The 72,089-nt window shown below is 44.2% G+C and overlaps 1 protein-coding gene across 1 annotated transcript; it reads left to right on the forward strand.

The window, feature by feature from the left end:
- The first annotated feature begins 50,636 nt into the window (after positions 1 to 50,636).
- On the forward strand, positions 50,637 to 54,840 carry LOC109779592 (uncharacterized). Its single transcript, XM_020338233.4, has 2 exons — positions 50,637 to 52,445; positions 54,403 to 54,840. The coding sequence occupies exons 1-2, from the start codon at positions 50,740 to 50,742 to the stop codon at positions 54,407 to 54,409; spliced, it is 1,713 nt and encodes a 570-aa protein (XP_020193822.1). The 5' UTR covers positions 50,637 to 50,739; the 3' UTR covers positions 54,410 to 54,840.
- The last annotated feature ends 17,249 nt before the right edge of the window (positions 54,841 to 72,089 follow it).

Here is a 72,089-nt window from a genome sequence, read left to right on the forward strand (position 1 = left end):
GCAAAGTTCAGTGGAGTCACCATACCGAGGATGAAGCCACTTGGGAACAAGAGGAAGACCTATGGAAGGATCACTCTCACCTATTTTTTAGCCAACCCGAATCTCGAGGGTGAGATTCATCTTAAGGGGGGTAGGTTTGTAACATCCCAAATTTTCAATTTGGAATGTAATACATTAGATCATCATTGCATACCATATTTTATTGCATTTTGATTTCATCCTAGAAATTCCACACAACTCAAGGACCCACGGAGAGAGTTGGGGATTTCAATTTATTTCATATTCGAGTTTTTCTCGAATTTTTGAAAAGAGGATCGTTTGATTTTAATTATTTTTCTCTGAAATATTTCTTTTATAAAAGAATAAAAGAGAGAGGATAAAATGACTTCCTCAAAATAAAGAAATATCAGAGATTTAATATTAAAATCAAATAAGATTTTTATTCAGAGTTTTATCGGTATTTTATTTGAATTAGGAAAAATATGTGTTTTTCAAAATTGCATTTTAGGCCCAAATAAATGTTCACCTTGTCCGGCTTATTTTTAGAAGATGGGGAAAACTTATTTCGGGATTTTTGGAGTCCGTTTAGTATTTCTTTTCTTTCTTTTTCTGCACGTCAGAATTATTTAAAAAAAAAGTCAAACCGACTTCGGGCCGTACCCGAGCGGGACTCCGCCCGGGGGGCCTTTATAAGCCGCCCCGCCCCGAGCCGCCGAAGCCCACCAGTGCCGCCAGCCCGCCCCGCGCCCGAAACACTAACCCTAGCCGCCGCCGCCCACCGCCGCCGCCGACCCTCCACTCGCGCCGCCTCGTCGGAGCTGCCAGAGGTAGCCGCCCGCCGCCGCCGCCGGTTTTCTTCGGAAAACCATACGGTTTTTTTAAGAACAGCGGTTTTTTTAGATCAGTTTTTTTTCGGATTAGTTATATAGCGAACGCTCGTTCGTTCATTCTTTTTAACGAACAGTTTTCACCGTTTGACCACAGACAACGAACGCTCGTTCGTTAGCCTGTTCGTCAGTTTTTCTTTTTCTCGGATTTTCCACGATTATTTTCGATCGCGATTTCTGATCCGATTTTCGTTCTAGTATAACTTTTCGCTCGTTTATCAGAATCAGGCGATTCAAGCGCCTAGAGTTTCGTCTCGAAACCCTCTTTCTATTTAACCAACTTGAACAACATTTTGCTACTGTAAAATTTGACTTTAGTTCAAATTATTAAACGAAGCTTGTTTCTTTCGCCGTTTGAGTTTTGTTGTTTTGTTTGATTTGATTCTTTTTGCAACCCGGAGTTCTTAAGTTGAACTTTCTGGTTAGATCTTTTATTTGAGTTTTACCCGTGCTCTTGCTTGATTGCTTATTGTATGCTTGTTTGTTTGCGATAGAGTACCCGGAGTGCAAAGTGTGCTACTACGAGTCTCTAGGTTTCGCGGATCATCAGCAAGGCAAGTAACACTTTGATCATACCTCGTACTACCCAGTTTTATTGCATTAGATCAATCCTCAAACAATTGCATGGTTAGGATCTGAATTAAATTGTGGTTTGGGAAGTAGATGAGGTAGTACCTATTCACCTGTTTATTATCAAACCTTGGGAGTTACTTCTACACTATGCTTATATTGCTATGCTATGCTCGTAGACGTGGATTGGGTTTGAGTGTATCCATGACAGTTGTGAGATTGTTAATTAATGGTTCAACTTAAGGTGGCAATTTAAATACACATCTGGGTGGATTGAGGCACCTGGGGAATCCAGTGATTGCCTGTTTTCTTTTGGAAATCTTGGGGTACCGTGTGATTCTCCTATGGACTGCCACCCAGGCTCAAAGGGATCATGAGATTATTCATACTAGAAACTTCCCTGTGCAGCCACAAGCTATTATGGGCTCTAGCATAGTTGATTAAGTTGTGTGAACTCTTACAGTGGTAGACTAGAAGATGTAGGGGATGTAGGTGGTACGGTCTACCATCGTAAGGTGCTAACGCTTCTGAAAGATTATCTCTCGGTCATCCGTTTCTCAAACGTCTTGTAGTGCGAGAAACCAAACGGAGGAGATCGAGTCTTGTGGGGAAAAGTGCGCAAACCTCTGCAGAGTGTATAAACTAATCATGGTTAGCCGTGTCCCCGGTTATGGACATCTTGAGTATCTGGTTCTTGGATTATCATGTTGATCTCATCACTACTTAATTAATTTGTTTGGGTTGTTAATGATTAATTTTAATTGGGATTGAGAGGGGGTTTACCTTCTCAATATTTTTCAACAAACTTTGTAGTTAAATAAAACTTATTCTGTTGCAGTAGGGAAAAATTGGCTTTTTGCAAAAACATATTAACCCTACAGCCTCCACCAGCCATATATGCATGTAGTGATAGCATTATTCTGTTCTTTATCCTTTGTGCTACATTGCCAGCATATTCCATGTGCTGACCTGTTTTTGGGCTGCAATGTATCATGTTGCAGACTTTTCAGACGACGGGTAAGGAGCCTTAGGTCGTGGTCTTTCACTCAGTGATGCCGTTGGAGTTGATGGACTCACTTTATCCTCCAAGCCTTCCGTTGTTATCGTTCTAGATGGCCTTAAGCCATATTTATTGTAATAAGTTCTCTTTTGAGACATTCGATGTAATAAGTGTGTGATTGCTACTCTGTTATAAATCCTCCAAGTACTGTGTGTGTGAGCATTACCGATCCAGGGATGACACTTATGCACAGAGGTCAGACTGTTTGAGGTCTGGTCGCTACATAGGGATCGAAGATGATCCAAGTAAAAAGCTTCAGGAGTGTGATAGATTTTTAGCGGTTCTTCAACCATTGGTTCAGTGGGTACAACTAATTTTTTTGGTATTTTGCGTTTCCTACCCATAACTAAAGATAGAAAACAACTAAGAACAGCAAATAAAAATTACTTAGTGATAAAGTAAACAAGCACACACGAGAATATTCACCCCACGCTATTGCTCCCCGGCAACGGCGCCAGAAAAAGGTCTTGATAACCCACAAGTATAGGGGATCAATTGTAGCCTCTTTCGATAAGTAAGAGTGTCGAACCCAACAAGGAGCTAAAGGTAGAACAAATATTCCCTCAAGTTCTATCGACCACCGATACAACTCTACGCGCGCTTGACGTTCGCTTTACCTAGAACAAGTATAAAACTAGAAGTACTTTGTAGGTGTTTTCGGATAGGTTTGCAAGATAATAAAGAGCACGTAAATAAAAAGTAGGGGCTGTTTAGATAAAGACACAACTAAATTAGTTTTAGTAAAGAGCTTTTTGTCACAAGAAAGTTATTTGTCCCTAGGCAATCGATAACTAAACTGGTAATTGTTATTGCAATTTTATATGAGGGAGAGGCATAAGCTAACATACTTTCTCTACTTGGATCATATGCACTTATGATTGGAACTCTAGCAAGCGTCCGCAACTACTAAAGATCATTAAGATAAAACCCAACCATAGCATTAAAGTATCAAGTCCTCTTTATTCCCATACGCAAACAACCTACTTACTCGGGTATGTGCTTCTATCACTCACGCCACCCACCATAAGCAAATCATGAATATATTGCAAACCCTACAGCGGGGATCCCTCACGCTTGCGTGACACGGAGAGCACCATAGGACAGCACCAATAATAAAACATGCAACTCAAACCAATCACGGTCATCAATTAACCCATAGGACAAAACGGATCTACTCAAACATCATAGGATAGCCATACATCACTGGGAAATAATATATAGAGTTGAGCACCATATTTAAGTAGAGATTACAGCGGGTAAAAGAGGGGTTACACCACTGCATAGAGGGGGGAAGAGTTGGTGATGATGGCGGTGAAGTTGTTGGTGAACATTGCGGTGATGATGATGGCCCCCGGTGGCACTCCGGCGCCACCGGAAGCGAGGGGGAGAGAGCCCCCCTCCTTCTTCTTCTTCCTTGACCTCCTCCCTAGATGGGAGAAGGGTTTCCCCTCTGGTCCTTGGTCTCCATGGCATGGGAGGGGCGAGAGCCCCTCCGAGATTGGATATGTCTCTCTGTCTCTCTCTGTTTCTGCACTCTGGGATTCTGCCCTTTCACCGTTTCTTTTATAACCGGAGATCCGTAACTCCGATTGGGCTGAATTTTGGACACGATCTCTATCCGGAAATTACCTTTGTTGCGGCGAAAGAAGGGTTCCAACCGCCTTACGGGGTGGCCATGAGGGTCCAGGGCGCGCCTGACCCCCTGGGGCGCGCCCCCTGCCTCGTGGCCCCCTCGGGCATCATATCCCATTGATTCTTCTCCCTAAAAATCACAAAAATTCCAAAAAAAATCTTTGTCGGTTTTTATCCCGTTTGTACTCCGTTTGATATGGGTTTTCTGCGAAACAAAAATATGCAACAAACAGGAACTGGCACTGGGCACTGGATCAATATGTTAGTCCCAAAAATAGTATAAAAAGTTGCCAAAAGTATATGAAAGTTGTATAATATTGGCATGGAACAATCAAAAATTATAGATACGATGGAGCCGTATCATGGCGCAGTACGTGGATGAGTTCAGCAAGTTAGCACGCTACGCCCCAGATGATGTGACCACAGATGCCGCAAAGCAGCAGAAATTTCTGGAGGGACTGAATGATGAGCTGAGTATGCAGTTGATGGTGGCAACATTCACTAACTACCAGGAGCTGGTAGACAGGGCCCTCATGATTGAAAGCAAGCAGCAGTAGATAGAGAGCCGCAAACGGAAGTATGGACAAGGGAAATACAACTCTGGAGCTCAGCAGAAGCCTCGCTATACCCCGTACTCGGGAGGACACACTCATACCCATGCGGGACATAACCATGGAGGCCATTCCCACAATGGAGGAAGTTCACACAACCACATCGGCCCTAAGAATGGCAATGGGAGTGGAGGAAACAACAATCAGAACCGTCCCAACCCCGCTACACCCGCTAAGAAGGATCTAAGTCACATTACTTATTTCAAATGCGGGAAGACTGGACACTACGCCACCGAGTGTCCTGAAGCGAAGAATGGAAATGGTAACGAAAGCTCAGGGAAGAAGCCAAACCCCTTTACCAGAGGTTAGGTGAACCATATCAACATGGAGGAAGTTGAGGAGCAGCCTGATGCAGTTATTGGTAAGTTTTTGATTAGGTCATTTACAGCTCTTGTTCTTTTTGACACTGGTGCATCGCATTCATACATATCAAGGGGATTTGTGGATAAGTTTAAGTTGGAAACCTTAGCCCTTAGGTCACCCATGTTAGTAAGCTCACCAGGAGCGGAATATATGGCTGGATGGTGTTGTCAGTTGCCATTGACCATAGGCAAGCACGTTTTCCCCTCAGACCTCATTATTTTGGAGTCACAAGGATTGGACATAATACTTGGCATGGATTGGTTATCAAAGTATGGAGGAAACATCGATTGCGCTAGTAAGTCAATACTCCTCACCACACCAGAAGGAAAAAGAATCAAGTATGTGTCCAGGCATGCGCCAAGGAGGACCCAAGTAAATTCACTCTCGGGAGTCGTTCAGGAGGAAGTGCCAGTTGTGAAGGATTATCCCGATGTGTTCCCAGAGGAATTACCAGGCATGCCACCAGATCGAGATATAGAATTTTTGATAGAACTGTTACCAGGCACCGGACCAATATCGAAGAGACCGTATCGGATGCCCACAAATGATCTGGAGGAAATTAAGAAGCAGGTTAAGGAGTTATTGGAGGAAGGTTATATCCGACCAAGTTCATCACCATGGGGAGCCCCAGTGCTTTTAGTTGAAAAGAAGGATGGATCTTTGAGAATGGTTGTTGATTATCATGCACTGAATGAGGTGACTATCAAGAACAAGTACCCACTACCAATGATCAATGACTTGTTTGACCAGCTTCAAGGAGCTAAAGTATTCTCTAAGATCGATCTTCGATCAGGATACCACCAGCTAAAGATCCGAGAACAGGATATACCAAGGACAACTTTTACCACAAGGTATGGGCTATATGAGTACACAGTCATGTCTTTTGGATTAACTAACACCCTTGCCTATTTTATGAGTATGATGAATAAGGTGTTCATGGAGTTCTTGGATAAGTTTGTTGTGGTGTTCATTGATGATATATTGGTGTACTCAAAGAATGAAGAAGAACACAAGGAACACTTGCGCTTAGTTCTCGAGAAGCTCGAGGAACATCAATTGTATGCCAAGTTCAGCAAATGTGAGTTTTGGTTAAAGGAAGTTGGATTTCTCGGATATGTTATATCTGGAGAAGGTATAGCAGTAGACCATACTAAGTTTCAGCCTGTCACAGAGTGGTTGGCACCCACCTCAGTTGGAGAGATACGCAGTTTTCTTGGACTCGCGGGATATTATCGGAGATTCATTGAGAATTTTTCCAAGATTGCGAAGCCCATGACGGAATTGTTGAAGAAGGACACCAAGTTCAAATGGACCGAAGAATGTGAGGCCAGTTTTTAGGAGTTGAAGAAACGTTTAGTTACAGCCCCAGTGCTAATTCTTCCGAATATACGCAAGGACTTCCAAGTATATTGCGATGCTTCTCGCCAGGGACTTGGAGGTGTACTTATGCAAGACGGAAGAGTTGTTTCATATGCCTCACGTCAGTTTCGACCTCATGAGTAGAATTATGCCACGCATGATTTGGAGTTAGCAGCCGTAGTGCATGCGCTCAAGACCTGGAGATATTTTCTTATTGGAAACCGTTGTGATGTATACACGGATCGTAAGAGTTTGAAGTACATCTTCATGCAGAAGGAGTTGAATCTCAGGCAAAGGAGATGGTTGGTGCTCATAAAGGATTATGATATGAAGCTGCATTATCATCCAGGAAAGGCCAATGTTGTAGCAGACGCGTTGAGCCACAAGAGTTATGTTAATACTCTCGTGACCGGGGAATTACCGCAAGAGTTAGCCGACGATCTCAAGGAACTTCGATTGGAGATAGTACCAGAGGTTTTGTTGCAGCATTGGAAGTACAGTCTATGTTGTTGGGAAAGATTCGAGAAGCCCAGAAGACTGATAAGGAGATTGCAAAGATAAAGGAGAAGGTGAGTAAAGGAAAAGCCAAAGGTTTTCGTGAGGATGAGCACGAAACTTTATGGTTTGAGGATCATATTTATGTTCCCAATGATTCAGAGATCAGGAAGTTAATACTTCAGGAAGCTCATGACTCACCATACTAGATTCACCCCGAAAACACTAAGATGTATTTGGATTTGAAGGAACATTTCTGGTGGACAGGTATGAAGAAGGATATTGCCGAGTATGTAGCAGTATGTGATGTATGTCAGAGAGTTAAGGCAGAACACTAGAAGCCAGCAGGATTACTGTAGCCTATGCCGATACCCGTATGGAAGTGGGATAAGCTTGGCATGGATTTCATCACCGGATTACCCAGGACACGATCAGGTTATGATTCCATCTGGGTAGTAGTTGATTGCTTGACCAAAGTGGCTCACTTTATCCCTGTGAAAACCACTTATATGAGCGCGAAGTTGGCCAAGATATATATGACCAGGATCGTATGTCTGCATGGAGTTCCGAGGACCATCGTATCAGATAGAGGAACATAGTTTACCTCGAAGTTTTGGAATCAGTTGCACCAGACTTTGGGTACCAAGCTAGAGTTCAGTACAGCCTTTCATCCGTAGACAGATGGACAGACCGAGAGAGTCAATCAGATCCTGGAGGACATGTTAAGAGCTTGTGCGCTAGATTATGGATCTAGTTGGGATGGTAATTTGCCTTACGCAGAGTTCTCGTACAACAACAGTTACCAGGCTAGTTTAAAGATGGCCCCTTTCGAAGCTCTGTATGGAAGGAGGTGCAGGACACCATTGATGTGGGATGAAGTTGGAGACTGTCAGTTGTTCGGACTAGATTTAATCAAAGAGTCTGAAGAGAATGTTAAGTTGATTCGAGGTAGACTGAAGGTAGCTCAGTCTAGACAGAAGAGTTATGTTGACACCAAACGCAAGGAGGTAGCCTATGAAATCGGAGACAGAGCATATCTTCGTGTGTCACCACTTCGAGGAGTTAAATGATTTGGAGTCAAGGGAAAGTTAGCCCCAAGGTTTGTAGGACCATATCGAGTTTTGGAACGTATGGGAGAAGTGGCCTACAAGTTGGAGTTACCCGAAGGATTGTCAGGAGTTCATGATGTGTTTCACGTTTCCCAGTTGAAGAAGTGCCATGCAGAGATGGTTGATATTCCTCTAAGAGATACAGTGCCCCTGGAAGCAATTCAGTTGGAGAGTGACCTAACCTACGAGGAGAAACCCGTCAAGATTCTCGAGTTTGCCAGCCGAGTTACACGCGGTAAGGTCATCAAGTTTTGCAAAGTTCAGTGGAGCCACCATACCGAGGAAGAAGCCACCTGGAAGCGAGAAGAAGACCTACGGAAAGACCACCCACACCTATTTGCTAGCCAACCCGAATCTCGAGGGCGAGATTCATCTTAAGGGGGGTAGGTTTGTAACATCCCAATTTTCAATTTGGATGTTAATCATTAGGTCATCATATGCATCCATGATTCTTGCATTTTTGAATTGGTTTTATTTGGACATTTTGATCCAAGAGACCTTAAGCAACTCAAGGACCATTTGAAAGTTGGAGGTTTTGATAGAATTCCATTTTTGAATTTTCACAATTGGTAAATTGCATCAAGGTGATTCTTATTTGAAATTATTTTTCCAATTATTTCAAAATAACTGAAATAATGAGAGAAGATAATATGACTTCTTCAAAAACAGAGGAAATAATGGAAATTTAATTTTAAATAAAAATATATATTTTATTTGATTTTTATTTGAGATTTTATTCGGTTAAATTAGGAAAATTTGCATTTTTTAAAATTGCATTTTAGCCCAGAAAAATGTTCAGGTTGTCCTAAATATTACTAGAGGACTATGGAAATTGTTTTGGGGATTTTAGGATTTTTATTTATTTTACTTTTGGATTTTTCTATTTTTCGGCGAAATTATTTTAAAAAAATCTCTTTGACCGATTGGGCCGAAGCCCAGCCTGCCCGCAACCGCCACTGCCTCCCCGAGTCCGCCCCGCGCACGGCAGCCGCCGCCGCCGGAGAGTCCCGGCCGAACTACGCCTCCGCCTCGCCCCCTCCTCCAAGCCGAGCCGCCCCCTGCTCCTTAAATACCGCCCCCTCTCTCCTCAACCGCAGCCGCCGCCGAACCACCGCCCCACCGCCGCAGTCGAGCCACCGCCGCCCGCGCTCGCCGCCGCTTGCTCCGCCGCCCCGCGTCGCGAAGCCGCCGCCAACGCCGTCGTCGCCGCTGCCCCCTCTCGCCGGAGAAGGCCGCCGCCGCCAGTTCTTCTCACCCAAACCGGTATAAACCAAGAAAAACTGCCCGTTTTTTTTTATTTTTCGGTTTATTCGTTTAGATTGGTTTATTTTTTAGGTTTTGCTAAATAGCGACGTTCACCCGATTTTCTCTGTTAGCGGACAATTTCGTTCGCTAGTCACTGTTAGCGGACGTTCGTCCGATAGATTTTTCTTTTTCTGTTTATTTTCGGCCAGGGACCTATCCATGAATAGTTTTCTTACAGATTAGTCCCTGATCTTCAAGCCCTCACTACTTTTTGCTCGTTTATCCAAATCTAGTGAAACCAATGCTAAAATCTTCATCTTGTTCCCCTCTGTTCAGATAAACAACTTGAACATGATTTTAAAAATTTAAAATTTGGTTTCAAGCAGATTTGTTCTCGAACTTCTTTTGATCGTAGTTTGAGTTTCGTATCTCCGATTCGATTGATTCTTTTTGCAAATCGAAGCTCTTCACTTGTACTTTCTGTCTAGATCTTTTCTTTTGGTTTTACCTCTGCATCTTATGCTTGAGTGCTTATGTGTGCTATTGTTTATTCACGATAGAGTTTCCGGAGTGCGAGGCTTGCTACTGTGAATCTCTAGGGTTTTCCGATCGTCAGCAAGGCAAGTAACACTTTGATCATATCCCTTTATTACCCAGGTTTTATGCATTAGTTTCAGCCCTCAAACATTGCATGAGTAGGATTTGATAACATGTGGGAATTGGGAAGTAGATGATGAGGTACGAACCTATTGTCTTATATTCAAACCCTGGGTGTTACTACATTATGCTTATACTATTATGCTATGCTCGTAGACGTGGATTGGTATGTGAGATTCATGCAAGATGTGAGAGATGTTAAATTAAGGGAAACTTAAGGTGGCTACTTAAATACACATCTGGGTGGATTGGTTGTGGGCACCTGGAGCAATCCAGTGTTGTCCTAGGATATCCTGGAGTACCCGTGTGATCATCCTACGGTTTGCCACCCAGGCTCAAAGGGATCATAAGATTATTCATGCTAGAAACTTTCGTGTGCAGCCACAAGCCATTATGGGCCTGGCATAGTTGAGTATGTTGTGTGACTGTAACGCCCACGATGCGGCTATATCTCCCATGTGTCGAGGCACGACTTAGAGGCATAACCGCATTGTGGTTTTGTCGCAAGAAGGGTCATCTTCACACAATCCCATGTAATGAAGAAGAAAGGGATAAATAGAGTTGACTTACAATCGCCACTTCACACAATGAACATATAATTCATACATCATCAGAGTACACACATAGGTCCGACTACGGAACCAAAAGAAAACAAGACAACCTGATGCGGTGCATCCCACGATCATCCCCATGTACACTTCGACTACTCCCCAAGCCCCAAAAGGACATACGATAAGACCTCGACCATACGCCATGGGACACAAGGTGAACTCACTCCTCTTCGAACCGACACTTTCCACATATGAGACATGGTTACTACCTCATGCATGGACCTTGCATATACTCAGGTACAACCAAGATGACCATGGAGGATCCAAGGACCAAGGCCAAGCATGGAAGAGGAGAAGGAATAAGAAGAACGGACAAGACAGGACTTGCCCGGATCATCCGGACCCCCAGCCGGACGATCCGGACCAAGCCCGGATGATCCGGACCTCCACCCGGACGATCCGGGTAATGTGCCCGAAGACACCCGAAGCCTGCTCGACAAAGCCGGATCATCCGGACCCCCGACACCCGGATCATCCGGGCCACCATCCGGATCATCCGGACCTTGCCTGCGTGCATGACTTGGGCCGAGGCCCGTGTACCCCTTCGCCCCTCACTTACCCCTTCGTGGCTTAGCATTATATATAGACCCCCTCCTCCTCCATTTGAGCGTTAGCAAAGTAGTAGCTCATATGTGAGGATAGCTTTTGCTCATCCATACGGATTGTCTCCTCGAGAGTGACCGCGGCCCCTCTACGGAGAAGATCCCCTTGGATTCAAGACCCCCTCTTGGGTGGCCCCATCAAGACCTCCTTACGGAGAAGAACCGGTTACCGTTTCTATCGTCCGTTGTTGACTTTGGATCTTGTATCTTACCTTTGTGTTCATCGATCTAGCGTATGTGTGATCTATTCTTGTTGGTTGAGTGATTCTCTCGTGTTTCCTCTTGTGTTTTCCCCTCGTTTTCCCCTCGTGTTCTTCGTGTTCATCGTGGGATTCGCTCCTTTCGTGGAAGATCGGTCGTATAGGGTTCCACCCTACATCATCTTGGATCAGAGCCTAGGTTGATCATGATTTCGGAGCCTCCCCGTTGTGTTTTCTAGCCTTGTTTTGATTGATTTCGTCCTAAATTCGAAAATCCCCACCAAAAATAGCCCCAATTTTTTTTTGTGATTTGTTGGTTTTGATGATGTTTTGTTGATTTTGATCCATGGATTTGCTTGGTTTCGAGTAGATCTAGCATCTCCCCAAGTTTCCCCACCTTCCATCCCCGAAATCTCCTCAAATTTGCCCCGAAAATCCCCCATTTCCGCCCAAAAATTCGTCCCCGAGAGGAAATCCCGAGCAATTTGACTTGCCCGGATCATCCGGACATCCCCCGGATCAGCTGGACGCCCCCCCCCCCCCCCGGACGTCCGGATAACCCACGCACCCGAAAAACAGAACCGGGCTGACGAACCCGGATCATCCGGATGTACACCCGGACCAAGCCCGGATCATCCGGACCTGCTCCCGGATGTCCGGCTAACCCTGACACTGACTCGGTTGAATTCTTGTTTCGGCCATAACTAATTCATCCGGAGTCCTTTTTGATGTTCTTTAGCTCGTTTTGAAGCTCTTGACATGACCCTTCCCACAAAAATTCCACCAACATCATTTGACTCCATCAAATTTTCTGAATTTTGGCATCTTTGCCTAGGGCCACCACCATATCATCCGCATTACCACCGCCAACTTCCGCAACCTAACCCATTTTGTTCCCCATTGCATATGTGGTTGCTTGAGTAGTGATTTGAGTCTTCTAAGGTGTTTCGGCTACTTAGGGACGGTTGCTTCTTCATTAACCACCACCAACACTTCCGCATAGGCTTGCGCACCATACACTTCCGCCACACCAACTTAACCCAATTTTGTTTGTGTTGTGAGTTGTGTCTCCTAAGGTGTTTCGGCTACTTAGGGACCGTGCTTTCAACTCCGACACCGTGTATAGTCCACCACCATAACCTCCACTTCCGCATTGCCTAGTGCAACACCACCGGTTTCTGCTACCACCATTTGACTTTTGTCCTTGAGATTTTGAGTTGTGGTTTTTCGTTTCCTAAGGTGTTTCGGCTAATTAGGAATGGGTCGACATCGACAACACCGCCTCTCATCATCGCCACGGATGGTAACCTCGACGACACCATTGTATATTCCCCTTGCAATTGCATTGATAACCCCTAGCCCATTTTGCATCACTTGCCTATCGAGACTAGCCATTTGAGTATTGCCCGGCAACGTTACTTGTGCACATTAGTGATCCACCCTTCCATTGCATACATACCATATCATATTGGTATCATCATATCATCCCTTGTGTCACAAGATTGTTCCCGCATATACACAATTACTATCTTGGGTTGTGCATTGTGGCCATATCAAAAAAAAATAAGCTTTTAAGCAAAAAGAGAAAGAGCAAAGAAGCTTGTAAGCAAGTGCCATAGCACCATACCACACTGCACATAAGATTGTCATATCCGATCATCTTGGATCATCTTGAGAAACACCGGGAACCATACATACATAGCATACTTAGGATAGAAAGTTTATCCATTTTGCATCTTATAGGTTGTGCACAAGTGTCGTATCCGCCCATTGAGCAATCGTGCTAGCGTCTCTCTTGAGTTGTGCAACACGAGCGTTTTCCGTGGACTCCACATTTTGTGCTCATTCCTTGGTTGCACGACCCCATTTATCTATCCGTGTGTGTGTTTCCGTGTGCCACATATTGCTATTGGTCTACTTGTTACATTTGCGAATTTGTGAATCTCTTTCAACATTATTGACTCTTGCTAACATTTTGCATCAAATTTTTGTGCCACTATCCTCACCGAGCTCCACCATAAGCCTTACTTGTGTAGGTGTGAGAAACCGACAAGAATTGGTACCAATTGTGTTATTTCCTTGTTACACATTAAGTGATCATTGATCCATTTTCAACATCGGTCAAGGTACATTTGGTATAAGTTCTTCTCTTTCTCCCACTCATATTTGCTCGAGTCTTGTGATGGATAGGCAAGGCATTTCATCTCCGGTCTTCGACAACAACGACGGTGTGAACAACTACATCACCAAAGCGTCCATCTTCGATCTACAACGACAAATGCAAGGCACACAATCTACCTTGCGAGAGCGCCTCGACAACCTCGCCATCGACATACACCACTCCGAAGCAAGGAAAAGGGACTACATCGACACCAAGTTGGGCGAGCTAAAGGATCAACTACGAGACATGGTGGCCGACTACAAGTCTTCTTCCCCTTCATCATCCTCAAGGCGGCGGCGAGCAAGTCGATCATCTTCGGAGCACAAACAAGATGTAAGCGCAAGTTGTCCACGTCCACATCTCCATGGCGACCACCATCACGTTCGTGATCCACATCGTCATGAAGGGCAAGTCACCTCCACGCATCATGTGCACGACGACGACGAACGACATCTACTACGAGCTCAAGTGCGACAACGACACGATCAACATGAAGATGCTCCACAAGCGCAAACGCACAAGTCCGAACAAGCCCTACTTCACGGCAAGTCCAAGCTTCATGGGCAAAAGAGAAGACCGCAAGACAAGCACCACCAAGACGGAGCTACGGCTACAACAACCACTTCGGCTTCTTCGCCAAGTGCTATCAAGGCATCTTCGCCTTTGGACGTACGGCATCTTCGCCTACTTCCCGTGAGTTCGCCTACATCGACATCTTCAACGACAAGGCAACCACCTACGAGCGAGGGCGACACTTCCATCTTCGGAAACCCCTCAAGAAAGATGGCCGAGCATGGGAAATTCCCTTCGGTCATGGAGACGAGCTACGAGGTGCCACATCATATGGGCCTCCAACAACAAGACGGTGACAAGAAGGTTGAGCATGGGACTATCCCTTCAACCAAGGCGGCGATAGGAGTTGAGCATGGAGACGTTTGCACCTACACCTCTCCGACACCAACATATGACGAGATGTCCCAATTGCCATGTGAGGAGAGCCACCGCACCATGAGTGATATGAATGACTCCACCATATGTGACATTGAGTGCATTTCCTATGAGAGGATGAGTGTGACCATCACTACCCCCACACTTGAGAGCATGACACACATCCTATGTGAGGTTGAGAGCCTTTTGAGTGACTCCACCAACCATACGAGTGAGAGCATCATATTGGGAGTGAGTGAGCCACAACACTTAGTGAGTGAGGTAGTTGACACGGCACGTGAAGCCACTATGATTTCTAACGACTTAACCTCTACTCCTAGTGTGTTTTCTTCTTTGGTGCTAGGTCTCCTACATGACAACATGCCTACCCTCGACGAGTCCATACCTCCAATGGAGACGATGATGGCCATGGTGGAAGAAGATGCACCCCCCACATGGTACCATCAAGTTGCAACCTCACCTACAACACATGAGCAACGCTCCAAAGGTAACATAGGTGACAATGTTTCTCTTGTCTCACTAGTGGACTATCTCACCAATGATTGCTTGCATGATGTTGACACACCTATTCCCATGCTTCATGCTAGTGCGACTTCTTCATGTCATGACTTGCCAATTTATGATGACTATGATGATGAGCATGTTGAGTTGCCTAGTTGTGATGCTATGCTCCATAGGATATCATGTGAAAATTCTATTGGTCACGTCATGTTTGACAATCCATTAAACTTGTCATATGCTATGAGTGAGATCTCCCATATTGCATCATTTCAATCTCAACATAGTAACTATGCATGCCCCATTAAGATAAATCCCATTTGCACTTACGGCATAGATGACGAGATGATGGTCATTGGCTTTTGTTTTTCATGTGATGATATTGCTATGCTTCCTTTACATGATTTGCGCAATTCATCTACTATGCCATGCCATGATCACATTGTTCCAAATATGCTTTGTTTTGGATGCTGTCAATATTCTCCATGTGATGTTTCTACTAATGCTCATGAGGAGACCCCCATAGTTTCCTCATACATATTAGGAGATTTTGATGCATTCCATACTTTGCATGACTCCCATAATTGCGTGCACCATATGCATTCCATGAAAAACAATGCTCTACATATTTCTCGTGATGCATTACACAATTTGAGTCTCCATTATGCTATACATAACAACAAACCTATCATGATGGATGACATGTTTCTATATCACGCATCTCATTTATTTGAGCATTGGCTATTTTGTGCTAACCAACACATGCACGTATGCATCATGATGGATGATGTGTACATATATCACACACACACAATTTTTCCTTTGCCTTTGTTTTGTGTAGGTACTCATGTATACTCGTCAACCTCTCAATCCCAAGAGTTGGCGAAACGAGCTCTTGAGAGCAACGATGATTTGGGATCCCGAGGATTATCATTCCCACCATTCCCCTCGCGCAAGGACTACGCGCATCTCTTTTACTTGTCTCTCACACGGCTATGGGCTATTTATCACTTGTTACCTTATGCCCATTCTATCGTGTTCACTTTGCATGTTACACCTCTTTCCATGCCTTTGACATGCAATTGTGACCCTTGCTTGCACTTACATATGATTCACCATTATGCTACTTCTATGTGTATTTGCATGCTTGGTGGAGATCCTTGTTGCTATTGCCATCTTTATCATGTGCCTCATACTATTGATGCTTGTTGTGTTGGGAGAGTCATGATGTACCATTGCTATTTACATGTGGCCTCTCGCCAATACATTGATGGTACTTTCCTCCTATCTTGCTTTCATGCTTGTACCATGTCATGTGAATTATTCATGCACACTATTTGCACCCATGACATGTTTGCCATGATTCCTTCTAGTATGTTGCATCTTCGCACTACTAGCTTGCTTGACTTGATCACTATGATTACTTGCTTTGTCGCATCACCCATGTTCCATTTTTACTCGCTTTCTTGGGTTGATGACATATATGTTCATGCCTTTCACATGACATATCTTGATCATTGTCTCTTGTCTCCATTAGTTGCACCTCTCATATGCTATTGTAGTGAGTGCACCCATGCTATGCTTATTCATCTTGGAGACTTGGACATACTACTTGTGATGCATGCTTGTTTGATTGAGCCTTGTTTTTCCGAGTGTTTGTCATGTTCTTTCATTTTGAAGGATTCACAAGGCGGTACCATAACGAGACATATTGGTTATGTGAAGGCATACAAGATGCGCAACTACAAAATCCTTGAGAAACTCCTAAAGGTGAACTCCTTCCCTTTGAGCCATCTTCAAATATGCATATTGGACGGGCCATTCTTTCATTGTTGTTTCCTTCTTGTTGTCTACATGATACATCTATTGGATGGAGGACCGGCATTGGAGATGGACTCTATGGACCCTCAAGTTGAGGAGTGCTCGGACTTAGTCGATTCACCAACGGACCACCATTTCTACCACGACATTGAGCCATGGTACAACAACTCCCATAACAAGTTTGCACTTTATACATGGATTGACTTGCATTGTGATTGCCTTGTAGCATCTTGTATTTCTATGTCATCCATGATATATGAGCTTATGCATTTCCTAGATGGCATATTCATACATAATGATCACATTGCCTACCATCAATTGCATGATAACATAATCATATTGAGCATCCATTGCCATATTCATGCTATTGATAAACCGTCTCACTATGACATCATTTTGCACCATGGTTGCATTCATCATATTCACAACACATTTGTGTGCACAATGTATGATTTTTCTCCCATGAATGCTTTACATGTCATTTTACATCATTTGGATAAGCATCTCATGCATTGTCATGAGCAATTCCTTTGGACGAACTCATGCTTATTTCATGGACACCTTGTGTGCGCTAACCATTGTATTTCCGAGTGTCATTTGTGTTTGCTCTTCTTGCATGTATACCACTCCGGCGACACCTTGGAGTACTTGGATTGCGCAATGTCTTCAACTCCGTCCAACTACAAGTCCGTCCACAACAACCGTTTCCATGGTGATGAGGATCACGATCCGAGGTTGGATCTTTCCCAAGCGGGCGGAGATGATGCGGTGCATCCCACGATCATCCCCATGTACACTTCGACTACTCCCCAAGCCCCAAAAGGACATACGATAAGACATCGACCATACGCCATGGGACACAAGGTAAACTCACTCCTCTTCAAACCGACACTTTCCACATATGAGACATGGTTACTACCTCATGCATGGATCTTGCATATACTCAGGTACAACCAAGATGACCATGGAGGATCCAAGGACCAAGGCCAAGCATGGAAGAGGAGAAGGAAGAAGAAGAACGGACAAGACAGGACTTGCCCTGATCATCCGGACCCCCAGCCGGACGATCCGGACCAAACCCGGATGATCTGGACCTCCACCCGGACGATCCGGGTAATGTGCCCGAAGACACCCGAAGCCTGCTCAACGAAGCCGGATCATCCGGACGGTCGCCCGGATCATCCGGACCCCCGACACCCGGATCATCCGGGCCACCATCCGGATCATCCGGACCTTGCCTGCGCGCATGACTTGGGCCGAGGCCCGTGTACCCCTTCGCCCCTCACTTACCCCTTCGTGGCTTAGCACTATATATAGACCCCCTCCTCCTCCATTTGAGGGTTAGCAAAGTAGTAGCTCATATGTGAGGATAGCTTTTGCTCATCCATAAGGATCGTCTCCTCGAGAGTGACCGCAGCCCCTCTACGGAGAAGATCCCCTTGGATTCAAGACCCCCTCTTGGGTGGCCCCATCAAGACCTCCTTACGGAGAAGAACCGGTTACCGTTTCTATCGTCCGTTGTTGACTTTGGATCTTGTATCTTACCATTGTGTTCATCGATCTAGCGCATGTGTGATCTATTCTTGTTGGTTGAGTGATTCTCTCGTGTTTCCTCTTGTGTTTTCCCCTCGTTTTCCCCTCGTGTTCTTCGTGTTCATCGCGGGATTCGCTCCTTTCGTGAAAGATCGGCCGTATAGGGTTCCACCCTACATCACAACCCCAAATGCTAGATCCCCAATCGTCCCAACTGGGCTCCACTACTGATCATCTGGAAACGAAACATAGTAACGACCAAGTCCATGTCGAACTCCCACTTGAGTTCGGTAGCATCACCTGCACTGGCATCATCGGCACCTGCAACTGTTTTGGTAGTATCTGTGAGTCACGAGGACTCAGCAATCTCAAAACCCGTGAGATCAAGACTATTTAAGCTTATGGGTAGGATGTGATAATGAGGTGAAGTTGCAGCTAGCGCTAAGCAAAAATGGTGGCTAACATACGAGTACAAGAGTAAGATGAGAAACTACGCGACAGTCATGAAGCTAGAAGTGATCAAGAAGTGATCCTGAAACTACTTACGTTCATACATAACCCAAAATTGTGTTCACTTCCCAGACTCCACCGAAAAGAGACCATCACGGCTACGCACGCGGTTGATTCATTTTAATTAAGTCAAGTGTCAAGTTCTCTACAACCGGATATTAACAAATTCCCATCTGCCACATAACCGTGGGCACGGCTCTCGAAAGTTTATACCCTGCAGGGGTATCCCAACTCAGCCCATCACAAGCTCTCACGATCAACGAAGCATATTCCTTCTCCCAGAACAACCCGATCAGACTCGGAATCCCGGTTTCAAGACATTTCGACAATGGTAAAACAAGTCCAGCAAATCCGCCTGAATGTGCCGACAAATCCCGATAGGAGCTGCACATGTCTCGTTCTCAGGGCACACCGGATAGGTCAGGCTACGAGTAAAACCAGCCCTCAAGTTTCCCCGAGGTGGCCCCGCAGGCTGCCCGGTTCGGACCAACACTCAGAGGAGCACTGGCCCGGGGGGGTTTAAAATAAAGATGACCCTTGAATCTGCAGAACCCAAGGGAAAGTTATAGGTGGTAGGTAGGCAAATGGTAAAACCAAGGTTGGGCCTTGCTGGAGGAGTTTTATTCAAGGCGAACTCTCAAGGGGGTCCCATAACTCCAACCGCGTAAGGAATGCAAAATCAACATAACACCGGTATGACGGAAACTAGGGCGGCAAGAGTGGAACAAAACACCAGGCATAAGGCCGAGCCTTCCACCCTTTACCAAGTATATAGATGCATTAATTTAAAATAAGAGATAATTGTGATAGCCCAACATAATCATGTTCCAACATGGAGCAATCTTCAACTTCACCTACAACTAACAACGCTATAAGAGGGGCTGAGCAAAAGCGGTAACATAGCCAAACAACGGTTTGCTAGGAAGGTGGGTTAGAGGCTTGACATGGCAATATGGGAGGCATGAAAAACAAGTGGTAGGTAGCGTGACATAGCGATACAACAAACAACTAGCAAGCAAAGATAGAATTGATATCGAGGGTAATGGTCATCTTGCCTGAAATCCCGCAAGGAAGAAGAACGAGTCCATGAAGAAGACAAATGAACGTAGTTGAACGGATCCTCACAACTCCGGAACGAAACCGGAACTATCGAAAAGGAGCACAACAGGAAAGAAGCAAACAACATCATAAACACACAAGCATAAACATGGCATAATGCACAAACAAGTATGATGCATGTCCGGTTTAATGAGGCATGGCATGGCAAAGTGCACAACCAATACTACAAATTAAGTGGAGCTCAATATGCAACGAGTTGCATATTGACGAAACACCACATCAATTATTTAGTTCTCTCTCGTTTATGTACCCAATAATATTAAAATTTTATTAAACATGGCAAGGGGTGAAGCATATGAAAACTACCTATCTAGGCAAGTTTAAATGAGGCCGGAACAACAAACAACAATTCCGGAAAATCCTCATGTCCATATTTCGAATTTGGTACTGTTCTGCCCTAAAACATATTTTAATGTTATTAAATAGTAAAACAAAGTGCGCCAAGTTAATCTGTGCACTATTCCACCCCATTTACATATAAAGTTTATTAAATTCGGAGCTACGGTTATTTAGTTATGAAATAAATCATTTTAACATGGCATTTATGCAAAATTAAACAAACAACAAGTTTAAACATTTTAAACATGGATGAAACTAGCATATTATGAAACTAGATGAAATTCTAAGCATTACATATTTAAAACATTTTAAACCGATGCACGGTTAATGAGTTATTATATGCATGATGTGCAAGGACTTTTCTGTAAAATAGTAATCTCCTCGAAATTCCTATAATCGCACAGACTGGAAAAAAAGCACTACTGGGCTGAATCTGTTGGGCGCTGGGCTGCTCACCTAGCTGGGCTCGGCCCAGATCGGTGGAGGTGGGAGCTGGGCCGCAGTCAACGGCGAAGGTGAGGTGGCCCAGGTGCGTGTGGTCGATCTTGAGTCGGTCAACGCGAGCGGTCGAGGCACCAGCTCCTATCGTTCGATACAGGGTGAAGTAGAGGGCGGCGCACAGAGATGCAGAGGATGCAGGTGCGAAGGCCGGCGGAAGGGGAGGCACAGATTCGGACGGTGGAGCTCGAGTTCATCCGGATGCGGCCGGTTTTGGTGGCGGACGGGAAAGGGCAGGGCGGCGCGGAGGCGGCAGAGTTCGAGGCCATGGCGACTCGACGGTGACGCTGCATGTAAGCAATGCAGCGGATCTAGGAAGGATTAGGGATTTGAATTCGAATTGGGGATGAGTTTCGGTAGCTTTCCTCCCAACCACCCACACAGCTATCCGATTACACCGGCCGAAGCCGTCACTACTTTCCAGCCAAGCCACAGAGAGAGAGCAAGGCAACTATTTAACTATCGACCGTTAACATAGTTAACAGGCCGTGGAATAGTCTTTCAGCCACTTGGGCGGCTTGGTCTTGCGCCTGGGCCGTTGGGCCGGGCCTTCCTCTTGAACGCTTCCTCCCGCGCTTGCTTCGCTTGTCGGAACTGCTACAGTGCCTTGATCGCTTGTCGCCAGCTTCTTCTGTTCTTCTATAATAGGGACGCATTTAGGGACGCTGACATCCCCCTTTCTTGCGAACTGGCTTGACCCCAAGCCGGTGACCGAGGGAATTGTTGCTTCAGAGAGTCCAAATCCTCCCAAGTGGCAGCTTCAGGAGAACTTCCGCTCCAGAGAATTAAGCCTTGCGCCACCGTCTTGTGTCCTGCAGATCAAAATCGGTGGTCCAATATACGGAGAGGGACTTGAAGCAGGGCTGCAGGAGATGGTAACTGCTGTTGAATTGTCGTAGCAGGTGGAATGAAACGCTTGAGCTGCGAAACATGGAACACCGGGTGAATACGGCTGGATGGTGGAAGATCCATTTTATAAGCCACTGCACGTATCTTCTCCACAATCTTGTAAGGGCCAAAGAATTTGAAGGAAAGCTTGTGATTGGCGCGTCTGACAACGGATGACTGCACATACGGTTGAAGCTTGAGGAAAACCATGTCATTCACAGCAAACTCCCGTTCAGTGCGTTTCTTATCTGCCTGATGCTTCATTCGCTGTTGCACACGGAGCAAGTGTTGCCTGACCGAATCGATCACCAACTAACGTGAGTCTAATCAAGACTGGATATCCAGAGGAGCGATTGTGTCAGACTCAGAGATTCCAAAGTATCTGGGTGTTTGACCATAAATGATTTCAAATGGAGATTTATTCAGGGCAGAATGCCAGTTAGTGTTGTACCAGAACTCACAGAGAAAGAGAGCCATTTACTCCATTTAGCAGGGTGAGCACTGATAAAGCATCTCAAGAAACATTCAATTTGTTGATTAACTCTTTCTGTGTGCCCATCAGTTTCAGGGTGATAAGCTATGCTCATGTTTAGTTCAGCACCAGTTCTGGAAATAAGAATCTTCCAAAATGCACTTGTGAATATGGGATCTCTATCACAAATGATCAACCTAGGCATACCATGCAACTTATAAACATTGTCCAAGAAGATCTCAGCAACCTTTTGTGCATTAAAGGGATGTGTGAGCCCCATAAAGTGGCCATACTTGGAAAATTTGTCAATGACCACCAATATGCAGTTGTACTGATATGAAGAGGGAAGACCTGATATGAAATCCATAGAGACTGTATCCCATGCTTTGGAAGGAACTGGGAGAGGGGATAAGAGTCCAGGGTACTGTACTCGCTCAGGTTTAGCTTGCTGGCATATCAGACAAGACTGCACTTGAGATTTGATGAAGTTCTTCATACCAAGCCACCTGAAAAGAGGAAGAATTCTCTTATATGTAACAGGAAACCCAGAGTGACCCCCTACTGGACTGGAATGGAATGCAGTGAAAATTTTCATTTGCATATCAGAGTCCTGGCCAACCCAAATGCAGTTCTTATAACGCAGAATGCCCTGGTGCAGAGTATATGGTGGCTTAGAGTGAGGATCAACAGCTAATTGTTGCAGTATAGCTTGAACTGTAGAATCCTGGCTGTAACTTGCAATAATTTCCTGCATCCAAGTGGGCTGGGCACTAGAAATATGATATATCTGGGTTTCATCAGGAGGCCTCCTAGATAGTGCATCAGCAGCAGTATTGGAAGTGCCCTGTTTGTATTGGATAGTGTAGTTCAGTCCCAACAATTTGGTCAGACATTTCTGTTGCCAAGGAGTGTGAAGGCATTGATCTTGCAGATGTGCCAAACTTTTTTGATCAGTCTTGATTACAAACTGTTGGACCTGCAGGTATGATCTCCATTGATCTACTGCTAGCAGGATAGCTAAGTACTCCTTCTCATAAACTGACAACTCTCTGTTTTTAACACCCAAAGCTTTGCTGACATAAGCTAGGGGTGGCCCTGTTGCATTAACACAGCACCAACACCATAGTCACATGCATCAGTTTCCACAGTGAATGTTTTTGAAAAATCAGACACAGCCAACACAGGAGCAGATGTGAGAGCTTGTTTGAGCACCAGGAAGGCTTCTTCAGTAATGCTAGTCCACACAAACGGTGTCCCTTTCTTGAGAAGTTCAGTTAGAGGTTTAGCAATGATCCCATAGTGCTTGATGAACTTCCTGTAGTAACCACTAAGTCCAAGGAAACCTCTAACCTCTTTAACATTTGTGGGAGTGGGCCAGTCTTGGACAGCAGTTATTTTAGCAGGATCTGTAGATACCCCTTTTTCAGAAATGACATGTCCCAGGTAAGCAATTTCCTGTTGAGCAAAAGCACATTTGGACATTTTAACTTTCCACTCTTTTTCTTTCAGAATTGCCAGAACTTGGGCAACATTCTCCAAATGTTCTCTGAATGTTTTACTGAAAACTAATATGTCATCAAAGAAACATAACACACATTTCTTGAGAAGAGGAGAGAGATCAAAGTTCATTGTCCCTTAGAAGGTTGCTGGAGCCCCTGTCAATCCCATAGCAACCACAAGAAATTCAAAGTGGCCATGGTGAGTCTGAAAAGCAGTTTTGTACTCTTCCCCTGGAGCTAATCTTATTTGGTGAAATCTAGCTTTAAGGTCCAATTTAGTAAACCAACATGCCCCAGCTAGTTCATCCAGCAATTCATCTATAATTGGCACTGGGTATTTGCTTTTCAGAGTAATTGCATTCAGATGTCTGAAATCTACAACCAATCTCCATTCCCCCTCTTCTTTCATCTTGACCATCAGGACAGGGGAGGAAAATGGACTTTTGCTGGGTCTAATCATTCCCAAGGACAACAGTTCTTGAATCTGTTTTTCCAGCTCATCTTTAAGCTTTGGGGCAATCCTGTATGGTCTGACAGAAACTGGCCTTGCACCTAGAATCAGGGGAATATAGTGGTCCTGCATTCTTCTAGGAGGAAGTCTAGTTGGTGCCTCAAACACTGTATGAAACTTGTCCAAAAGAGCCTGCATCTCAGGGCATATTTGTTGGTCAGTAGAACAATGAATGATGGACAAGGACACAGCTGCCAGAGCAAATTCTGAAGGAAGGAGGCCCTGCAAGGTTACTGTACGCCCTTGGTCTCTGAATGACAACCACTTCTGAACCCAGTCTATTTGCATAGGGCTATGCTGAGATAACCAATCCAGGCCCAAAATTCCATCATGAGTGGACAATGGAAGTAATCTGAAATCAGAAGAAAACTGGTGGTCACAACAACTCCACTAACACTTTTTCAACATTTGAGAGCACTGCAAAGAAGTACCACCAGCCACAGTAACTGAAACTACAGCTGTATCTTGCACATTCAGGAGAAGAGGAGCAAATGCACTATCTATGAAAGAGTGGGTGCTACTAGAATCCACCAGGAAGATCAATGTACGGTTCTGCAGCTGTATTTCCAACTGAAATGAAGGTGCATTGGGGTCTTTGCCAATTGCTGTTGCTGACAAGCGCATGCTATGAACTGAAACCAAATCAGCATCAGACAAGTCAGACGAACCAGTGTCTAAGGCCTGGACATGATCAATCAGTTCCTGCACAAAATGTAACTGGACTGTGGATTGGCATACATGATCTCTTGACCAACGTTCTCCACACACAAAACAAAGTCCCTTTGATTTGCGATAAGCACGGAGAGCAGACCATTTATCATTAGTCGAGGGAGTTTTCAGAGTTTCAGACTGTCGCTTATCTTCAGACTGGCGAGATTTGGGAGGAAGAGGAAGTGGGTGCGGTCCAGATTTCATACCATGCAAATTGTTAAGTGGTGTAACCCCTTCCCCGAGTTCTTCATGCAATAACGCCAGATCATAAGCAGCATCAAGATCTCTTGGTTTCTGGAGAGCGACAGCAACACGAACGCCTGGCTTGAGGCCGTCGAGGAACCGCGTCGTGTAATGCAGGTGATTAGGAGCCTCTTCATACGCTGATAACTGGTCATACAAGTCAGCAAACTGATCGACATAATCAGCAACGGAGCTAGTTTGCGCAATACGAAACAACTGACGAAGCAGAGTTTGGTGCTGGTTCCTGCCAAAGCAACTCTGCAAACTACAGCAAAATTCAGACCAATTGGCATGAGGGGATTTGCGTTGTGCTGACTCCAGCCAACGAGCTGCTGCTCCTTCAAACTGAGACGTTGCCAACGAAACCCATCTGTGCTGAGGAGTGCACCATAGCCGAAACTGATCCTCACAGCCGGACTGCCACAGCCGCGGATTGGTGCCGTCGAAACAAGGAAGATCAGCCCGAACACCAAAGGAAAAGGCATCAGCAGTATCTGGAGGAGTCGAATCACGGACAGGAGGGGAACGAGCATGGAAATTGGAATCACGCGCACCTCTGACCGGAGGAGGGAGATATGTATTATGTGCCTTCCCCGGTGTTCCTGGTCGATGCCGAGGGAGTCAGAAGCAGAACCGCGACCACTCCCAGCCAAACGAGACGACGAGGTCTCGGCGCGCCCTGGTTGTTCCTTCGGCCACTCGCCTCAGAGTTGCTCAAGCTCGAGATTGATCTCGTCGCGCACGCCGTCGACGCGCGCCGACAGCAACCCATCGAGCGTGATCGTGTTCGCTTGAATCAGCTTGTCGACGGTGATGAGGAGATTCTCACCGTGCTCCTTGAAGCGCTGGTCCAGATCGGCGGTGAAGTCTGCCCGCAGGAGCGCGTACACGCCGCGCCCGTCCTCGGATAGCTTGTCCATCGCCTCTGCTCGCCGCCGATCACGCCACCGTGTCCCGTGCTGATGCCGCGGCAGCTCCAGGACCGCTGAATCTGATACCAACTATAAGCAACGCAGCGGATCTAGGAAGGATTAGGGATTCGAATTCGAATTGGGGATGAGTTTCGGTAGCTTTCCTCCCAACCATCCACACACCTATCCGATTACACCGGCCGAAGCCGTCACTACTTTCCAGCCAAGCCACAGAGAGAGAGAGAGCGAGGCAACTATTTAACTATCGACCGTTAACACAGTTAACGGGCCATGGAATAGTCTTTCAGCCACTTGGGCGGGTTGGTCTTGCGCCTGGGCCGTTGGGCCGGGCCTTCCTCTTGAACGCTTCCTCCCGCGCTTGATTCGCTTTTCGGAACTGCTACAGTGCCTTGATCGCTTGTCGCCAGCTTCTTCTGTTCTTCTGTAACAGGGACGCTGACACTGCAGCTTCGAGGCGTCGGCCATGGGAGCTCCGGCGAGTTCCCTGAGAAGAAGGAGAGCAGGCGGTTCCTGTCCACGGTAGAGAGAGAGCCATGAGAGAGAGATGAATACAGAGGGAGGAGGAAGAACGAGGGAAGGAGGTGGGGCATGGCGCTGGACCTGTGGCCGCCGGCGGCGACTGTCAGAGGTGTGGCCGGAGATTGAGGCGGCCTGGGGACGAGGGAGCCCCACGAGCATGGGCTCTCGGGCACGGGATGGTGGCCTGGTCTCGGGCGTGGGCGAGCTCTTGGGTGGCTCGAGGTAGAGGCACCATGGATCGAGAGGAGGGAGCTCGAGCTTGTCCGCTCGTGCACGGGCACAACGAGAAGGAGGCTGCGACACGAGGCTTGGTGTGGTACTGCTGCGGGAGGAGTCTGGCGAGGTCCGTCCGGAGCGGCGAGGTCCGTCCGGAGCGGCGAGGAGGCGGGAGGAGTAGGCCGCAGAGGCCTCGGGCGCTGCAGGGGCTCGGGCTCCTCGATCCAGATCGAGGCAGGGAGGAGCTACGCTCTGGATTGGCCAGGCACGAAAAGCTGAGTGGAGTTTGGTGGGGTGGCGGCGCTGCGATGGGATGGATGGGACAGCTCCCTAGGTTTTAGGTTTGGACTGCTATATATATATATAGTGGCTAGAGTTAGGGGTAAATGGACCCTCTGATTAAAATCGAATGGTCGAGATAATTAGGTTAGGTAGACCAAGTAAGAGAACACATATGTTTTATAGATGTTTGGGGATGATCCGGACCCAACGGCGATGACTGAGCGGGTCGGGATCAGGGGCAAGTTTCGGACACGCATGCGAGGGGTTTGAGTATTGTGTAGAGAGGGTCGAACGGTCGGGCAACAAAAGAATGGTCGGTCTGAGAAAGGTCAACAGCGGCGAGGAAGAAGCGGCAACTATCAACGGATGCAAGTTTTATGAAAACATGCGATGCAAAATGCATGATGACATGATGAAATGCAACAACAACAGAAATATAACACATGACGGCAACGAAGAACATGGAAGGCGTCTGGAGTGTCGTTCTCGGGTCGTCACAACACTCCTCCACTAACAAGAGATCTCGTCCCGAGATCTAAGGATGGCATCAGAGAGAAACGGAAGAGGAAGAGGTAAAACTAAGTTGCTTCTTCGACAAACGAGTGGAACCATGAACCTTGAGAGGTTGAACAACTTAAAGAAAGAATACAATAGAGATGAACAAGATTGCAAACACTCCGTTGGGCAAGGGGAACAAGGAATATGATGAGAACCAAGAGCTTAGGGGGCGAGATAGAGTTTGAAGCCACTCCAATTAAAATTAGCTGGACAAGAATAAGAATAAAAGAATTCAGACAGCACTCCAGTTGAAAAGAGACACAAGACTTGATAAGATGAAAGAACTTGAATGAGAGCACAACACTCTGGTTAAATGGGTAAGCATGAAAAGAATATGATCTTGGCAAAACAAGATGATGGGTGAAGAGAGAAACATCACAATGCCTCCGGGGCGAAAGAATAGAAGCTAGATTGTTGGAAAGAAAAGAATGGAGAATAAATGCCAACTTCTGCCACAAATGGACTTGGAAAGCATCCTTGCAAACAAGGATTGAATGGAGTTGTTGAAAAAAATCCACAACGAAAAGGGATAAGCTTGTTGTGGGCTTATGGGAAACAACTCAAAATTAAGGTGAAATTCTGCCACCAATAAAAACAATGGTTGATTGTGAACAACGAAGAGATGAAAAAAACTTCTTTACCGAGAGAATAGGAGGAAACTTGGATAATCGGTAGGCCCCACAATTAGCACCATTCCTTAGGGAATGCTTTAGGTGAAATCTATACCAAGATGACACCAACGAAGAGATTGATGGATTGCAAAGGATCTTCTGAACAAAGAGAAAATGATGGGTTTAAATATCTCATTCTTAACAACTTGTGAACCTTGAACACAAAGGGAAATTGTCAAGAATGGCATAACACCACCTCAGAAGATAAGAGAGAAAGAATTGCACTTCGGAATGCAAGATGAAGAATGCTTGAACTCCTCAAAACAAGACATGTGTTAAACATCATGTTTTTTTAGAGTATAGCTTGGCGGATCATAACTTTGAGAGAAATCTTGAAGAACAATTGGAGAATGAAAAGAATCCTTGGCGAACCACCATGTAGAGCCTCCATGAAGAACTCCGGTAACAAAAGGATGATAAAAAGAAAGAGAAGTTGAAAACACAAGGTGAAGCCTTGCGATGATTTAGATGGAGCTTCGCGACGAGATAATGCGGGAAACTTGGAACTCCGGAAAAGAAAAGATGAAGCATCTCGAACCGAGAAATGTGGCATGATGAACAACTCTGGAAAGAAGAAACTATATCACTTGGATGAAACAATAATAAGAATTACGTTATGCGTATCCTTCACCAATTTAAATTGATGACAAGCAACAGATTTGGCATACTACTTATTCTCGTAGAAAGGATTAAGAGAGATATAGCTCAAACTTGGGAAAGTCTTCAATGAACCACCGGTATGATTTGGAAAGAACGACTGAATTGGTATGATAACAACGGAAGAGGAATGTTGGACGAACCACCGTAAGAATTGAAAATGAAAGTAGCAAAGGCACAATTCACCGGGAAGAATTTGAAAATGAACGAAGATGCTTGAGAGAATTTAGATACAAGTGAACGAATAGATCACGAGCTGATTAGAGAATACTTGAATTATGCACCGGTAAGATTTGGAGAACAAGAGCTGAAAGCTGGAATGAATAATTCTGAGCTGATGGGCTCCGGAGAATCAAACTGAAAGACTCATGAATTGCTCCGGATGGGCGAAAATAATTCTCACAATCGAAAACAATTATGAGAGGATGGCATCAAGCTAGCTATGAATCTTCAAGAGAACGGACAAGATTTAGAGGAAAACTCTTCTTCGGTCTTCAAATGTTGAGAAAGATGATGAGAACTACCCTGACAATTGATGAGCCACTCCGGAACAATGAAGAATAGAAATGATGAACCCACGATGACAATGTTTTGAAAGCGATCTTGGTGAAGGCATTATGACTGATGAAAATTCATTCTTACATCAAACTTCGAAAGAATTTGGGAATAGCTCCGGGAAATTAGAAGAGTCAGGTAAGATCCTAGAAAAAACTGTGGGTTAGGGCCCACTCAAAAGATACACCGTTGAACGATTTTAAAAGAGAGATTGCACTGGTTGAATTAAATGGCTCAAAAGAGATAACAACCTCAAGATATCTTGAACGGATTAGGAATGAAAACACGAATCTCCTAAGATATCTTCAGTACTCCAGAACAAATGAATGGTGAGAAGTGGATGGTTAAGAGGTGCACCGGCATGAGAGAACATTCGAAACGAGGAAAGGATATGATCGACAAGGCTTGAATTGAATCCACCGGAGAAGAAAAAAATGAAGAATAATAGACTTGAAGCTCCGTTAGTATCTTCCTGAGAATCAACGGATAATAACATTGACGGGAAAGAATGGAGAAACTTCACATCCATAAGATGGATACATGATTAAGAAATATGAGTCCTTGAAGAAAAAGGGTGGGAGGGCGGGAAAACAAAGGCAACTTGGGGATGGATGAAACAGACACCGTTGGGAAAACTTAGAATTGATCTTGCGGATGTTGAAATGATTGGATCCACTTGAAGATAAGCACGCCGGTTGGAAAAGAATTAACATGACAACCTTGATGATCAAGAAGGATTAGTATCCACATAGAAATATGAGAACACCATTCAGGGAAGGTATGGATCAACACTTGACATCGAAGCAACTCGAATACCACAACTCAAAACCAAACAAAGATTTGGCTTGCAGAATAAGCCGGAACAAACATATGATAGACCCCATATTGTATCATGCGTCTGTTGGAAAGATAACCTACGAGATACTTGAATTCCCACCTAAAAACTCCCGAAACTTTCTGGTTATGCAGTCTGGTGTTGGGGATACAAGGGAAGCAATATATCTCACCCAAACTAACAATCCCTACATCCAGCTGTATCCATCCGTCAACACATAACCAAGAAAACTCCGGAAATCGTGTACCTCAACCTTCTAAAAGCATCCGTTATACGAGTTATGGCAATACTCCCGAACTCCCGCCCCAGTACTTGGTGGTGTCGAGGTTATCTCACCAACAACTGCATAAAAGAGATTTTCGATGTCGGTGAAACTCAGGTATTCCAGAACTGCAACGATAAAATTGTGACGACAACACCTCGGAGCTCAACTCCCCGGGACACTGCCACAACCCCTAAATGTCAGGAGGCACCAAGAACAATGTTCTCGTCACAAGAATATCGGAATGATCCCAAGATACCCGCGTGATCCTAAAAAATATTAGTGAAAATGAGGAGAGGAAAGACAAAACATCTACGTCGGGAGGCCTCACCAGAGCGATGAAGGGACTCAGGAGTAAAAAGAATCCTACTCTCCGATATATATAATCCTAAGACTCCAAACATTTTTGTTCTAGACTCAACAACGTCAGCGATTCGATCAAGCAGGGGCTCCTAAGTCGGGGATGGCTCTGATTACCAACTTGTAACGCCCACGATGCGGCTATATCTCCCACGTGTCGAGGCACGACTTAGAGGCATAACCGCATTGTGGTTTTGTCGCAAGAAAGGTCATCCTCACACAATCCCGTGTAATGAACAAGAAAGGGATAAATAGAGTTGGCTTACAATCGCCACTTCACACAATAAACATATAATTCATACACCATCAGAGTACACACATAGGTCCGACTACGGAACCAAAAGAAAAGAAGACAACACCAAATGCTAGATCCCCGATCGTCCCAACTGGGCTCCACTACTGATCATCTAGAAACGAAACATAGTAAAGACCAAGTCCTCATCGAACTCCCACTTGAGTTCGGTAGCATCACCTGCACTGGCATCATCGGCACCTGCATCTGTTTTGGTAGTATTTGTGAGTCACGAGCACTCGGCAATCTCAAAACCCGCGAGATCAAGACTATTTAAGCTTATGGGTAGGATGTGGTAATGAGGTGGAGTTGCAGCAAGCGCTAAGCAAAAATGGTGGCTAACATACGAGTAAAAGAGTAAGATGAGAAACTATGCAACGGTCGTGAAGCTAGAAGTGATCAAGAAGTGATCCTGAAACTACTTACGTTCATACATAACCCAAAACCGTGTTCACTTCCCGGACTCCGCCGAAAAGAGACCATCACGGCTACGCACGCGGTTGATTCATTTTAATTAAGTCAAGTGTCAAGTTCTCTACAACCGGATATTAACAAATTCCCATCTGCCACATAACCGCGGGCACGACTCTCAAAAGTTTATACCCTATAGGAGTGTTACAACTTAGCCCATCACAAGCTCTCACGATCAACGAAGGATATTCCTTCTCCCGGAACAACCCGATCAGACCTGGAATCCCGGTTACAAGACATTTCGACAATGGTAAAACAAGTCCAGCAAGTACACCCGAATGTGCCGACAAATCCCGACAGGAGCTGCACATATCTCGTTCTCAGGGCACACTGGATAGGTCAAGCTACGAGTAAAACCAGCCCTAAAGTTTCCCCGAGGTGGCCCCGCAGGCTGCCCGGTTCGGACCAACACTCAGAGGAGCACTGGCCCGGGGGGGTTTAAAATAAAGATGACCCTTGAGTCTGCAGAACCCAAGGGAAAGGTATAGGTGGTAGGTAGGCAAATGGTAAAACCAAGGTTGGGCCTTGCTGGAGGAGTTTTATTCAAGGCAAACTGTCAAGGGGGTCCCATAACCCCAACCGCGTAAGGAATGCAAAATCAAGGAACATAACACCGGTATGACGGAAACTAGGGCGGCAAAAGTGGAACAAAACACCAGGCATAAGGCCGAGCCTTCCACCCTTTACCAAGTATATAGATGCATTAATTTAAAACAAAGATATTGTGATATCCCAACATAATCATGTTCCAACATGGAGCAATCTTCAACTTCACCTACAACTAACAACGCTATAAGAGGGGTTGAGCAAAAGCGGTAACATAGTCAAACAACGGTTTGCTAGGAAGGTGGGTTAGAGGCTTGACATGGCAATATGGGAGGCATGAAAAACAAGTGGTAGGTAGCGCGACATAGCGATATAACGAACAACTAGCAAGCAAAGATAGAAGTGATATTGAGGGTAATGGTCATCTTGCCTGAGATCCCGCAAGGAAGAAGAACGAGTCCATGAAGAAGACAAATGAACGTAGTTGAACGGATCCTCACAACTCCGGAACGAAACCGAAACTATCAAAAAGGAGCACAACCGGAAAGAAGCAAACAACATGGTAAACACACAAGCATAAACATGGCATGATGCACAAACAAGTATGATGCATGTCCGGTTTAATGAGGCATGGCATGGCAAAGTGCACAACCAATACTACAAATTAAGTGGAGCTCAATATGCAACGAGTTGCATGTTGACGAAACACCACATCAATTATTTAGTTCTCTCCCGTTTATGTACCCAATAATATTAAAATGTTATTAAACATGGCAAGGGGTGAAGCATATGAAAACTACCTATCTAGGCAAGTTTAAATGAGGCCGGAACAACAAACAACAATTCCGGAAAATCCTCGTGCCCATATTTCGAATTTGGTATTGTTCTGCCCTAAAACATATTTTAATGTTGTTAAACAGTAAAACAAAGTGCACCAAGTTAATCTATGCACTATTCCACCCCATTTACATATAAAGTTTATTAAATTCTGAGCTACAGTTATTTAGTTATGAAATAAATCATTTTAACATGGCATTTATGCAAAATTAAACAAACAGCAAGTTTAAACATTTCAAACATGGATGAAAATAGCATATTATGAAACTAGATGAAATTCTAAGCAGTTTACATATTTAAAACATTTTAAACCGATGCACGGTTAATGAGTTATTATATGCATGATGTGCAATGACTTTTCTGTAAAACAGTAATCTCCTGGAAATTCCTAAAATCACACAGACTGACAAAAACCACTACTGGGTTGGATCTGTTGGGCGTTGGGCTGCTCACCTAGCTGGGCTCGGCCTAGATTGGTGGAGGTGGGAGCTGGGCCGCAGCCAACGGCGAAGGGGAGGTGGCCCAGGTGTGTGCGGTCGATCTGGAGTCGGTCAACGCGAGCGGTCGAGGCACCAGCTCCTATCGTTTGATACAGGGTGAAGCAGAGGGCGGCGCGCAGAGATGCAGAGGAAGGAGGTGCGAAGGCCGGCGGAAGGGGAGGCACAGATTCGGGCGGTGGAGCTCGAGTTCATCCGGATCCGGCCGGTTTTGGTGGCGGACGGGAAAGGGCGGCGCGGAGGCGGAAGAGTTCGAGGCCATGCCGACTCGACGGTGACGCTGCAGCTTCGAGGCGTCGGCCATGGGAGCTCCGACGAGTTCCCTGAGAAGAAGGAGAGCAGGAGGTTCCTGTCCAAGGTAGAGAGATCCCTAAGAGAGAGATGAATACAGAGGGAGGAGGAAGAACGAGGGAAGGAGGTGGGGCATGGCGCTGGACCTGTGGCCGCCGGCGGCGACTGTCGGAGGTGTGGCCGGAGATTGAGGCGGCCTGGGGGACGAGGGACCCCACGGGCATGGGCTCTCGGGCACGGGACGGTGGCCTGGTCTCGGGCGTGGGATGATTTATACCCTGATTATGTACCTAATACTTGGGATGATTTAAAACTTGTCATGAGAGATAGATTTGTCGATGTATATTATACTCGTGGCATGATTACAAAACTACAACATTTAAAACAAGGTAGTGACACCGTAACAAAATATTATGATGATTTACAAACTACCTTGTTGCACTCCTTTTTAGAGGAAACTGAAGATGATTTTATTGATAGATTTTGGGGAGGGTTAAACCATGATATTCAGGAGATACTAATGCATGAAGAGTGTTATCCTATGGACCATTTGTTTCATCTTACTTACAAAGCTGAACAGGAAATAAAACAACGTGTTGCTCACAAGGAGAATAATATTAAGGTGAACATTCCAAGAGATGATACGGTTGTTCCTTCAACTACTAGGCATACTATGACAACCACATCCGTGGTTGTGAGGACTACATCACCTCCACCATGTGACATATCACCTCCGAGAGTGCCTACATCATCTGAGTTGATCATAAGAGGTAATGACAAAGGTACCAATCTTCCACCTCCACATGAGTATGATGAATCCCTTGTCAAATTAATTGAACCATGCGATGATCTACCCACTACTTTGATCACACCAGCTATTTTAGAGGACTATGTTCATGATTTGACTTTTCCATGTGATCAAACACTTTTGAGTGAACCCATTGAATTAACTATTGATGCGGAAGAACCATGTGAATCAGGGAATAAATCATATTTGTATCAAATACGTTTGAAAATAGTTGTGCCAATGTTTAATCATTTTGATATGACCTCTAAACTTGGTGATGGTTCATCAAGGTTGGGATGGTTTAATGATGAGCATTGCCAATATTTTGTTACGATTAAGAGCTTCACTTATATGTGCAAACTGAGTTGCAATATTTTCATGCCTTTGACTTCTTGTGTTAATATATTGAGTTTATATTTCATGACTTTTGAGGAAACAAGAACGAAGTTTCCGGAGGAGATTTCCGCACTTTGAAGCCACCATGATGACATACAAGAAGATGGACGAAATATACAACATGTCTTTCACAAATTTTGTCCATAGCTTATTATTGGTGTTGTGTCACCTTAGTTTCGGGCTAGGCCCATGTATTTTCAAAATACCTCTCGTTTGGCTATTTTTAGAGTCCATATTGTAGGGGAAATGACTTAGGAGGTGTTTTAGTCCCACCTTGCCAAGGGTGGACGAAATCCCCTATCTTTTTCCCTATAAATACAGCCCTTAGGGCACCATTTAGACTTGGGTTTGAATTAGTTAAAAGTTAGCCATTGCTGCAACTTCGTGTACTTTGTTTGTGTCCAACGACTAGACCAAGACCGCTTCTAGAACCCCACTTTTATCCACATTTCATATATATACACAATATTTCGATTGCTTTATCATATTCTTGCTTGTTCTTTGATTGCTTGCAGGAATTGACCTTCGTGGTCAGGTTGATCGTGCTCTCCGGCGTGGTCAATAACCTCTCAGAGTTGGTTTGGCAATTGCTAAGGACTAGCGTCGTTGCACGTATGTGAAGGAAATATGCCCTAGAGGCAATAATAAAGTTGTTATTTATATTTCCTTATATCATGATAAATGTTTATTATTCATGCTAGAATTGTGTTAACTGGAAACTTAGTACATGTGTGAATACATAGACAAACAGAGTGTCCCTAGTATGCCTCTACTTGACTAGCTCATTAATCAAAGATGGTTAAGTTTCCTAACCATAGACATGTGTTGTCACTTGATGAACGGGGTCACATCATTAGAGAATGATGTGATGGACAATGCCCATCCGTTAGCTTAGCATAATGGCCATTTAGTTTTATTGCTATTGCTTTCTTCGTGACTTATACATATTCCTCTAACTATGAGATTATGCAACTCCTGAATACCGGAGGAACACTTTGTGTGCTATCAAACGTCATAACGTAACTGGGTGATTATAAAGATGCTCTACAGGTGTCTCCGATGGTGTTTGTTGAGTTGGCATAGATCGAGATTAGGATGTCACTCCGAGTATTGGAGAGGTATCTCTGGGCCCTCTCGGTAATGCACATCACTATAAGCCTTGCAAGCAATGTGACTAATTAGTTATTTGCGGGATGATGCATTATGGAACGAGTGAAGAGACTTGCCGGTAACGAGATTGAACTAGGTATGATGATACCGACGATCTAATCTCGGGCAAGTAACATACCGATGACAAAGGGAATGACGTATGTTGTTATGCGGTTTGACCGATAAAGATCTTCGTAGAATATGTAGGAACCAATATGAGCATCCAGGTTCCGCAATTGGTTATTGACTGGATATGTGTCTCAGTCATGTCTACATAGTTCTCGAACCCGTAGGGTCCGCACGCTTAACGTTCGATGACGATTTGTATTATGAGTTATGATATTTTATGACTAAAGTTTGTTCGGAGTCCTGGATGAGATCACGGACATGATGAGGAGTCTTGAAATGGTCGAGAGGTTAAAGATTGATATATTGGAAGGTTATATTCAGACACCGGAATGTTCCAGAATGATTCGGGTATTTTTTGGAGTACCCGGAGGTTACCGGACCCCCCCACCCCCCCGCGGGGAAGTAGTGGGCCTTCACGGGCCTTAGTGGAAAGGAGAGGAGGGCCGCAAGGGAGCCCCCCCATGGCAAGTCCGAATTGGACTAGGGAGGGGGCGGCGCCCCCCTCTTTCCTTCTCCCCTTCCTCCTCCTTCCCTCTCTCCCTCTCTTGGAAAGGAAGGGGACTCCAACTAGGATTGGGAATCCTAGTTGGACTCCCCTATGGCGCGCCCCTCCTAGGCCACCGGCCTCCTCCTCCCCTCCTTTATATACAGGGGAGGGGGCACCCCAAAGACACACCAAGTCTTCTCTTAGCCGTGTGCGGTGCCCCCCTCCACAGTTACACACCTCGGTCATATCGTCATAGTGCTTAGGTGAAGCCCTGCGCTGGTAACTTCATCATCACCGTCGCCACGTCGTCGTGCTGACGGAACTCTCCCTCATCCTCAACTGGATCAAGAGCTCGGACGTCATCGTGCTGAACGTGTGCTGAACACGGAGGTGCCGTACGTTTGGTACTTGGATCGGTTGGATCACGAAGACGTTCGACAACATCAACCGCGTTACTAAACGCATCCGCTTTCGGTCTACGAGGGTAGGTGGACACACTCTCCCCGCTCGTTGTTGTGCATCTCCTAGATAGATCTTGCGTGATCGTAGGTAAATTTTTTAAAATATTGCGTTCCCCAAGAGTGGCATCTGAGCCAGGTCTATGCATAGATGTTATATGCACGAGTAGAACACAATGGGTTGTGGGCGATAATAGTCATACTGCTGACCACCAACGTCTTACTTTGATTCAGCGGTATTGTTGGATGAAGCGGCCCGGACCGACATTACATGACCGCTTTCATGAGACTGGTTCTACCGACGTGCTTCGCACACAGGTGGCTGGCGGGTGTCTGTTTCTCCAACTTTAGTTGAATCCAGTTTGACTACGGCCGATCCTTGTTGAAGGTTAAAACAACACACTTGACGAAAAATCGTTGTGGTTTTGATGCGTAGGTAAGAACGGTTCTTGCTAGAAGCCTGTAGCAGCCACGTAAAACTTGCAACAACAAAGTAGAGGACGTCTAACTTGTTTTTGCAGGTCATGTTGTGATGTGATATGGTCAAGACGTGATGATATATAAATTGTTGTATGAGATAATCATGTTTTGTAAAAGTTATCGGCAACTGGCGGGAGCCTTATGGTTGTCTCTTTATTGTACGAAATGCAATCGCCATGTAATTGCTTTACTTTATCACTAAGCAGTAGCGATAGTCATGGAAGCAATAGTTGGCGAGATGACAACGATGCTACAATGGAGATCAAGTTGTCAAGCCGGTGACGATGGAGATCATGACAGTGCTTTGGAGATGGAGATCAAAGGCACAAGATGATGATGGCCATATCATGTCACATATTTTGATTGCATGTGATGTTTATCCTTTATGCATCTTATTTTTCTTAGTACGGCGGTAGCATTATAAGATGACCCCTCACTAAAATTTCAAGGTATAAGTGTTCTCCCTGAGTATGCACCGTTGCTACAGTTCGTCGTGCCGAGACACCACGTGATGATCAGGTGTGATAAGCTCTACATTCACATACAACGGGTGCAAGCCAGTTTTGCACGCGCAGAATACTCGGGTTAAATTTGACGAGCCTAGCATATGCAGATATGGCCTAGGAACACTGAGACCGAAAGGTCGAACGTGAATCATATAGTAGATATGATCAACATAGTGATGTACACCATTGAAAACTACTCCATCTCAACTGATGATCGGACATGATTTAGTTGATATGGATCACGTGATCATTTAAATGACTAGAGGGATGTCTATCTAAGTGGGAGTTCTTAAGTAATATGATTAGTTGAACTATAATTTATCATGAACTTAGTCCTGATAGTATTTTCATATCGATGTTGTAGATCAATAGCTCGCGTATAGCTTCCCCGTTTTATTTATGATATGTTCCTAGAGAAAACTAAGTTGAAAGATGATAGTAGCAATGACGCGGACTGGGTCTGTGATCTAAGGATTATCCTCATTGCTGCACAGAAGAATTATGTCCTTGATGCACCGCTAGGTGACGGACCTATTGCAGGAGCAGATGCAGACGTTATGAGCATTTGGCAAGCTCGGTATGATGACTACTTGATAGTTTAGTGCGCCATGCTTTACGGCTTAGAACCGGGACTTCAAAAACGTTTTGAATGCTAAGGAGCATATAAGATGTTCCAAGAGCTGATATTGGTATTTCAGACTCATGCCCGAGTCGAGAGGTATGAGACCTCTGACAAGTATTTTGCCTACAAGATGGAGGAGAATAGCTCAACCAGTGAGCATGTGCTCAGAATGTCTGAGTACTACAATCGTTTGAATCAAGTGGGAGTTAATCTTCCAGATAAGATAGTGATTGATAGAGTTCTCTAGTCACTGTCACCAAGTTACTGGACCTTCGTGATGAACTATAATATGCAAGGGATGACGAAAACGATTCCCAGAGCTCTTCGCGATGCTGAAATCGGTGAAGGTAGAAATCAAGAAAAGCATCAAGTGTTGATGGTTGAACAGACCACTAGTTTCAAGTAAAAGGGCAAGGGAAAGAAAGGGAACTTCAAGAAGAATGGCAAGCAAGTTGCCACTTCCATGAAGAAGCCCAAAGCTAGACACAAGCCTGAAACTGAGTGCTTCTGCTGCAAAGGAAATGGTCACTGGAAGCGGAACTGCCCCAAATACTTGGCGGATAAGAAGGATGGCAAAGTGAACAAAAGTATATATGATATACATGTTATTGATGTGTACTTTACTAGTGTTCATAGTAGCCCCTGGGTATTTGATACCGCTTCAGTTGCTATGATTAATAACTCAAAACAGGAGTTACAAAATGAACAAAGACTAGTTGAGGGCGAGGTGACGATGTGTGTTGGAAATGATTCCAAGGTTGATAAGATCACCATCGCATACTCCCTCTACCTTCGGGATTAATATTGGAACTAAAATAAATGTTATTTGGTGTTTGCGTTGAGCATAAATATGATTGGATCATGTTTATTGCGATACGGTTATTCATTTAAGTCAGGGAATAATTGTTGTTCTGTTTACATGAATAAAACCTTCTATGGTCTTACATCCAATGTAAATGGTTTACTGAATCTAGATCATAGTGATACACATAATATTGATGCCAAAAGATGCAAAGTTAATAATGATAGTGCAACTTATTTGTGGCATTCCCGTTTAGGTCATATTGGTGTAAAGCGCATGAAGAAACTCCATGTTGTTGGGCTTTTGGAATCACTTGATGCTTGTGAACCATGCCTCATGGGCAAGATGACTAAGACTCCGTTCCCCGGAACAATGGAGCGAGCCACTGACTTATTGGAAATAATACATACTGTTGTATGCGGTCCGATGAGTGTTGAGGCTCGCGGCGGGTATCGTTATTTTCTGACCTTCACAGATGACTTAAGCAGATATGGGTATATCTACTTAATGAAACACAAGTCTGAAACATTTGAAAAGTTCAAAGAATTTCAGAGTGAAGTGGAAAATCATTGTAACAAGAAAATAAAGTTTCTACGATCTGATCGCGGAGGCAAATATTTTAGTTACGAGTTTCGCCTTCATTTAAAACAATGTGGAATAGTTTCACAACTCATGCCACCTGGAACACCACAGCGTAATGGTGTGTCCGAATGTCATAACCATACTTTATTGGATGTGGTGCGATCTATGATGTCTCTTACCAATTTACCACTATCGTTTTGGGGTTATGCATTAGACACAGCTGCATTCACGTTAAATAGGGCACCATCTAAATCCGTTGAGACAACACCATCTGAACTGTGGTTTAGCAAGAAACCTAATTTGTCGTTTCTTAAAGTTTGGGGCTGCAATGCTTATGTGAAAAAGCTTCAACCTGATAAGCTCGAACCCAAATCGGAGAAATGTGTCTTCATAGGATACCCAAAGGAAACTGTCGGGTACACCTTCTATCGCAGATCCGAAGGCAAGATATTCGTTGCTAAGAATGGATCCTTTCTAGAGAAGAAGTTTCTCTCGAAAGAAGTGAGTGGGAGGAATGTAAAACTTGATGAGGTAACTGTACCTTCTCCCGAATTGGAAAGTAGTTCATCACAGAAATCAGTTCCAATGATTCCTACACCAATTAGTGAGGAAGCTAATGATGATGATCATGAAACTTCAGATCAAGTTACTATCGAACCTCGTAGGTCAACCAGAGTACGGTCCGCACCAGAGTGGTACGGTAATCCTGTTTTGGAAGTCATGTTACTAGACCATGACAAACCTACGAACTATGAGGAAGCGATGATGAGCCCAGATTCCGCGAAATGGCTTGATGCCATGAAATCTGAGATGGGATCCATGTATGAGAACAAAGTATGGACTTTGATTGACTTGCCCGATGATCGGCGAGCCATTGAGAATAAATGGATCTTCAAGAGGAAGACGGACGCTGATAGTAGTGTTACTATCTACAAAGATCGAATTGTCGCAGAAGGTTTTCGGCAACTTCAAGGTGTTGACTACGATAAGATTTTCTCACTCGTAGCGATGCTTAAGTCTGTCCGAATCATGTTAGCAATTGCCACATTTTATGAAATCTGGCAAATGGATGTCAAAACTACATTCCTTAATGGATTTCTTAAAGAAGAGTTGTATATGATGCAACAAGAAGGCTTTGTCAATCCTAAAGGTGCTAACAACCCAGCGATCCATCTATGGACTGGTGCAAGCATCTCGGAGTTGGAATATACGCTTTGATAAGGTGATCAAAGCATATGGTTTTATACACACTTTTGGTGAAGCCTGTATTTACAAGAAAGTGAGTGGGAGCACTACAGGCTTTCTGATAAGTATATTTGAATGACATATTGTTGATCATAAATGATGTAGAATTTTTGGGAAAGCATAAAGGAGTGTTTGAAAGGAGTTTTTCAAAGAAAGACCTCGGTGAAGCTGCTTATATATTGAGCATCAAGATCTATAGATATAGATCAAGATACTTGATAAGTGTTTTTTCAATGAGTACATACCTTGACATGTTTTTTGAAGTAGTTTAAAATGGAACAGTCAAAGAAGGAGTTCTTTCCTGTGTTACAAGGTGTGAAGTTGAGTAAAGACTCAAAACTCGACCACGGCAGAAAATAAAAAGAGAATGAAACATCATTCCCTATGCCTCGGTTATAGGTTCTATAAAGTATGCTATGATGTGTACCAGACCTATTGTGTACCTCACCATGAGTTTGGCAAGAGGGTACAATAGTGATCCAGGAGTGGATCACTAGACAACGGTCAAAATTATCCTTAGTGGAATAAGGACATGTTTCTTGGTTATGGAGGTGACAAAAAGTTCATCGTAAAGGGTTACGTCGATGCAAGCTTTGACATTGATCCGGATGACTCTAAGTCTCAATCTGGATACATATTGAAAGTGGGAGCAATTAGCTAGAGTATCTTCGTGCAGATCATTATAAACATAAAAATTTGCAAAATACATACGACTCTGAATGTGGCAGACCCATTGACTAAACTTCTCTCACAAGCAAAACATAATCACACCTTAGTACTCTTTGGGTGTTAATCACACAGCGATGTGAACTAGATTATTGACTCTAGTAAACCCTTTGGGTGTTAGTCACATGGAGATGTGAACTAATCACAAAAAGATGTGAACTAATCACAAAAAGATGTGAACTATTGGTGTTAAATCACATGATGATGTGAACTAGATTATTGACTCTAGTTCAAGTGGGAGACTGAAGGAAATATGCCCTAGAGGCAATAATAAAGTTGTTATTTATATTTCCTTATATCATGATAAATGTTTATTATTCATGCTAGAATTGTATTAACCAGAAACTGTGTGAATACATAGACAAAACAGAATGTCCCTAGTATGCCTCTACTTGACTAGCTCGTTAATCAAAGATGGTTAAGTTTCCTGACCATAGACATGTGTTGTCATTTGATGAACGGGATCACATCATTAGAAAATGATGTGATGGACAAGACCCATCCGTTAGCTTAGCATTATGATCGTTTCGTTTTATTGCTATTGCTTTCTTCATGACTTATACATGTTCCTCTAACTATGATATTATGCAACTCCCGAATACCGGAGGAACACCTTGTGTGCTATCAAACGTCACAACGTAACTGGGTGATTATAAAGATGCTCTACATGTGTCTCCGATGGTGTTTGTTGAGTTGGCATAGATCGAGATTAGGATTTGTCACTCCGTGTATCGGAGAGGTACCTCTGGCCCTCTCGGTAATGCACATCACTACGAGCCTTGCAAGCAATGTGACTAATGAGTTAGTCATGGGATGATGCATTACAGAACGAGTAAAGAGACTTGCCGGTAACGAGATTGAACTAGGTACGATGATACCGATGATCGAATCTCGGGCAAGTAACATACCGATGACAAAGGGAACAACGTATGTTGTTATGCGGTTTGACCGATAAAGATCTTCGTAGAATATGTAGGAACCAATGTGAGCATCCAGGTTCCGCTATTGGTTATTGACCGGAGATGTGTCTCGGTCATGTCTACATAGTTCTCGAACCCGTAGGGTCCGCACGCTTAATAATCGATGCTGATTTGTATTATGAGTTATGTGATTTGATGACCGAAGTTTGTTCGAAGTCCCGGATGAGATCATGGACATGGCGAGGAGTCTCAAAATGGTCGAGAGATAAATATCGATATATTGGAAGGTTATATTCGGACACCGGAATGGTTCCGAAGTGTTTCGGGTATTTTCTGGAGTACCGGGAGGTTACCGGAACCCCCCGGGGAAGTAATGGGCCTTAATGGGCTTTAGTGGAAAGGAGAGAAGGGCCTCAAAGGGTGGCCGCCCCCCCCCCCCCCCGTGGGCTGGTCCGAATTGAATTAGGAGGGTGCGGCACCCCCCTCTTTCCTTCTCCCCTCTTCTCCCTTCCCTTCCTTCTCCTAGTTGGACTAGGAAGGGGGGGGGCGAATCCTACTTGGATCGGGAGTCCAAGTAGGACCCCCCCCCCTTGGCGCGCCCCCTCTAGGGCCGGCCTCCTCTTCCCCCTCCTTTATATACATGGGAAGGGGGCACCCCAAAGACACACCAAGTCTTCTCTTAGCCGTGTGCGGTGCCCCCCTCCACAGTTACACACCTCGGTCATATCGTCGCAGTGCTTAGGCGAAGCCCTGCGCCGGTAACTTCATCATCACCGTCGCCACGCTGTCATGCTGACGGAACTCTCCCTCGTCCTCAGGCTGCTCAAGAGCTCAAGGGACGTCATCGTGTTGAACGTGTGCTGAACACGGAGGTGCCGTACGTTTGGTGCTTGGATTGGTTGGATCGCGAAGACGTTCGACTACATCAACCGCGTTACTAAACGCATCCGCTTTCGGTCTACGAGGGTAGGTGGACACACTCTCCCCTCTCGTTGCTGTGCATCTCCTAGTTAGAGTAGGATTTTTTTTTGAATTACCACGTTCCCCAACAGTCTGTAGTCGGATCGTCAAAGTCGTCTCCACCAAATCGATAATTATCATCTCATCGAAATATCGGGACCCTCGCCTCTATCAACTGGTATCAGTTTTTAGGTTGCTCGGTGAGATTTTCCAGTTTTTCGTAGTTAGATTGCATCTGTTCTTCATACCTAGAGTCCAAGAAAAAAGCCACAAAAAAGAGTTAGATTAGTTCATCTGTATCCCACACAGTCTGAGCCTTTCGCTATTATCACTTAGTTTTTGCATTGTTGAATTTTTGGTTGAATCGTGTGTCGAGTTGCTAGTTTTAGTGTCTAAACTTTTAGAGTTTCGAGTTCTAGTCACGTTTTATTCACGCTGCATACGCATACACCATTGTCCACTTCATAGTCATCTTCCGCTGTCACATATTATTTCCACCGCCGCTCGTCATCCATCTGTTGTTGACGTACATCACCATCGCCTCCAAATTTTTGTACACCATCATATGTGTGTGTCTTGCCATTATCATAGTTTCGAAGTATAGGACAAGAACAAAAAAAGGGCAGGATTTTGTTTGTGATCAGATCTTGTTCATCGGTTGGAGAAAAAGCCAGTACAGATCTATTTGCTTCGGTTGGTTCATTGATGCCCACGTCATGCATGTGCTTAACTCACGAAGAGAAAGTTTCCTTGGGTTGCTAGTCACGTGGAGATAGGTCCTACAAAATTCTGATAGAAAAAAAGAGAATTGTCTCCCACAAAATAGGAGTAGTTCGGAGACGCAAAAGTAGTAGGAGAGAATCACGTGGCTGTTATTATTTTGAGGAAGCTGAGATTGATTCGATTTCTTTCCTAGTTTGCCACATTTAGAACTTCGGATCAGCAGAAAAAGAGAGAGAATCAGATCGAATCCTCCTGGTTTGGTAACTTCGGATCAGCAAAAAAGAGAGAGAGAGAATCAGACTGAATCCTCTTGGTTTGGTAGCTTCGGATCAGCAAAAAAAACGAGAATAAAAGGCAAGCTTGGTGCGGCCTAAAAGAAAGAGACAATGTTTGGCAAGGAATAAAGTGCTAATTTGTGGTTTTGGTTTAATAGAAAAAAAAGAAAAGCTATTTTTCCTTGCTCGTTTTGGGGAAGATAAAAAAGGAGAATTTAAAGAGTACGATTCCTGCCTTGTTTGGATTGTTTTCTTTGGAATACGTGACGGTACTACTACCAATTTCGTTTTGGCTATTCTAGCCCGTAAAAACAAGAGCCAATTTATTTTGGAAAGTTGGATCAGCTGCTGATATGGGGATCTTTTTGCAGAGGAAAGTTTGGACGTGTTAAAAGGAAAGAAGTCGAGAAAATAAACTTACTAGATTTTTGTTGGGATCTGCGCCCCAAAAAAGGCATAGTGTGTTGGTCTTTGGTCTGATTTTGCGGGGAGTTTTCTAAGGCGTTTGACCGCAAAAGAAAAGACAACAGCAAGGAAAGAGCACTTGCGTTGTTAGTTTGGATCTTGGAAAGAAAAGAAAAAGGTGGAGAGAGAAATTGCTTGGGTGCACACGCGAGGGAGAACATTACAGACAGTACGCTGACTTGTTTGGTGATTTGGGCAGTTTTGTTTCGTGGCTGGAAGCTAGTTCCAGATTTATTTCTCTGCTCTGTGCATCTATCTGATTTTTCGTTGCATGCACCGCTTCACGTCAACTCTTATTCGTTCGCCACCACAATATTATTGACACCTTGCTTGCTCTGTCACTTCACTTTATACAATATCTGTAAGAGTTTTTTTTGCGGTTGTTCCTTCGCGTTGCCGTGTGATTTCACTGATGTCTTAGGCTAGCGTCTCTAGTACAGTCTAGCCTAGTACCAGCACTTGACCACTTTGAACGAATTTTCAGCTTGCATTAATTAACGTGGTTGTAGCATTTTTTCACATATATAAAGCCAACCCAGCTCCACATATTTCTACACCGTACATACATGCGTTCACCTGGCAATCGCTTTACCCAACTTTTGAAGTTATTTAACACCGCTGGTTGCCGGCCACCACCTGCTGCATGGTAAGAACTTGTAAGACATTGATATTTGCTATACTGTGAGCGTTTACCACCACATCCTAGTAGTCCATAGGAACATTATTCTCAGATTTTGTTTCTTGTTTTCTACTAAATATGGCAGGTTCCAGAGTCAGTTGGGCTTCATCGATCGTGGGAGACGTGCCACCACCTCCGAAAATACAACCACCGTCACAAGAGGCGCAAAGACATCAGAATGCGCACAATCAGGTTCTTGTTTCCGAGCCACCTGTTAATGGTCGTTTTAAGCCTGATTTATATATTGAATGGAAGTTCAAAATAAATGCTATATTTGCTTCCCATAATTTTTCTGAACGTCAAAAAGTTAAGCTCGCGGTTGGTACATTCACTGGTATTACTACTGTTTGGTGGAGTGAACATTGTCGGTTATACCCTGATTATGTACCTAATACTTGGGATGATTTAAAACTTGTCATGAGAGATAGATTTGTCGATGTATATTATACTCGTGGCATGATTAGAAAACTACAACATTTAAAATAAGGTAGTGACACCGTAACAAAATATTATGATGAATTACAAACTACCTTGTTGCACTCCTTTTTAGAGGAAACTGAAGATGATTTTATGGATAGATTTTGGGGAGGGTTAAACCATGATATTCAGGAGATACTAATGCATGAAGAGTGTTATCCTATGGACCATTTCTTTCATCTTGCTTGCAAAGCTGAACAGGAAATAAAACAACGTGCTGCTCACAAGGAGAATAAGATTAAGGTGCACATTCCAAGAGACGATACGGTTGTTCCTTCAACTACTAGGCGTACTATGAAAACCACATCCGTGGTTGTGAGGACTACATCACCTCCACCATGTGACACATCACCTCCGAGAGTGCCTACATCATCTGAGTTGATCATAAGAGGTAATGACAAAGGTACCAATCTTCCACCTCCACATGAGTATGATGAATGCCTTGTCAAATTAATTGAACCATGCGATGAGCTACCCACTACTTTGATCACACCAGCTATTCTAGAGGACTATGTTCATGATTTTACTTTTCCATGCGATCAAACACTTTTGAGTGAACCCATTGAATTAACTATTGATGCGAAAGAACCATGTGAATCAGGGAATAAATCATATTTGTATCAAATACGTTTGAAAATAGTTATGCCAATGTTTAATCATTTTGATATGACCTCTAAACTTGGTGATGGTTCATCAAGGTTGGGATGGTTTAATGATGAGCATTGCCAATATTTTGTTACGATTAAGAGCTTCACTTATATGTGCAAACTGAGTTGCAATATTTTCATGCCTTTGACTTCTTGTGTTAATATATTGGCTTTATATTTCACGACTTTTGAAGGGTGCTCTTGTATAACCGTGTCACATGTGCCACAACTGAGATCAGTAAAAATGGATGACATATACATATACAACATGTACACCTTGTCTCTTTTGTTAGCCATATTTCAGATTAAGCAACGCCGAGGACGGATTTGTTTTCAAGAAGAGGAGGATGATGAGGACATGGCTAGCACAGTTACACCCACACCCCCTGCTACTATACCTATTGGACCAATAACTAGAGCTCGCGCATGCCAGTTAATTATCAGGTACTTTCGTTTCTTGGTAATATTTCTAATGTTCATGAGAATGTGATGCTGCCTAACTTATATATATCTGTGTTGGTTACAGTTGAAGCACCTAGTATGGACAAGAAGAATGAACACTGGAGCATGGTCAAGCACTATGATGAAGGCGTGCGCGAAGGGAACAAGAGCGGAGTTTCCGGAGGAGATTTCCGCATTTTGAAGCCACCATGATGACATACAAGAAGATGGACGAAATATACAACATGTCTTAGACAAATTTCGTCCATAGCTTATTATTGGTGTTGTGCCATCTTAGTTTTGGGCTAGGCCCATGTACTTTCGAAATAACTGTCATTTGGCTATTTTTAGAGTCCATATTATAGGGGAAACGACTTAGGAGGTGTTTTAGTCCCACCTTGCCAAGGGTGGACGAAATCCCCTATCTTTTCCCCTATAAATACAACCCTTAAGGCACCGTTTAGACTTGGGTTTTAATTAGTTAAAAGTTAGCCATTGCTGCAACTTCGTGTACTTCGTTTGTGTCCAACGACAAGACCAAGACCGCTTTTAGAACCCCACTTTTATCAACACTTCATGTATATACGCAATATTCAGATTGCTTTATCATATTATTGCTTGCAGGAATTGACCTTCGTGGTCAGGTTGATCATGCTCCGGCATGGTCAATAACCTCTCGGAGTTGGTTTGACGATTGCTAAGGCGTAGCGTCGTTGCACGTCTATAGTCGGATCGTAAAAGTCATTTCCACCAAATCGATAATTATCATCTCATTGAAAGATCGGGACCATCGCCTCTATCACTGCCCGCTCGATCGTCTGCTCCCACGGCTCGCTCGCTAGCTGTTGCGTCGCTTGCTAAAAGAAACTGCCCGCTTGATTACTTTTTTTCTTCACTCAAAAAATGCTACAGTACGTACTCGTTTTCTTGGAAAAACAAACTGATTTGCTACAGTATGTACTCTTGTCCTTCGAAAAAAGTTTATCGAATTAAAAAAAATTCATCGAATTCGACAAAAGTTCATCGAATTTGAAAAAGTTCATCGAATTCAAAAAAAAGTTCACCCCGTTCGAAAAAGTTCATTGAATTTGAAACAAAGTTCACTGAATTCAAGAAAAAGTTCACCGAGTTCAAAACAAGTTCATCGAATTCGGGAAAAGTTCATCGAATTCTGAAAAAAGTTCATCGAAATCGAAAAAAAGTTCACTGAATTCGAAAAAAAGTTCACCGAATTTGAAAATAGTTCATCGAATTTGGAAAAAAGTTCATCGAATTTGATAAAAAAATTCAACAATATTAAATAAGAAGTTCACGGATTTGAAAAAGTTCGTCGAACCTAGGAAGAAGAAAAAGAAAAAAGAAAAACGAAACAGAAAAACACAAACAAAAAATAAAGAAGAAGAAAAGACATAATTATATGAAAGTTAGCACCTCAGTTGTGGATGGCGCGATGGTTTCTGCAGCCTAATTAATCAGTACTATTAATCAGGACGTCCGCAGTACCAATCAATCGGCTGATCTTTGAGAAAGACCAGCCCCCTTGCCAACCGTTCGATCACATGCGCATAGCCGTTCGATCACATGCTGCAGTCCGTCTTTCCTCCGCTCGCCTCGCATCTACCGGGCACCCCGCTCGTGACAAATCCAACAGCACACCGGTAGTGCTGCGTCGCTCACTCGCCGGAGTGCAAATCGTAGGTTGCAATAGCCCAGCCGTCATAACACATATGCAAGACACCGTGGTCCCGATGATGCTCCAATACAACACTGGTGGCCCAGTGATGCGACAATATAGCACCGGCGACGCTCCATAGCAACACCGGCGGCCCCCGATGACGCTCCATAGCAACACCGCTGCCTCGATGACGCTCCATAGCAACGCCGACGATGCTCCAATACAACATTGCTGGCCTAACGACGCTCCATAGCAACACCGGCGGCCATCGACGACACTCCATAGCAACACCAGCGGTCCCCGGCGACGCTCCATAGTAACACCTACGTGTTGCGTTGCCGCTCCGCCGCCGGCGCACAACACCACGCCCCGTTGCACTGCAGCTACATCACTCACCATCGTGTTGCACTGTAGCTCCGCCGACGACGCGCAGCACCATGGCCATTGCACTGCAACTCCACCGCCGATGCATGGTTGTTGCACTGCAGCTTCTCCGCCCACCAGTGATGTGTTGCACTGCAGCTCTACCGTCGCCGCGCAGCGGCACGCCCGTTGAACTGCAGCTCCGCCGCCCACCGACGACGGAGCAGCCCGCGCCCCCCGGCTCACATCACCGAGCCCGCCTTGCAGCACGGCACATGGCTGCCCGTCTACCCTGGCGCCCCAGCCACCGTAGATGGTTTTCCCTACGACACCAGCGGCGGCAGCAGAGAAAAAAAGCAAGGCCATGGCGAGGAGCAGTACGAGAGAAAGCCATGGAGAGAAGAAAAGGGGATTGCGTTTCGGTGAAAGGACAGGGATGGGATTAGTGGTTCCCGTGAGATAAGGGGAGTGGACACGAGGCGTGTCTAGCAAGCGGTTTACATGAGTAGAAAATCAGTCGGTTGATTTAGATTGTTTTCCTTTTTTTTAAGATAGGACGTCCGCAGTTCGACTCCCAGTAATAGCAGATTTTTTGTGTGTGTGATTAACACAGGAGAAAAAGCTAGATGGGCCGGCCCAGCGGAGCAGGGGTATGCGCCCATTTGCGGAATGTACTGTTGTATCGGGCACAGAGGGCGCCGAATAGGATTTAGCCAAATCTCCTTCCGTCCTCTCCTCGTGAGTCGCGGCCTCGTAGACAAATCTTCCCTGTCCCGACGAAACCCTAACCCTAGATCGCCAGCCCGCCCGCCATGGATCTTCTCCAGTCCTCGTACGCGCCTGGCGACGCATCCTCGCCGGAGGACGAGTCGCTCTCCTCCCCGGACACCTCCCCGCTCCGCCTCCCCTCCAAGTCCGCCGCCCCCGCCGTCGATGAGACAGCGCTCGCGCTATCCGCCGCCGCCGCTTCCACCTCCCGTCCTCTCGACCCCTCTCTCCACCTCATCCCCTTCAACCCCACCGCCGACCAGCTCTGGGCGCCCGTCCTCGGTCCTCAGCACCCCCACGCGCCCATCTCATCCGCCTCTGGTCACCGTAACCACAAGCTCGGTCACGTCGAAGACGCAGCGCTCCTCCCCTTCCTCTTCGACGAGCAGTATAACACTTTCCATCGCTTCGGCTACGCATCTGACCCCTCCGGCCTCCACATCATCGGTGACGCGCAGCCACAGGCGCCCGACCTCGACACCGTCTACAACCTCCCTCCTTCTGAGCACAAGCGCCGCCGCATCCAATCCAGGGAGGAAAACCACGAGCCCCTCCCCCCAGAGGCCCAAAACCCTGCATCCGACGAGTGGGTCGTGCACAACAAACAGAGTCCCTGGGCTGGCAATCGGGAGGGCCCGCCTGTGGAGCTCACGGACGAGCAGAGACAGTACGCCGAGGCACATGCGGCCAAGAAGGCTGAGAAGGAGGCACGAGGCGAAGGGAAGGAGAAAACAGAGGTGGTGGTCAAGAGCACCTTCCATGGGAAGGAGGAGAAGGACTACCAGGGACGATCGTGGATCACTCCACCCAAGGATGCCAAGGCGACCAACGAGCGCTGTTATATTCCCAAGAGGTGTGTACATGAGTGGATTGGACACACCAAGGGGGTCTCAGCGATCAGATTTTTTCCCAAGTATGGCCATCTATTGCTGTCTGCAAGTATGGATTGTAAGATTAAAATTTGGGACGTGCTTGAGTCGAAGACATGTATGCGGACTTACATGGGGCACTCCAAGGCGGTACGGGATATATCGTTCTCTAATGACGGTAGTAAGTTCTTGAGTGCTGGCTATGACCGGAATATTCAGTATTGGGATACCGAAACTGGGCAGGTGATCTCAACCTTCTCTACTGGTAAGGTACCTTATGTCGTGAAGCTCAATCCTGATGAAGATAAGCAGCATATTCTCCTTGCTGGGATGAGTGACAAGAAGATTGTGCAGTGGGATATGAAGTCAGGGCAGATCACACAGGAATATGATCAGCACTTGGGGGCGGTGAACACTATTACCTTTGTAGATAATAATAGGAGGTTTGTGACATCTAGCGATGACAAGTCTCTTCGTGTGTGGGAGTTTGGCATCCCTGTAGTTATTAAGTATATCAGTGAGCCGCACATGCACTCCATGCCGTCTATTGCAGTACACCCGAACTCTAACTGGCTGGCAGCACAGAGCTTGGACAATCAGATACTGATATACAGCACCAAGGAAAGGTTTCAACTTAATAAGAAGAAGAGGTTTGCAGGCCACATTGTGGCAGGTTATGCTTGTCAGGTGAGCTTCTCTCCTGATGGGAGGTTTGTGATGTCAGGAGACGGTGAAGGTAGTTGCTGGTTCTGGGACTGGAAAAGCTGCAGGAGATTCAAGACATTGAAGTGCCACAATGGAGTTTGCATTGGATGTGAGTGGCATCCGTTGGAGACTAGCAAGGTTGCAACATGTGGATGGGATGGCGTCATAAAATACTGGTAAGTTGACAAGATAAACATATGAAAACACCTTATATTTTATTCTGCAGTTTTTAACAGATTTGTACTAGTGCACCATTGCTGTTTAAATTGTTTCAGTAAGTAGTTATTGAAATTCATGGGGCCCACGTTGGATTTAGATTGTGCAGTAGGTCTTTTAGTATTATTGTAATAACACTTTCCCCTTCTGTATTTTATTTTATTCATACTGTTTTATTTAGCTGGAAGGGTAGTTTAGTTTGCAATTGCAGTAACGTCCATTACATTCAGATTATCAAGACCACACAAACTTGATTATGATGTCCTTGCAAAAACTTATGGCTAGAACTTGTGTAATATACTCCCTCTGTCCCATAATATAAGAACGTTTTTTGCACTACACTAGTGTAAAAAACGTTCTTATATTATGGGACGGAGGGAGTAGTAGTTATGTGCCTTACCTAGGGCATGTTTACTTCATTGTTATGTTTTGATGAACTAGACATCTCTACCTCTTTGCTCTAAATATTCTTTTGTTTATTTTGTTACTGATTGTGTTGGCTCCTTGGTGCTCCCTTATCTACCATTTCTTGATGCTTTTGCTGTTGACCTGATGCTGTTATGATGATTGGTTGTACCTGGACAAGTGCTGCGTGAAGTCGGATCTATTCATTTTACCCACTTATCTGATCCATCTTCTACATGCCGCTGAAAATTAAACATGTCCTGGATGATATATTTCTACCCCATTTGAAAGAACTTGCAAATTAAAAATTCAGCTTATGCTGATTGGTTGGGTGCAGAACTGGATAAATGAGAATTCTGCCTTTACTTGCTAGTTGCCAAGGGCATTTCCAACGCTGCCCATCAAAACGGACACCCAAAACGTTTCCAACTCTATACATCAAATGCCCGCATCTGTTTTTTTATCCTATATCCAAAACACTTGAAATAAGTAAGATAAATATCATCTTTGGTCCATAATCATTTTGTGTTAATATTTCAATGAAACAATAATTCAAATATAAATATTACGACCCAAACATGAAGTTCTGCAATAAAAAGTTCAAATTTGTGTTCAACTTAGTCGGACATATTTTTTAGTTCTCCACTCCTATCGCCCACAAATGCCGAATCACATCATTCTGGAGTTGCTCGATGGCGAATCTGTTGATGCATTTGGATAAGTTCGTCGAACGTCGTCAGATTCTGCTCGGAAGATCAATAGGATCACCCATTTGCTCAAATTCAAGATCATGGCGTATTGCGTCACCCTCATCCTCCACAATCAGGTTGTGCATGATCACACAAGCTGTCGTCACCTCCCACAACGTCTCTTTGCAGTTCATCGAACAACTGCAAAACAGGCTTGGAGCACTCAAATGCCCTCTCGACATCCTTTCTAGCTTCTTTGTCTTTGGGCAAAGTGAGATCTTTTCTTACCCCTTGTCTCAAAGATGGTCTTGATGAAGGTCGCCTCTTGATGAAGGTCGCCCACGAAGGATAGATAACATCATAAAGATAATAGCCCATGTTGTACTCATGGCCTTATATTTTAGTCTATGTTACTTTTATATGTTGATAGGTGTTTCTTTGGTTTGCTGCGGATAGATTCTCATGTCAACCTGCGGATTCGTTAATGTATTTGTTTTCCTGTAAAATTGCTCATATGTAGAATCTTACCTCGACAATTTGATGATTGTTGAGTTTATTACATTTGCAAGAATAATTTTTGATGCAGCTTTTTTGTTCTTAAGTTGTGTTAAAGTAAGTGCCTGTGTCTAAAATCGTGGAGATAAACAAAATGTATGAAGGATCTATTGTAGGAGCTATACTTTATCTGGTGTTTGCCCGAATAACTATATGCATATTTCTGCTTAAAACCTCATTTCTGTTTTTCTCTCTCTATTAATTGTGTTATTTCCTTGCAATTTTCTTTACTTGTGGTGTGGCATTAACTCTTTTGTACAACTTGCAGGGATTAAAGATTTGGCAATTTAGGCAGAAACATTGCTCGAGATGCTGCAAGCCCACATGCCAATTGAATTCACAAGGATTCAACTTTCAGTTGAGACTGTAAGCCCACATGCCTGGCTGGAAAGTTTCGATGTCACTAGTGAAAACATGAGAGAACAGAAAACAGGCCCATATATTTCCAACTACCGTCTAGTTCATAGTAATGTACTGTGTACCATACATGATGCACCATTCAGTTTTTCAACTTTACTTCACCTTCACTTGTAGGACTTCGGTTTCAGTGTATCTTCGTTTTGCTGGTGCAACTTTTGTACTACCCGAGTGACAAAATCTGCACTGATTTCTGGGAAATGTTCCCAGCGAAATCCCCTCCTTAATGCTCCAATCGGTCTGTAACAAAATACTAATAATATTTGATTCTTTGGCTACGATTGTTATACTCCCTGCGCTTTCCTTTTAGTATAATATTAGTAAGATGCCCGTGCTATGCTACGGGCTAAGAAATGATTAGTACAATAATATTTAAGATATAATCAAGAGACTCGTACGCGACATTGATCAAAACGACCATATATCGTTGATAGGTGCACAACTGAATATACGGTTTCCAACTGATAACCCCTTGGTTCAAGCCAAAGATTTTCTCCTCCATCTTCATTTTACAAGAAGACTTGGTGTTCTTCCTACTCGGGTTTCTCAATGCTTGCCCTGTCCTATATTGAGGGGCATAGAGCATGCGGCAAATAGATAATCCATCCACATACGTTTGACAATTATGGCGACTCGGATCTCTGAGTCCAAATTAATCTATGTCTCCAGCTCCTCTTTGCTAATGGTACCTCGTGGATCAGAGAAAAGTGATGATGCAACATTCCCAACCACTTTGCATGATTTAAAATGAAACAAGTAACGTAGGCCAACTTCAACGCACGCGAGCACACGGACGGTTGTTTTGTCCTATTTGCATATGTTTACGTCAAAAAAATATGCCCATGTTTGGCTTTTGTCTAAAGCTCCAACGTGGTCGACTCATCTTAAAAAAGTGTCCGACCGCGTCCTCACAGCGCCCGCCTGCGCCTTGCCCACGCTCACCCGCGAGCTCGCACGGCCCCCTGCCGCACCCACCTGCGCTATCGAGCTCGCACGCCCGCCTCGCCCGCCCGGCCGCTCTCCCACGCTCCCCCGTGCTCGCCCAACGGGGTTGCTGCAGCAGCGCCCGATGCTGTCGTGGTTCAGGTCACCTGGCGCCGCTGCGCCCGCATGCTTGCCAGATCCAGTTCGTATCCCACCGCCTCGTCGCGTCCTCGCCCTGCCCGCTCGTCATGTCTTGCCCGCCCGCCGCGCCCTGGATCGGGATGAGGTGTGGCCCTCCAAGAGCGCTCGACTGGGGAGGCAGGGGCGCCGCCGTGCCTGGCCTTGAGCGGCGTCGGAGGAAGCGTCGGAGGCCTCGAATGCCTAGCGTTGCTACTTGTGGGCGGCGTGGACGGGGAAGAGAGAAAAAGGTGAGAGAGAGGTGGGAGGTGGGTGGGTGTGTGATAGGTGGGCCAGGCCGCACATGCAGCGGACATAGTCGGATAACGGAGACACATAAAATGTCCGGTTTGTGTCCCCTTCATACCCAAATCACGAGCAAGTTTGATAAAAAATGAGGTTGAACAAATACAGAACGGACAAAATAATGATATGAGGTCTGCGGTTGGGTCATTGTTTTTATCCATTAGACACAATAGGACACGTATGGACAAATGGGGTCGTGCATTGTCCGCGTAACAACCTACAATGCCTGCATTCCATGTAGCCAATCCGAGCAGCTGTATCGTTCTCCATAGCTCGAGAACCTGCTCCGCGCAACCCAATGGTGAATTCTCCCAGTCCCAACGCATTGGAGCAGCACACACATGGTTCATCTAGCTGCCGGCCGACTCCTCCCAAGTACTGCCTGCTGTTGGCTTGCTCACAGCATGCGCTAGCTTGACGACCACCATCTTAGTGCTCGTTCTAGTACTGCTCATGTACCTGGTGTCCGTTGGTAGAGGTTTCCATCTGTTTGGTGGGGTAGTTTGCCCCTATAATCGGTCCACATAACAGAAGGCTCAGATTAGAACAAGCACACACTCACGGAAGACACCAGAACCTACTGCAGCTGGAAACTTGCAGAAAGGACCTCCAAACAAAGAAGAATACAACCACGCCCCTGGAGGCCCCAAAGACAGCCGCACGCATCTGGCCGCTGTCGCCGTCGACGCCGCGAATCCATCCGTGGGCTGGAGAAGCGCCTTGCAGGAAGCTGCGTTCTGTGAGACGCAACGGAAGCCACTACGAATAGAGGCACCAAACTGATGAATGCTATTAGCCGAGAAGACAGCCCGCGCTCCACCGCCCTGGATCTCCTTCTCCGGCGAGAAGGGCCACCAGATCCCTCGTCCAGCTAGCTACAAACCGATCTCTAGAACAGCTGGCATCTGCAAGTCGCCGTGAACCAAACCTTAGGTGGCCATCGCCGCCGCAGCACCTGTACAACTCCTCACTAGCCCAGTGGCAGCTCCAGGGCGAGAACCACCGAGGCAGGATGGGGCCGGAGGACAAAAGGCCAGAGTCGATGTCGTCACCGCCGCCTCAACAACGCCGACCAGACCATACAGGCGCGAGATGCGGCAGAGGCGAGGACCACTTTATTGGACGCGACGGCGCCGCCCAACCAACCCCTAGCTACACGCCAGCGGAGTCCCGGAGCTGCCCCACGCCACCCGAGGCCAGGCGGAGGCGAAGAGGAGCGGGAGATTGCCGGTGAAAAATCTCCTCTCGGTCGCTCCCTCGACTGAGCGGATAGGTATGTTTCTGCATAAGGGAAGCTGGGTTGTCGTTGGATGGACATCCGATGGTCTAAAATGATGCAGGGCAGAAACACCATCACCACCAACTGAGAAATTCTTAAGAAGTTGCTCCCCACTTCTACCTATTCTCTCAACATGCACACTATCCACATCATCACCATGCCACATCATCAATACTAAATAGGAACAACCCACTAACTCATCCTATATACTTAAGAGACTCAACTCCACTATATTTTCTATCTCAACATGCAAGCTATCCACCTAAGCAACCCTGTCACATCATCAACTCTTAATATTAGAAAAGATGGCACATGCAAGCACATGCAACCCAATACTAAATGCTCAAATATTTCACCAAATCAACTAGAAAAATGAACGCACATAAGGCTTATGACCGGACCAGGCTATGATAACTAGCAAGCACATGCAGACCATTACTCTAGCCCACATGCATCCCATTATTAAGTGCTCGCCGAAACTGATGGAAGCCTACGAGACTAATTTGCACTGTCTTCTCCCCTTCATGTTCCAATGCTCACGTATATCTTTTGCCCTTCCTATAAACTCCACAAGATGAATCCTTTGGCACATGCAGCCCAATACTAAATGCTCAAATATTTCACCAAATCAACTAGAAAAATGAACGCACACAAGGCTTATGACCGGACCAGGCTATAATAACTAGCAAGCACATGCAGACCATTACTCTAGCCCACATGCATTCCATTATTATGTGCTCGCCGAAACTGATGGAAGCCTACGAGACTAATTTGCACTGTCTTCTCCCCTTCATGTTGCAATGCTCACGTATATCTTTTGCCCTTCCTATAAACTCCACAGGATGAATCCTTTCCCTGTCATAGTCCTCCCACATTCCTTGCCATGCCAGCATGCACAAGCGATGGCGTCGCCATGGTTCAACAAGATGGTCTTCTCGCCAGCCGGTGTGGACGACGTCACCACAAGTTGGAGATCGATGCCGCGCTACCACACCACGCCTGGACGGCACCGCTGCGTGCCTGCAGCGCGTCGACGGCACCCGTAGCGCCTCCCCGTTGCACCGCATCGGCTTCGCCTGACCCGGCGCCACCCCGAATCACGCCACAACAGACCCGCGGCGGGTTGATGGCACCACAGCAGCGACTTCCAGTGCCCCACATCAGCTTCGCCCGGCCGTGCACATCGGATTCGCCCGTCCGCGGATGCACTCCATGCGCACCCGGGGTCGTAGCAGCTCCACCAAGGATAGGACCTCCTCCCTTTGCTCCAGCGTGGAGCCTGACGAGCCAGTGGGCATGGCTTGCACTCGAGAGGAATAATATGTGCTCTTCGTTCTCGGAATCAGCCCAATGTTTTAAATAGCGGGCTATGGGAAAATAGCAGCGGGCATCCAAATCAGCTATAGCGGAGTTATAGCGGGCTATTTGTGAACGCGACCATTTAGCGGCACCCTGCTGAAAAGGCTATATAGCGGAGCTATAGCCGGCTATTTAAAACACTGAATCAGCCTCAGCTTGCCTCACGAAATTAATTAGCCTAATTTGATCTACATAGCTAACTCGACCTTGCATGTTACAGGTATAAAATCTGCCTCAAAGTTTCACAACTCGTGTCACTGCTCCATGCTCCTCACCTTGCATGTTATACGGAGGTGCTGAGGTTATACCTGATTTCTCACCCATAAATTTTCAAGTAAGAAATTCTTGATTTTGGATCCATCTGGGTGGCCCATACAATGAATCATCTCACCTTACCAAGATTAACTTTCTGTTTCTTTATTTTATTCTTACATACTCAACTGATTTTGCTTAAGTTTGTGCATTTGTTGTTCTATCTTCCATGCTTCCACGCCAAGAAATATTGCTATTTCATTTCCATGGAAATTTATAGTTTCTAGAGATAATTTTTCTTCAACAGGTAAAATTTATGTCATTGTTTCTAGAGCAGGAACTTGCTTTTTCAACTAACTTGGCATCTCTACTCCTTTAGTACCAACCTGGCTCACTGAATGGCTCCAAGGTCAAAACAAGCTTTGAGGTTGAGGGCGTGGATCCAAACCACCTGCAAATTTATTTATTTTTGTATTGGGAGTATTTGATATGTTAAGGTGCTATTTCCAGTGCCGTTTTTATTTTTGGGTGGTGCCCTTGCTAATTGTCTTAATGCTTCATATAGAATATAAAAATACGCATGAAATGCAGACACTTCCCTCATCTTTTTACCTTCAGCTATACATTTTTTTAACAAACCTTCAGCTACACATAGACATAGGTATAGTCCTTTTCCTGCTCAAGTACCAGGTGACTCAGATGTTGCAATCATCTTCATCATTGCTTCTTCCAAGCACCTTATTTTATTTTATTTTGCTACTGTAGATTTTGTTTGATTAACAAAGACGAGGCCCTACTACCTGCGATGTTTCCATAGCATTGTTTCCAATTGTTTGTTATCTCATATTATGGTTATGAGAAGATACAACTATTTAATGTAACACCTATTTTTACAATTGCTGATATGAACTACTTGGCTATACTTTGTAGAACTTATGTACTGACATGCATAAGATTGATTTACAACAAGAGTCTAACATAATCTACAAGAAGTATCTCAAAATGGCAATATATACATAACCTTTCATGGCGTCTCCATTCCATATCTTTTCTTAATTTGCTTATATACATTAGACTTATTTATTCCTATGGGATCACTTATGTCATATCACTGTATTTAGTAAAAACAATGATACACTTCGCTATCTTTACAACTATACTACAAGTACTATGTACATTGCAGTTTTTTCTCCTACATATAAGAGACCTGCCATGCGAACAAATTTAGTCAACTTATGTATTCTCATGCGCATAGGACTAAGAGTTCCTGCAGCAACGCGCAGGGTATCATCTAGTTTTATAGTAGTAGAGATAGGTTTGTCTTCAGTCAAACTTCCCAACTTTCCAAAGTCCGACCTAGTTTATACTCCCTCCCAAAATATAAGAACTTTGTACAGTCTTTGATGCATGACTTTGACCATTGATATGACTTTGACCACTAATATATACTCCCTCCGTTCCATTATACAAGGTGTATTTGTTTTTTCATAAGTCAAACGAGTGCACATTTGACCGACTTTTTAGAAAAAATATATCAACATCCACAACACAAAATTTATATCATTTGATCCATCATGAAAAGTAGTTTCATGTTTTATCTATTAGGTATTGCAGATGTTATTATTTTATTCAATAATCTTGGTCAAACTTCCAAGCGGAAATCAACACACCTTATATTCTGGAACCGAGGGAGTATCAAAATGCATGATTTTCTTGACAGAAAGACTGCAAGGGAACCCCCTACAGTATAATTGGTGCAACAACCTCAAATTGCAAGTACCATTTCTTGAACCTGGTGGGTGGGAAGGCATCAGCCCTTTCCCACCACTAGGCTATGCCTTAGTCTGCCAAAATGCATGAATTGAACATGTATAAATGGTGTAGTCCTATTTTTCTTGCAAAATAATTTTATTTCATATATTCGTATACTAATTTTTATAGACATACAATAAGTGAACATTATAGTCAAAGTTTTTTTGACCATGGAAACTACATGGCTTGCACCCCACAACATATTTTATTGAAAGAAAAGAACAACATAATATTTTATTGAAAGAAAAGAATAGCATATGTACATAAATACAAGTTCCACAAGAAGCGAAACAAAGAAAAATAGAAAACTAATCTACAGTCTTATATTTTGGGAAAGAGGGAGTAAAAAAATACCATTACTCATAGTTTCAAATCAATATCATTAGATTCATTGTGGAATATACTTTTGTATATACTTGGTTGGTATTGTAGAAGTTTGCATTTTTAAATATATATTTGGTCATATTTTGTGAAGTTTGACCTGAAACAAGCCTATTATGTGTAGTAGAAAGAAACACTTGCCCGTGAAGAGAAAAAACCAAAACAAAACCTTCCACGGATTTACATCATAGGAATATATTTTGTCCAAAATTACTTGTCTTAGATTTGTCCAGATACAGAACTAGGTTTGGCGTTTGATTCATAGCATTGGCATTGGAATCCTTAGGAATTTTTTCCATTGGATGAATTTCTGATCTTGTTAGCAACTTTGCATGTTCTACGTGGTCAATCATCCAAATAGCGTCAAGTTTATATCCGCCCACAAGTGTTGCCAATATTTTTGGTCACTGATTGGACGGTATTTCAAATAGGTAAACACTATTGAGGGTGGGAGCGTATGACTTACTATGGTCGCTTTGGCTATGTAGAAATGATTTTGTTTTTAATGACCAAAATGCTTCTCCTCTGCTGGCTATTTTTTGTTGTACGCACCCGCTTCGTACGTGGTCTATGCTACAACGAGCGAAGGTCCAACCGCTGTTTAAAGCGGTGTGTACGCGGATGGAGCAGGTGGCTACGTGATAAAGGCAAAGGTGTCCCATCTTTTGATGAGATGGTGGCTATCATTTTTGGTGAAGTAGACTTTGATGATCCGACTATGAATGTGCGAGGATGTCGCGCCTTAGCAATCGCTAAACAACTCCGAGAGGTTATTAACCACACCGGAGCATGATCAACCTGACCACGAAGGTCAATTTCCTGCAAGCAAACGAAGAACAAACAAGAAACTGAAATTGCAATCTGGATATTGCGAATATAAGAGGAATGCTTTATTAATGAAGGTGGGGTTCTGTGACGTCTTGGTCTGGTCGTTGAACACAAACGAAGTACGCGAAGTTGCCGCTATGGCGAACTTTTAATCTAAACAAAACCCAAGTCTAAACGATGCCTTAAGGGCTATATTTATAGGGGGGAAAAGAGGGGATTTCGTCCACCCTTGGCAAGGTGGGACTAAAATACCTCCCGGTTCGTTTCCCCTACAATATGGACTCTAAAAACAACTTATAAACTAGTATTTCGAAATTACATGGGCCTAGCCCAAAAATAAGGCGGCACAACACCAATAATAAGCTATGGACGAAATTTATGAAAGACATGTTGTATATTTCGTCCATCTTCTTATATGTCATCATGGTGGCTTCAAAGTGTGGAAATCTCCTTCATAAAGTTCGTTCTTGTTCCCTTCGCGCGTGCATTCATCATAGTGCTTGATCATGATCCAGTGTTCATTCTTCTTGTCCATGCTAGGTGCTTCAACTGTAGCCAACACAAATATATCTAAGTTAAGTAGCATCACATTCTCATGAACATTAGAAATATTACCAAGAAACGAAGGTACCTGATAATTTAACTGGCATGCGCGAGCTCTAATAATTGGTCCAATAGGTAAAGTAGCAGGGGTTGTGGGTGTAACTGTGCTAGCCATGTCCTCATCATCCTCCCCTTCTTGAAAACAAAGCCATTCTCGGCGTTGCTTAATCTGAAATATGGCTAACAAAAGAGACAAGGTGTACATGTTGTATATGTATATGTCATCCATTTTTACTGATCTCAGTTGTGGCACATGTGACACAGTTATTCAAGAGCACCCTTCAAAAGTCGTGAAATATAAAGCCAATATATTATCACAACAAGTCAAAGTATTGCAACTCAGTTTGCACATATAAGTGAAGCTCAATCGTAACAAAAGATTGGCAATGCTCATCATTAAACCATCACAACCTTGATGAACCATCACCAAGATTAGAGGTCCTATAAAATGATTAAACATTGGCACAACTATTTTCAAATGTATTTGATCCAAATCTGATTTATTCCCTGATTCACATGGTTCTTTCGCATCAATGGTTAATTCAATGGGTTCACTCAAAATTGTTTGATCACATGACAAAGTCAAATCATGAACATAGTATTCTAAAATAGCCGGTGTGATCAAAGTAGTGGGTAGCTCATTGCATGGTTCATTTAAATTGACAAGGCATTCATCATACTCATGTGGAGGTGGAAGATCGGTACCTTTGTCATTACCTCTTATGATCAACTCAGATGATGCAGGCACTATCGGAGGTGATGTGTCACATGGTAGAGGTGATGTAGTCCTCGCAACAACGGATGTGGTTGTCATATTACGCCTAGTAGTTGAAGGAACAACCGTATCATCTCTTGGAATGTGCACCTTGCGCTTATTCTCCTTGTGGACAACACGCCATTTTATTTCCTGTTCAGCTTTGCAAGCAAGACGAAACAAACGGTCCATAGGATAACACCCTTCATGAATTAGTATCTCCTGTATATCACGGTTTAATTCTCCCCAAAATCTATCCATAAAATCATCTTCTCTTTCCACTAACAAGGAGTGCAACAAGGTAGTTTGTAAATTATCATAATATTTTGTTACGACGTCACTACCTTATTTTAAATGTTGTAGTTTTTTAAGCATGCCACAAGTATAATAAATGATGAGGACATCAATACCATTGTTACACCCACAACCCCTGCTACTATACATACTGGACCGATTACTAGAGCTCGCGCACGCCAATTAAATTACCAGGTACTTTCGTTTCTTGGTAATGATTCTAATGTTCATGAGAATATGATGCTGCCTAAATTGGATACATTTGTTTTGCTTACAAATGAAGGGCCTAGCTTGGAGAAGGATGAACATTGGAGCAAGAACAAGCATGGACTTGATGGCATGCGCAAGGGAGACAAGAACCGAGTTTCAAGTGATGATTTCAGGACTTTGAAACCACCATAATGAGTGCATGAAGCCTTGGACGAAATATACAAGATGCCACTTCATAATTTTCGTCGAGAGGCTATTCTAGGTGCTGCGTCACCTTATTTTTGGGCCAGGCCCATGTAATTTCGAAATACTTTAATATAGGCTGTTTTTAGAGTCCGTATGTGTGGGGAAACAAGAGTTAGGGTGGGTTTTGGACCCCTCCTCCAAGGACCACGAAATCCCCCCCCCCTCTTCCTCCATATATACAGCCCCAAGGGCATTGTTTAGACTTTGGGGGTTTTGTGTAGATCAAAAGTTTGCCATAGTTGCAACTTCGCGTACTTCGTTTGTGTTCAACGACCAGACCAAGACGTCACAGAACCCCACCTTCATTAATAAAGCTTTCCTCTTATATTCGCAATATCCAGATTGCAATCTTAGTTTCTTGCTTGTTCTTCGTTTGCTCGCAGGAAACAGGCCCTCGGGGTCAGGTTGATCGTGCTCCGGCGTGGTCAATAACCCTCGGAAGTTGGTTTAGCGATTGCTAAGGCACGATGTCTCGCACGTTCGTAGTCGGATCGTCAAGGTCGACTCCCACAGAAGATGATAGCCACCATCTCATCGAAACATCGGGACACCTTTGCCTCTATCAAGTGGTATCAGATTTTCAGGTTGCTCGGTGAGATTTTCCAGTTTTTCGTAGTTTAGATCGAGTCTGTTCTTCATACCTACAGTCCACGAAAAAGCCACAAAAAAATTAGGGTTAGTTCATCATATCCGAACCAATCTGAGCCTTTGTATAATCTTTTTAGGGTTTTTGCTTTGTTGAATTTGCGGTTGCATCGTCGTGTCAAGTTGCTGGTCTTAGAGTCTAGTCTTTTAGAGTTTCGAGTTCTGGTCATAAGTTGTCACGCCACCGCCGCACCATCATCATCGCCCCTGCCAGCTACCACCACCGCTTATCCGCCACCGCTCTGAATCCGTATCCATATACCACCACCAATCCGTATCCATATACCACCACTGCTACCATATACCACCACCGCTGCCATATCCTACCACCATATATCCACCACCAATCCGAGTTCTTTTCATATTAGGTTTGTTTTCGAGATCCATCTTTTTTTTTCCGTTTCGTGTTTCCTTGCTTGAGTAGGTCTCGGAAAAAAAAACTGGGAAAAAATTTTAGGCCAAAATTTCGGCGACCGAAAATATTTTGTTCCTATCCTATTTTTAGGCTTTTCTGAGTCTTTTGAGCCACGTGCCATCATAGTGATTTTTTGTCGCACTTTTTCGTCGTCGTTGCCCTGATTTCCGAAAAAAAGTCAAAAAAAATTTCGTGCCCATCCTGTCAGTTTGACCTGGGAAGAGTTTTGAGACACTCGCCATTATAGTGATTTTTCGCAAAAAAAAGAGCGCCAAAAAAGAGCAAAAAAAATCCAGCGTGTGCTTTTCCCTTGTTTACGTGCAGCGCCGTGATTTTGTTAGTGTTCTAGGCTCGCGTCTCTAGCACGGTCTAGCCTAGGACCAGCACAGTACCGTCGTTGACCGTTTATTCAACTTTGCATCTCTGAATTGATTATTGCTGACCCTTTTTGCTACCATATTATAAGCCTTCCCAGCTCCACATACATCTACGTCGTGCGTTTGACTCTCCCTGGTAATCGCTCTATCCAAGCTTTGAGAGTTTTGACTACAAAGGTTGCCGATCACCGCCTGCTGCTGGGTAAGAACTGGTAAGAATTTAAGATTTGCTTGACGGATTTGTGACACCCACCACCACCACCACTTGTTAGTAGTCTGTAGGATCATATTCTTGTGTGTTTCTATTGCTGCTAACCATGCCAGGATCACAAGCCGACGAGATTGACTGGGAGAACTTAACGAACAAGGAGCTTCATGATAAGTTTCAGCAAATGATGACTGAACAGGTGCAAGATGTGCTGAACAATTTTGAAGAGGCCATGGAGAAGATCGCTGGACTTGAGAAGACGTTCGAAACAAAGCTCGATAACAGATTTAATGAACTGCTTGCACGTCTTCCATCACCGGCTGCACCTGCCGCACGTCGCGAAACAGCCCTCCGCCGAGCGAGCCGTGTCCTTCTTCAGCCTAGCCAAACTGTTGGTGCTGCTGTTGATACTTCTGTGGCTCCTGCTGCTGATGCGGAGGATGATTATGCGGGAGATTACGAGGATGAGGTTGATCAAAATCAGAACTATGTGCAACCACTAGCACCACAACCACTAGGTCGTCCACATGCAAATAATGGCAATGTTAGGGCTCCCCCTCAGGTACGAGATGATGACCATCTCCCTAAACTGAAATTGAATATTCCACCATCTGAGGGTAGATATGTTCCTGATATATATCTTACTTGGGAGTTAGAAACTGAACAACGATCTACATGTTTACAATATCATGAGGAGAGACGTGTTCCTGCTGCTGTTTGTGCTTTCACTAGCTTTGCATGTGTTTGGTGGTCTGAACATTGTAGATTATATCCTGTTCCAGCTACTTGGGCTGCTTTGAAAACTGCTATGCGTACTCGTTGGGTTCCGCCATATTATCAACGTGAATTAATTCACAAATTGCAGCGTTTAAGACAAGGAAAAAAATTCTGTAGAAAAATATTATCAGGAATTACAAACTGGCATGCTTAGATGTGGTATTGTTGAGGAGAATGAAGCTATGCCTGCACGTTTTATGGGTGGATTAAATAGAGAGATTCAGACCATTCTAGAGTATAAGGAGTATAATAATATCACTCTTTTATTCCATCTTGCTTGTAAAGCTGAACGTGAAGTGCAGGATCGACAGGCATTGGCGCGAACTAACTTTTCTGCAGGTCGACTTTCATCATGGACACCACGTGCATCCTCTACTTCCACTGCACCATCACCTCCATCAGGTGCCACCTCCAGCCGTGATACAAGAGAGCAGGCACAACCACCACTCTCTGCTAAGAGCACACCTGCCGGGCCTGCGCAGAGCTCTTCTTCTTCCATGGCGTCAATAGGGCACACAAGTGATATTATTTGTCGTCATTGTAAGGGAAGAGGATATTTTGCGAGAGAATGCAAATCTCACGTGTGATGATTGCTACTGAGGATTGTGGATATGAGTCCGCTAGTGACTATGATGAGGAGACTTTGGCTCTTATTACACATGAAGAACACAGTGGAGATGATTCTGATCATGAGACGCAATACATGGCTGCTGAAGATGCTGACAGGTATGAATGTTTAGTTGCTCAACGTGTTTTGAGTGTGCAGGTTACACTAGATGAGCAGAATCAGAGGCATAATTTGTTCCATACAAAGGGAGTTGTGAAGGAACGTTCTATTCGCGTCATCATAGATGGAGGGAGCTGCAACAACTTGGCTAGCATGGAGATGGTGGAGAAGCTATCTCTCACCACAAGACCACATCCACATCCTTACTACATCCAATGGTTCAACAACAGCGGCAAGGTTAAGGTAACACGTACTGTTCGTGTGCATTTTAGTATCTCTACATATGCTGATTATGTTGATTGTGATATGGTACCTATGCAAGCATGTTCCTTATTACTTGGTAGACCATGGCAATTTGATAAAAATTCTGTACACCATGGTAGAACCAATCAGTATACTCTTGTTCATAAGGATAAAAATATTACTTTGCTTCCTATGACTCCTGATTCCATTTTGAAAGATGATATTAATATAGCTAATAAAGCAAAACAGGAGAAAAATAAGAGTGAAAATCAGATTGTGGCAAAAGAATTTGAGCAACAAATAAAGCCTAATAATAAACCATCTGGTGTTGCTTCTGAAATTAAATTGAAAAGTGCATGTTTACTTGCCACCAAATCTAATATTGATGAGCTAGATTTTAGCAAATCTGTTTGCTATGCTTTTGTGTGCAAAGAGGCATTATTTTCATTCGAGGACGTGCCTTCCTCTTTGCCCCCTGCTGTCACTAACATTTTGCAGGAGTTCGCTGACGTCTTTCCACAAGACGTGCCACCGGGATTACCACCTATTCGAGGGATTGAGCATCAAATTGACTTAATTCCCGGTGCATCGCTACCCAACCGTGCACCATACCGTACCAATCCAAGGAGACGAAGGAGATTATGCGTCAAGTACAGGAGCTGCTCGACAAAGGTTATATACGCGGATCTCTTAGTCCTTGTGCTGTTCTTATTATACTAGTGCTTAAAAAGGATGGTACGTCGCGTATGTGAGTTGATTGTAGAGGCATTAATAATATTACTATTCGTTATCGTCATCCTATTCCTAGGCTAGATGATATGCTTGATGAATTGAGTGGCTCTACAATATTCTCCAAAGTTGATTTGCGTAGTGGATACCATCAAATTCGTATGAAATTGGGAGATGAATGGAAAACAACATTTAAAACCAAGTTTGGTTTATATGAGTGGTTAGTCATGCCTTTTGGGTTAACTAATGCACCTAGTACTTTCATGAGACTAATGAACGAAGTTTTACGTGCTTTCATTGGACGATTTGTGGTAGTCTATTTTGATGATATACTGATTTATAGCAAATCTTTGGAAGAACATTTGGAACATTTACGTGCTGTTTTTATTGCTCTACGTGATGCACGTTTGTTTGGTAACCTTGGGAAGTGCACCTTTTGCATCGACCGAGTATCTTTTCTTGGCTATGTTGTTACTCCACAGGGAATTGAAGTTGATAAAGCCAAGATTGAAGCTATTGAGAGTTGGCCGCGGCCCAAAACGGTCACACAAGTGAGGAGTTTTCTTGGACTCGCTGGTTTCTATAGGCGTTTTATGAGAGATTTTAGCACCATTGCTGCACCTCTCAATGAGCTTACAAAGAAGGATGTGCCTTTTGTTTGGGGTACCGCACAGGAAGAAGCCTTCACGATATTGAAAGATAAGTTGACACATGCTCCTTTACTCCAACTTCCTGATTTTAATAAGACTTTTGAGCTTGAATGTGATGCTAGTGGAATTGGATTAGGAGGTGTGTTATTACAAGATGGCAAACCTGTTGCATACTTCTCTGAAAAATTGAGTGGGCCTAGTCTGAACTATTCTACTTATGATAAAGAATTATATGCTCTTGTTCGGACCTTAGAAACATGGCAACATTATTTATGGCCCAAAGAATTTGTTATACATTCTGATCATGAATCTTTGAAACACATTAAAAGTCAAGCAAAACTGAACCATAGACATGCTAAATGGGTTTAATTCATTGAGACTATCCCTTATGTCATTAAACACAAGAAGGGTAAAGAAAATGTTATTGCTGATGCATTGTCTCTTCGTTATACTATGCTTTCACAACTTGACTTTAAAATATTTGGTTTGGAGACCATCAAAGATCAATATGTGCATGATGCTGAATTTAAAGATGTATTGCAGAATTGTAAAGAAGGTAGAACATGGAACAAGTTCGTCGTTAATGATGGATTTGTGTTTCGTGCTAACAAGCTATGCATTCCAGCTAGCTCCGTTCGTCTTTTGTTGTTGCAGGAGGCGCATGGAGGAGAACTAATGGGACACTTTGGCGTGAAGAACACGGAGGATATACTTGCTACACATTTCTTTTGGCCAAAGATGAGACGGGATGTTGAGAATTTTGTTGCTCGCTGCACTACATGTCAAAAAGCTAAGTCATGACTCAATCCTCATGGTTTATATATGCCTTTGCCTGTACCTAGTGTTCCTTAGGAGGATATATCTATGGACTTTGTTTTAGGTTTACCTCGAACAAAGAAGGGTAGGGATAGCATATTTGTTGTCGTGGATAGGTTCTCGAAAATGGCACACTTTATACCATGTCATAAAAGCGATGATGCTGTTAATGTTGCTGATTTGTTCTTTCGTGAAATTATTCGCTTGCATGATGTGCCAAATACTATTGTTTCAGATCGTGATACTAAATTTCTTAGCCACTTTTGGAGATGTTTATGGGCTAAGTTGGGGACTAAACTGCTTTTTAGTACTACTTGTCACCCCCAAACTGATGGTCAAACTGAAGTAGTCAATAGAACATTGTCTACTATACTTAGGGCTGTTTTGAAGAATAATAAGAAAATGTGGGAAGAATGCTTGCCTCATATTGAATTTGCTTATAATCGTTCGTTGCATTCTACTACTAAGATGTGCCCTTTTGAAATTGTGTATGGTTTCCTACCTCGTGCACCCATTGATTTGTTGCCTCTTCCATTTTCGGAGAAGGTTAATTTTGATGCTAAACAACGTGCTGAATTGATCTTAAAAATGCATGAGTTAACTAAGGAAAACATTGAGCGTATGAATGCTAAATATAAACTTGCTGGAGATAAGGGTAGAAAACATGTTGTCTTTGCACCTGGAGATCTTGTTTGGTTACATTTGCGTAAGGATAGATTTCCTAATTTGCGCAAATCAAAACTAATGCCACGTGCTGATGGTCCTTTTAAGGTGTTAGAGAAAATAAATGATAATGCATATAAACTTGAGCTGCCTGTAGATTTTGGGGTCAGTCCCACTTTTAACATTGCAAATTCGAAGCCTTATTTGGGTGAGGAAGATGAGCTTCCGTCGAGGACGACTTCATTTCAAGAAGGGGAGGATGATGAGGACATCAATACCATTGTTACACCCACAACCCCTGTTACTATACATACTGGACCGACTACTAGAGCTCGCGCACGCCAATTAAATTACCAGGTACTTTCGTTTCTTGGTAATGATTCTAATGTTCATGAGAATATGATGCTGCCTAAATTGGATACATTTGTTTTGCTTACAAATGAAGGGCCTACCTTGGAGAAGGATGAACATTGGAGCAAGAACAAGCATGGACTTGATGGCATGCGCAAGGGAGACAAGAACCGAGTTTCAAGTGATGATTTCAGGACTTTGAAGCCACCATAATGAGTGCATGAAGCCTTGGACGAAATATACAAGATGCCACTTCATAATTTTCGTCGAGAGGCTATTCTAGGTGTTGCGTCACCTTATTTTTGGGCCAGGCCCATGTAATTTTGAAATACTTCAATATAGGATGTTTTTAGAGTCCGTATGTGTGGGGACACAAGAGTTAGGGTGGGTTTCGGACCCCTCCTCCAAGGACCACGAAATTCACCCCATATTCCTCCATATATACAGCCCCTAGGGCATCGTTTAGACTTTGGGGGTTTTGTTTAGATCAAAAGTTCGCCATAGTTGCAACTTCGCGTACTTCGTTTGTGTTCAACGACCAGACCAAGATGTCACAGAACCCCACCTTCATTAATAAAGCTTTCCTCTTATATTCGCAATATCCAGATTGCAATCTTAGTTTCTTGCTTGTTCTTCGTTTGCTCGCAGGAAACAGACCCTCGTGGTCAGGTTGATCGTGCTCCGGCATGGTCAATAACCCTCGGAAGTTGGTTTAGCGATTGCTAAGGTGCAACGTCTCGCACGTTCATAGTCGGATCGTCAAGGTCGACTCCCACAGAAAACGATAGCCACCATCTCATCGAAACATCGGGATACCTTTGCCTCTATCAATAAACATCGACGAATCTATCTCTCATGACAAGTTTTAAATCATCCCAAGTATTAGGTACATAATCAGGGTATACCGACAATGTTCACTCCACCAAACAGTAGCAAAACTAGTGAAAGTACCAACCGCGGACTTAACTTTTTGATGTTCAGAAAAAATATGGGAAGCAAATATATCATTTATTTCGAACTCCCATTCAATATATAAATCAGGCTTAAAGCGACCATTAAAAGGTGGCATGGAAACAAGAACCTGATTATGCGCATTCTGATGTCTTTGCACCTCTTGTGATGGTGGTTGTATTTTCGGATGTGGTGGCACGTCTCCCACGATTGATGAAGTCCAACTGACTCTGGAACCTGACATAATTAGTAGAAAACAATAAAAAAAATTCGAGAAAAATGTTCCTTTGAACTACTAGGATGTGGTGGTAAAATGCTCATAGTATAGCAAATATCAAGGGCTTACAAGTTTTTACCATGCAGCAAGTGGTGACCGGCAACCAGCGATGTCAAATAACTTCAAGAGTTGGGTAAAACGATTGCCAGATGAACATATGTATGCACGATGTAGAAATATGTGGAGTTGGGTTGGATTTATATGTGTGAAAAAAATTCTACAACCACGTTAATTAATGCAAGTTGAATAATCGCTCAAAGTAGTCGAGTGCTGGTCCTAGACTA

The sequence above is a fragment of the Aegilops tauschii genome, chromosome 4, assembly GCF_002575655.3.
Source record: "Aegilops tauschii subsp. strangulata cultivar AL8/78 chromosome 4, Aet v6.0, whole genome shotgun sequence".
NCBI lineage: Eukaryota > Viridiplantae > Streptophyta > Magnoliopsida > Poales > Poaceae > Aegilops > Aegilops tauschii.

Excerpts from the sequence above, each read along its gene's own strand:
- LOC109779592 (XM_020338233.4), top strand. The coding sequence starts at position 50,740 with ATGGATCTTCTCCAGTCCTCGTACGCGCCTGGCGACGCATCCTCGCCG.